Raw genomic sequence first — 72089 nt, forward strand, 5'->3', positions numbered from 1 at the left:
TCTCAATTCTCCTAGATTAGCGTGCATCAGAGTTATCAGAGCTTCAACGATCTTCCATGGCAGGGGATGAGATCACTACACGATTGTAAACGCATGTGAGTGTTTTGCAATAATAGATGATTAAGATTAAGGGGAACTATCTCATTAGGATATTAGGCATACAATGGCTTCTCTCCCTAGGTTCTATCATTTGGAATTTTGGTTTCATGACCATGCATTTCTATTCCCAAAGAAGTCATTGTACCTTACAAGGCATCTTACTTAGCACCATTCAGTTGATACCTGCTGGTTATTCTTCAAAATGTTTCTCTGTTGTGGATTAGCAGATGGGGCCATGTACCATGGTCATGATTACCACTAACCAAGTCATTGTTGGAAAAAATCTGGTTTGAAAACGGTTTTCTTGCACAGCAGAAAATAAATATTTTGAAAATCGACCTGATTTAGGATATTTGTAGCAATAAACCCTAGACCAAAATCGTACATGATGGATCCTTTTAGTTCTCGGCTTTCAACCAAACGATCTTCTCTACTATTCTCGTACCACGAACTACTTCGAGTGTGGGCTTGAACCAATTGAACTAAAACATAGAACTAGAAATTCTTTTCTTTTATGTGGAAAGAAAAAATTCTCTTCTCAAATAGAAATTGACAGAATCGTTATTTCAGAAAATATATTTAATTCTAAGATAATAAAAGTCTTTCTATTTTTGGGCAGAATAACGATTGTTTTTTAATTCTCTCAATAGCCCTACTAATGTCATCTATTTATAGGAAGAGAAAGTAGAACTATTGTTGAATTAGAGAATTTTATTTCAACTAGAAAAACGAACTCCTTGTCTAATTAGGAGTATAGGTGGCGACAACCCTAGTTAATATTAACTAAGGTTAGCCGTCTACCTATTAACATAAGGGTCTTTTAGACCTCTTCCATATCGGGTCCAATTACAAATACTTTTCGGGCTTTTAACCAAATACTTTATTGTCACATTAACCACCGCCAAACGTGCGAACATTTGACTAGAAAATATCACCCCAAAAAAATATTAAATTAAATCAGCGGTGTTCGCAAGTATACAAGTCAAATTGTAATATAGATGTGCCCAACGGAACAGAGGGAAATATTCCGAGGATTGTACCTAAAGGAGTACGAATTAAATCAGAAATCTACTTCTACAATAATAAGTCTAAATAACAATGATTAAAAACTATATTACGACAAATAATAAAAGAGATAAAATTCATAAACTAAATTGAATTGAATTGAATAAAAAACAATTAAATTAGAATAACAAGTAAAAGATTAACTCATTTCAATGTTTGTAATTAACTTCAGAATTTGGGTTTAAATAGAATTAACTATTAATTAACTAGTATTACCTCTCAGCCTCTACAAACTAACTAATCGATAGGTACTCACTTATCTCCTAACCTCACTTTCCCCACTGGCATAAATTATGATTTACTCGAAAACTTATCTCTCAACCTCGTTTAACCTAGATTACTTCCTAAGCTCATCAATCCTAGGATTTAGGCATACATAGTTTAAAACCAGTTAATTCCTATCAAGAAACCCTGATTCCTCTATTAACTACTCCTACATCTACTCGTTAATCTCCCTGGAGACTTAGCCTCTCATGGATCTATATGTCATAACTCTTATATTAAAGTAAGAGAAAGGTTAAGAAATTGCTGAATTGATTGAATCAAATGTGCTCGGAGTTGCGTAATCTCTTGATAGCTAACTGATCTTGATGTTTGCAAAAGAAAATTGAAATAAAATTGTTGAATACTTCAATAGAAAATGCTTAGGTTCAAACCGAACCTAGTTTAAAAGAACACAGTATTTAGAAACTGAAAATAAAATGAAATAAAACCTAAATCTATTAACTATGGCTCCTAAAGGCTTGCTTACATATTAGGAAAATTATTGATTGTGCGGACGATTTTAGCCTTGTCGATTCTTGCCTCCCCTGTTCAGACCTATGTCGCACGACATCAATATATTAGGCTTGAGGTTCATGTTTCATGTGTTGTATTTCGAGAAACTTGTGCTACACTCGGGTGTAATCCATAAGGCTGTTGGGCTACTAAATACACAACTTGCACACTCAATTAAGCATATTAAAACTACCTAATGACTGTATTGGCCTAATAGGTGAACTAACATCAATTCTTGCGTAAAAATGCTTATTTTGCACATAATTAAATCTAAACTACGAAAGTTGAAAATGAGATAATTAAATATAAAACCATCAGAAAACAAGCTTCTTAAGTGCTAAAATGTATTAAAACTACCACTACATTTGGCGACAGGTCATACACTTAGAAACGTTAAAGGTTTGCATAATGAAAATTTTGATTACTTAATTAGAAAATTTTCTATTTAAACGGGTTCTAATGTGAATATGAGAATCTTGCGGGTGACTACCTCCAAATGTGCAAACGTTTAGAGTATAAATCATGTAAATAAAAATATATCAAATCAATGCAGTATCTACAAGTGAATAGGTCAATTTGTAATATATATGTGTGTTATAACAGAACACAAGGAAGTATTCCGAGGATCATACCTAAGAGATGTTGAACTAAATCTAAAAATATTATTATTTACAACAACATGTTTAAACAGTAATGATTGAAAATCATATTACGACAATCAATATTAAAGATTAAGATATGAAAACAAAATTAAAAAACGAAACTATGGAAACAAGATTAACAAACGAAAATCTTTTGAATAACAAGTAGAAGATTAACTGGCTTCCATGGTTGTATTCAACTTCAGAACAAGGGTTTTATGAGAATATTAGTTATTACCTAGACAATATTACCTCTCTCCTCTACTGCCTAACTAATCAACCAGTACACGCTTACCTTTTGACATCACTTTCTTGACTAGGAAAAATACACGATTTACTTTGTAACCTCTTCTCTTGATCCATTTACCTATATTACTTCCTAGGGTCGTCAAGCTTAGGGTTTAAAAATACATGCATTTACAAAAACTAATTCCCACTTCTGCTCGTAAATCTCCCTAAAGATCTATCCACTCATCGTCTTAAAAACCATCTTTTCTACAATTAAATTAATCATGCAAAGAACACAAAAATAATATATAAGAGAAAAGATAGAAATTGTCCGTATGATATCGTGGAGTGTTCGAAATAGTAAAATCCTTTGATAGTGCTCGAGATATCGTCGTTTACAATCAAATAGTAATAGAAAAATACTATAATATTGAATTATGAAGACTTGGATTCAAATTGAATCCGAGTCAAATAACAAGAAATAAAAACTGTTTAGAAAAATAAAATAAAACCTAAACTAACCTAAATATACTAAAATAAACCATAAAACTAATGTGGAAAAAAGCTCCCAAAGCTTTCCTCAACTTAGCTCTTTATAGAAGAGTTTAACAGCCTTAATTAGGGTAAACACCAGCCTTAATTACATAAAAAGATATGTTGTGCAAATAAAAACACCCTTGCTTATTTTTAGCCCTACATCGCACCTATGTTGCAACATAGCCTTCTGCGTGTCACGAAATGTGAATTCCTTGATCAACTCGATTGTGTTTGGACTCTGAAAGCTTGTGTTACAACCCAGTCATAATTTCTTATGCTTTTGGGCCTTCAAAGGGATATCATGCACACTCAATTAGCTCATTAAAATCACCTTAAACCTAATATTGGCCCGATTAGGTCAACTAACTCAAAAAAATGCGTAAAAACACTTATTTTGTAATATTTTAATCCTAAACTAAGAAATGTAAAAATGAAAAATATATATATATTAAAATGCCTAGAAAGCAAGCTCGTTAAGTGACAAAAAAATACTTAATCTACCACTACGATTGATAAATGTTTAGAATTTAAATTTAGTTTTGTTACATTAGAACTAAGAGTCTCTGTTAATGGGAAATATTATGATTAAAGATACTAATAATACTAACCGACTTGAGATTAAGGAAAATGGTAGTGGAAAGATTATATATTGGGAGGATTCTTTTATTCTAGTATTTTTTTTTCATTCTTTCATCTTCTTCTCTGGTTCATTCTGTAAGAAAGGAAAATTAAGGAGCGATTTGTATGAAGTGAGGAATCTAGTGTGTTAGCATAAATATTTGAGAGTTTAGCAATCTAGTAATTGTCTAACTCTCACGTACTTTTTGATTTAAGTAAAAGGAAGGAAAGTTTGAGGATTGCAGTATAATTCTTTTCTTTTTTTTGAACAGTGATGATTTAAGTCGAAGTTAAAATTTATAACTCATCTGCATGTATATGAATTAATGTTCTTTTTACATATGTACGTTTTTTTATCATTATATGGTTGTTATGCTTAGCTAACCAAGAAAGATGAGGCCCAAGTGATAAAAGGAAGGCTAAGCAGGTGTAAGTTGTGTCAACCCTAGGTATTTTGTTGGTGAGTTTTTAAACTCAAACTTTGTAGTTATTTTATATATATCAATAATGTGTTATTGTGTTGTGTTTGACTTCATGTTCTGTTGATGATGTGTTGAATTATTGTAGGTTGTTTTGATGTACGATTGAAGTATGCGAAGTGATGATTTACAGATACATGTTTGATTGTACGTTTCAGTTCATTTTTTGATAAACTTTCACTGGTAAAATCATTACTAAAAAAGTTATCATTGAATTGGTTTAATAGATATGTTTAATATGATCTATGTTGTGTTATTAACAATATGTTCAGTTGAATGCTTGTTATATATCTATCATAAATATGAATATATGCGGAGTATGGAGGTATGGAGGGATGTTTTGGCGAATGAAGAAATGACATGTTGTGCACTCTGTGCCTCATGATATTGGTTTTATGGAGGTTTAGGTGGAGTGTACAAAGAATGTATACGCTTACTATTCACCTTTGCGGAGGTTCAGTTGGATTGTATGGAGAAATATGTGCACATGTATGTGATAACCCTACATGGATTCTTTAATGTATGGGACTCTGTGGAGTTTAAGGCTTAAAGCCTCAAATGTGTAAGAAAGTCCATGGTCATAGCATATGTAAGTTATGAAAGTCTGTTGGACTTTATCTTTAAGCTTTACATCAAATTTATATGTGAGATTTTGCCATACAAAGTTCACGAAAAAGTCCCTATGTATGAATCTGCTATGTTCATAAAGTTTCTTCTATGAATCTATATGTTTGAATCTGCTTTATCCATGAATTCGCATGTATGAGTCCATTGACTTGTCATCACATGTAGTAGTTAATTCGGTCTATTTTCACACTTAAGGAGCTTGTTTTATAGGCAATTTAGTATTTAATATTATGTTTTCGGTATTTAGTACTTAGGATTAAATATTAGTAAAATAAGCGTTCTTTAACACATTTGTGAGTGTTATGACCTATTGGGTTAAATGGGCTTTAGGTAGTTCTAATATGTTAAATTGAGTGAGTAGGATGAAGATTTATAGGCCTAATTGACATGGAAACAAGGGACGAGTGATGTTTCAAGCTTCTTAAGACATCAAAGCATGAAATGAACCATACAAGGTGAAATTCACCTATCGTGTCGTGCCATAGCCCTAGGTCGACTTGTTACCTCAGTATGTTGGGGTTATTTTTGTTCATACAATTGACTTTATGCGAAGAACTAGGATGTACCGAAGACCTAATTTGGGCTGTAAACACTCTTATAAATAAGACCTTAGGAGTTTGATGTAACTAAGTCATCTTAGGCGCAATCAAAAACCCTAGTAGTTTAGGAGTATGAATAGATTTAGTTTTCTTTCGGCTTTTCTACACTCTTTTTTTTCCTCTTGGAATCGATTTTGATCCAAAAGTTTTTTTATATAATTAAATTATTCAGTTTATTTTTTTTTTGCAATCGACATATTTTGTTATTTCGATCGAGAGAATTACTACTCCATTATTCATTCAATATCAATCCAGGATTATTGTAATCTATTTTCTCTTCCGATTTATTCAATTGACTTAGAGATTATGAATAACATGAGTGGCTAAATCCCTTAATGGAGATTAACGAGTGGATGAGGATGTGATTAATGGAGGATTTAGGGTTTCTCAAGAGGATTAGTTGGTATAGATTACACGTTCTTAAACCCTAGGCTTAACAACCCTAGGAAGTTATCATAGGTTAGATGAGATCGGAAGATAAGTCAAATCGAGTAGATCGTAGTTTATCCTGGTTGAGAAAGTGAGATCGAGAGATAAGCGAGTATCAACCAACCGATTAATTAGTCTAAGGTTGAGAGGTAATAATTGGTTAATCGATATCTAATCCACCTTAAAACCTTAATCCAAAGTTAATTACAAACCCTAAAATAAGTTAATCTTCCTGGTTGGTTTTATTTATTTAAGTCATTTTTTTTATTTTTCTTGTTTATTTATTTTAGTTATTTAAAGTCTCTTATTACTTTATTTTATGATTTTTCGTAATATAGGAATTAATTATTACCACTTAGAGTTATTGTCACACCCCAAGTCTGGCGGATCCGAGAGTAAGGCGTGTAGTTGTGAAGTTATCTAACTGGCATAGTGTAATCCACCATGTTATAGTTTTTTGGAAAATTGGAATGTGGCGTAAAGTACCTACCGAAGAGGTGAATAAAGGTTTTAGGTTATTCTGTTATTTAAGAAAAGAATGTGCCAAGTGAATAGTAAACATGGTAAGAGTTACCACCAAAAGTAAAGTACGTCTAGTTTGTCTTAGTACTGTGCTAATTGGGTTTTGTAATGTAATTTGGTTGGGAGTTAACTGAATTAACTGGTCAAAGGGCCTACAGTCAGAACTCTCATTTATAATTCTTTTGGTTATTGTAGGTCAAATAAAGGACAACTACTGATTACAGTTGACACTTGTCAAGTTCCATTAAAGGGAATTGAGGTTATATATGTATGAGAAGGGTCGCGAGGAAGTTTCTTCTTCCTTCAATTTTACTCTCTGATTCTTTTTTCTTAAATTTAAATGTCACCTCTTCCTCATTAAGCTGAAAGCTAAAGATTTTGATTTAATCAGTGGTTGTTTCACCTCATGGTAAGTAATATATCCCTGCATGTTAAGTTTCTGAAAGAGTAAGGTTGTTAAGATTTATATGAACAGTAAGTCATGAATAAAAGGTCCTGTATGAGGTTATTTATGATTGGGATGTTAGTAGATTATGTGTAAATGAGTTTTAATAGTGAATCTATGTTCTTTAAGCAGTTGTTGTTGTTGGGTCGTGATAGATGTCCAAGTTTGGAGCTTTGAGATACAGTTAGGTGAGTGTCAAGTGAGTTTCTAATCTTCACTACTGTATGTGAACAAAGAGAGTAAAAATAAAAAGATGATAATCTCTTAGATCACTGGTAAATGTATATAAGTTATCATAAAGATCGTACATGTGTAATGTTGTTATGTGTGAGGTATTGTATGGATAAGAAGTTAAAAGGTAAGTAAGCGAGTGTAATATGATATTTGAAGGTAAGAATCAACCAAGTATGCAATGAATCTGGATAAGTAACCTCTGAGTGAAAAATTCTCCTTTGTGATGCCTTTGGTAAGATAGTTAAATTGTTAACCAGACTAGCGGGTCATAACAGGAAATTAAGTGTAAGTCTATGAGGCTGAGACCCATGATAATGTTTGATATGAAAACACATATAGTGATGCCTCCAGTATGATGAAGGCTGGACTGATAGATCACGACATGAAAGTGTGTAAGTCCATGTGGCTGAGACCCATGGTAATATAAGATGATATGCATATTCATGGTGATGCCTTTGGTAATATGTAATTGAACTGGTAGTCACGACATGAAGTTATGTATAAGTCTATGAAGGAGAAACTCATGGCACCTTCTGTGAAAGTCTACCAGGACAATAAACACGTGATTCTGTATGTTGCTTGTGTGGCGTGATATGCTATGCATTTGTGGCGTATTCTGTATGGTTTTTGTGGCAAATTATGTATTGTATCACTGGCATATTCGTTGATGTCTTTGTATCAGAATATGGTTATTTGCCTTTGTGGTAAATTCTAGATAAGTTCTGAGAGTTCTCTGATAGATAAGTGTATGATAAGTATATAATACATCTAAAGTTAATTTGATTTGATTAGTTTTGTAATATAGTCAAATGTGTTTTAAGAAAAGTTCTTGGAAGAAAATATGTATATTTATTGTTAATAAGGGTATCCACCGTAGTAACCTACCAGTTTAGAATATGGGTGTATTCGTAGACATGAAGGATATAAGTATTAGACGATCTAAAATCGCCTGTGTTAAAAAGAGTTGAAATTTGTGTCATCTGATATTCACCATGTTTGAATAATATCATATCTCCTTCTAGAATCTTATGGAAGTTAAGTTGTTTATCATCTAGGATTTTCTTGTGTTCTGTAGCAAAGATGTGTGGAATTCTTCTAAATGATCTGGACAGTTCATTATCTATATAATCATGTGTTGAGTTTGAAATAGGTTATGATTTGTTTGGTGGACTGCTAGTATTGAACTCAGCCTAAGAGTCTGTCAAATGTGATTCTATATATAGTAGGTATTTGTCCGTGAACAATATCTAGGAACAACCATTCTGGGACAATGTTAAGTGTTGGTTTGAAGAGAAAAATCGTATGAAGTGAATTTTGTAAAGGTATCCCTTCGAGAAGTATCTTCAGGATTTATGAAGAAAATGACAATGAAACATTATCTAGTAAGATCAGAAATCAGCCAAGTAGTGAAGTGGAAGCTAATATGTTAAGTATGAATATTGGCATTTATATACATGTCCAAATATTTTTGAAATTTTCTGCCCAAAACAGGAATGATAGGTTAAGCATAGAAATTGGCATACAGGCACACAGACAATATTATAAAAGTATTTGCCAATGTATTCTATATTAAAGCTCACTAAGTTCTCTAGAACTTACAAGTGTTTATTCTTGTTTCAGGTGTTTGGATGTGTGTGCCAAGAGGGACAAGTTAGGAATACGCCAAGGAAGCGGTGAATCGGGTTATTATGCATACAATGAACTATCTAGAAAAGTGGTGTATTGTAGGATTGCGCCTTTTTGACCCGTGCACTTGCGGACACCGTCGTTCTAATTTCTTATATTTTTGCTGTGTTAGTTTTACTATAAATGATAACTCATTTATAGGCAGTCATCCGCCATATCCATGAATTTTCCTATACAAGTTCGCATGTATGAGCCCGTCATATCTATGAATAGTTTTATATGTATCTGCATGTATGAGTTTTTCGTATTTGTGAATCTTATTTTCTAAATTTGCATGTATGACTTGCTATATCCATGAATCTTCTACTACGAGTTCATATATATGAATCCACTTATAAGAGTTTGCATCTAGTAATCCGCATGAAAAATTCTGCAGGATTGTCCGCCAAGTTAATTTGAAATGACTCTCTCTCCATTCAGTGGGTTTTATACTAAGATTATAAGCAACAAGTCTGTACGACGAAACTATATGCTACATGATCCTTCATAGAAGGAATTCTCATGCATTATGTACTACGCTTCTATGATGTTTAAGCCCAAACATAAGTTGTCGAATATGAATGCACAAAATTTGTCTAAGTGAGATTTGTGGTGAATTCTTAACTGAAGTAACTTATTTTTAGAACTCACTAAGTTCCTTGTGAACTTACCTTGTTTCTCTTCCTCGTTTCAGCTATTTCTAACCTGTTGTTCGTGGGAAAAAAAAAGGGAACTAAGCCAAAATCTTCACAGTCTTATGTGAGCATGTCATCTTTAGTTTTGTAACATGTGTAGATATCGGGACAAAGTGTAGTTTAAACTTTTGTTTGTGCTTGCATAAGAACTCTTCAAACCTAGTTTAAATTGTAATTAGACTCCTGAAGTTAGATGGTCAGATTATTATAAACAAATTAATATTATCAAAAAGTTGTTCCATATATTACGTTTTCACAGCAAAACCCTATGGGATTGTTGATTAATTATTAAATTACTTTCTCTTATTATGATAGTTAAAATAACGAAGGGTTGGTCGTCAGGTTAGGTGTTATATTTATAATTTGATCCAACCCAATATTTGTTTTCCTATTTCCCAAAAATAACTTTCAATATTTATATTAAATAATTTTCTCATCTAAATTTTACTCTCAGTAAAATTATGATGATTTTACCCATGGCAAAATTTTTGAGAAAATATATTTAATATTTCACCATTCAACTTGTTCACTATGATTGAATGCTTTATTTTCATTTTTGGGCTTTAAAATAGCTCAAAAACATAAATTCATTCTTTCGGTCATTTTTGAGTAATTCATGTTCATTTGCAAATGAATCATTTCTCATTTTCATTTTCATTTCTATTTTGAGGAAACCACGTTCATTTCCAAATGATTCCATTTTTCATCTCAGACAAAACCATAATCATTTCTAAATGTTTTTCATTCCTTTATTTCTATTCATTCTGTTCATTTCGATTCAAAAATACAATTCATTTCTGGTTTCGGTGAGCTAGCAGAGAGACCGATTTGAAATATGCAATTGAGCCTCGAATGATTTATAGTTAAGTTTCAGCTTTTCGCCTATTAATTATAAACTCATTTAGTCACGATGTCATTCCACTATAGTATCGTGATTGAGCTTTCCCCAACCCATACCATTACGAAAGTAACTCGATTAGTACTCATCCAATGACTTTGTCATAAGTGTGTTACTCTCATAGGGTATCCTTAATCTATTTGGGATAATATCTGTTCTCCCAATATGATCTTATTTTATCTCATGGTAACCATTACATCTTACTTCACGAAAAGTCAATCACTATCAAATAGTGATCAAGTCATTCATCACAAAGACGAACGGCCATTGTCTATGTTTACTTTTCATCAACCATGTAATGCCAATGAGAGGATATCATTTACCCATGTCTAGAGCTATGAATTCCACTGTTGTGAATGACGCTGCATACTATAGAAGTCGTACACCTAATGCATAATCTTTCAGTTCCTTATCTATTCGAACTCAGGTTCTTACTTACATCAAAGTGTACAAGTCACACATATATAGTCTGTCATCCACTCAAGATTTAGGTATGTCACGCTATAAAAGTCACAAGTGAATAAATCCATAAATGAAATCAAGATCTATTCTTCTTTGGTACATTTCAATGTATTGTCAGTCCAGTTAGTCACATCTATGTCTATCTTTTGGGAGTCATCTGCTCTGATGCCCACGACAAAGCATCTCTCCAATTGGACTTGATAGACAACATATTAGTCTTTCAATTAGTTTGCTCATTTCTAATTATACTAAGGACATGTTTAGGTTCGTCTACTAATACAAGCTGTCTTTCTATATTACGATCCGACCGCGTAATACCGCTTAATATTAGTTAAACACTAGACAACCAATGAACAACATTTGCTTCCATTTTGTTTTCCATACAAAAACCATGTGAGGACAATATACAAAGTATTAATGTAATTCATGAATAGTTTTATTAACCAATCTGTTTGGAAAATTTAGCCACCCAAGGTTCTAATTCAACCTCAAATTTAGCCACCCCAAGGACAACAACTACTTCAATTGGAAGGCTCATGGCTAGGATTACATCTTCCAAAGTTATTGTCTCTTCGCCATGTTCGAAGTTGAAAATAAGAGTCTTTGATCTCTACATTTCCTCCAAAGTCACGAGCAACAACGATCATAACAAAATAAGAAGTATTTTACCACCTTGAAAAAACCAACTACACCTAGACAATTTGTAGGTCAAGCGTGCTTTTCTTCCAGCATTATATAATGTACATTACTTTGAATTTAGAGGTTTTGTTCCTCAACGTAATAAGTATAGTTTAATATTAAAATAAAAAATTCAATATAAATGATAAATAAATACTTAACTAATAATTTAATAAAAAATTACCATATCAAAGGCTACTATATAATTCACTTCTCTCAAGAGAGCTATAGTAGAATTTTAAAAATAAAATTTAAAGTGAAAGAAAAATTTAGAGGTTTTTTTTTCTTAAGAAGTCGATAATAATGGGAGACAATTTTTTTTTTCGGACAAATGTGTTTGCATATTTACCTAAAGAAAGTAGTGATTTGCCACAAAGGAAGACAAAGCTATTTAACAATTATATACAATAAAATTCTCAATCTCTAAGTCATTTTATAATAGAAGACAATGAGTGTGGAGTGAAAAAGATTTGAATTAATTGAGTTGACAAATCCTATTTTATCAACTAAACGTAATTTAAAAATTTTCAAATCTTATATTAAATTTGAATCAAGTCGAATTAAATATATTTATTTGAGTTAAATTAAAAAATAATAATTCAAAACTCAGCACTTGTAAGTGTTGAGATAACTTAATTATTGTATAATTTTTACTTGAGAGTAATTGGGGCCATGAAATCCAAAAAGAACTTGACACCCATTAATATTGAGATAATCTGAAAAATAAGTTTTGGATATAGAAAATACTATTTTATTTTGTTAAATCAAGGTATAAAAAACTCATTTTTAATTCATTGAAATTAAAACAATATTACAATACGTGTCTTTTTAACTACACCTGTCAAGTTTCCATTGGCCGAAACTAAACATTTTAACGCAATTTCCTTAGGGTTGGGTAACGGAAGCCAAATTGGAAAAAGAAAAGGTTTGAGTACTACATTGAACTTCCAAGCTAGACTGAAGTAGCATTTAGTATATTATCCCTGTTCCTTAATCCTAAATCGTAATTAGCTTCCCTCGTACGCCTTTCCCATTTCCTAACCTTGGCTACAAAAGTCACCGCCTTTTTCATTTTTTGAGCCCGCGAAGGGAAACAGGAAACACTACTCTTTCCAGTTCTTCCCCAAACACTGCCACTCCTTCCATTTCATCCCTCTCTTTGATCTCAAAATAGATTCTCCAACTTTTAGGGTTTTTGAACTGCTCAAAAACCTATTGGTAGTGTTTCTGCTCTACTAGCAATGGGGAAACGAAACACCATCGTCATATCCTCATCAGACGATGAAGATTACGAGCCTTCTTCGAGGTTGACACGGAGCTACCAGAAGCCCAAATCCACGTCTTCTCTTACTCGTACCAATCCTAGTAGAGCCAAAAAGCCTCGTCTCCCGGGCTCTCGCTTAACCAAGCAATCCAGCAATGTAGATGAGGTAAATACATTCTGTTTTTATCATTATTAATTTCTTAAATGTCTTTTTCGCTCTTTTAAATGTATGTGTGTATATATATTAATCATTAAATTTGATGTTTAGTGCAGATGAGACTAGCTTTTAGAGATTTTGATGAAGTTTTGAATGGGTTCAAGGTTTCTGCCGGTATGCTGTGTATATTTCCTTCTTAACAAAATTTTTCATTAAAACTTTTACTTTATGCTTAATTGGAAATAGAATACGATCTAGGTTCTAGAAGGAGCAATCCAAAGGAATTGTGGGTTGATAAACATAAGCCTTCTTCTCTGGAAGAGCTTGCTGTTAACAAGAAAAAGGTGAGAGTCAATTTGGTCTATACTGTCCATTTGAATATCTGTAATCTACTAATCCGCATTTTTTCCCTCTCTTGTTTGTTGCAGGTTGAAGAAGTTAAGTCATGGTTTGAGGAAAGATTGATGGCTCCAAAGGTAATTTCATTATATTAAAGTGGGATTGTTATCTATTGCTGATGTTGAATAAGCATCTCGTTATTATTATTCTTCAACTGGTCTGAGGAAGTTCATGTATTTTTCTTTAGTATTTACAGGATGAGGTTGGCCGTAGTTCTGTTCTCATCCTCTCTGGGCAAGCTGGGGTTGGAAAATCTGTAGGTTGTCTTAGCAAAGCATAATATTTCTACATTTTATATTAAGGCACTGTGTTGTTGCTATTTATCCATTTTATGACTTAATGGTAGGACTATAACAGCATTTACCTGCTAGTTTTACTTGAAAATCCTGCTTCTTGTGTGTAGGCCACTGTCCAAGTGATTGCATCTAAGATTGGGGCTCAATTATGTGAATGGAACACACCTACTCCCACAATTTGGCAAGAACATGTTCATAACTCAAGTGCAGGTATTTAGGTGCATCTTTCATGACGAAGTTGGGCAGAATCTTTGTCAGGTTTGCTATACGAAAACAATGGTGTCAAAAAAAAATTTTTTTATTGGCCTGGATGCAAGGAATTTTAATTATTAGCTGCTGTGTTCCGCTTCCCTTTTTAATAGTTATATTTGTTAACCAATTCGAGGTGAAATATAGAATTTAAAGTCTCAGATGTGAACCATAGTTCTAAAGGCTAGTTTTTCATACAATTCCCAATTAACTAATTCTTGCTGATAATAATATTTGTGCTCCAGGGATGAATTACACTTCTAAGTTGGATGAGTTTGAGAATTTTGTTGAAAGAGTGAGGAAGTATGGATTGATCTCTTCATCTTTGAATGGGAACTCAAAGTCTTCAATCATATTGGTTATTGATGATCTTCCTGTAACAAATGGAAGATCAGCTTTTGAAAGACTTCAGAGGTGCTTGATTCTGCTTGTGAGATCGACAAGGGTACCAACAGCTATATTGGTCACCGACTGTGGTAATGCAGATTCATCAGACCTCACTGCAAGATGGTTGGAAGAACTACAGTTGACACTTGAGAGTGCTGGGGCTAGTAAGGTTATGCTCACAAGAAAATTGGTATTAGGTTTATTATTCTTCCAGTGGTTGCTAATTTCTAGCTGGAAATTGCAGGTTGCTTTTAATCCTATAACAAATAATTCCGTAAAGAAAACACTCTCTAGAATATGCAGACAGGAGCTATGTAATGTGGCTGCTGAAGAGATTGATTTGATTGCAAGAGCCAGTGGAGGTGACATCAGACATGCAATTACTTCTTTACAGCTCTTCTGTCTGAAACCAAATGTGGAACTTGATTTATCATCATCCAATTCTACTCCCAGTTGCCCAAAAGAAAATGCAAATGTGCTCAATGAGTTCAGCGGTGGATTTTCTTCACAATATGGCAGAGATGAAACCCTGACGCTTTTTCATGCATTGGGGAAATTCTTGCATAACAAAAGAGACACAGAAAATGTAGTTGCATTAGGTATTTCTTGACATATAATTTATTAATTGAAGTTCCCTTTTATGTGGGCTTGACTTATTATGAGAAAAGAAAGGGGAATATTTAGGGTCCTCATGCCATGGAATGGCTAAAAATATGTCAGTCTCTACTATGTGAGTACATTGTTCTGAATATATCTAAGTTATTTAACTCTGAACTTCGCCCTTTTGTCCTAGACCAAAATGCATTTCGAGTAGGGGAGAAATTCTCAAGACTTCCTTTTAAAATGGATTATCCAGAAAAGATACTCTGCCAAGCACATGGTCAATCAAGACCTATTACAGATTTTCTTCATGAAAATGGTAACTTTTTCTTGTCTTCAATTTGCTTATGCTATGAATAAGTTTTACAATTGTTCCTTGTCTTTCTTTGTGCGTGAGAGAGAAATAGGCAGAGGGATGGAGCAAAGTGTTGTGAGTTGTTTTCCGTCCGGTTTCTCTCATGCTTGATGCTGCTGCTATTCAATTCCTGCAGTTCTAGATTTTGTGAGCAATGAGGCAATGGATGATGCATGGGCTGTGGCTTCATATCTTGGTGATGCTGATTTGCTTCTCGCTACCTCTCGAAGGACTTTAAATAGACATAGTGAGATAGAGAATGTTCTACAGTCTGCTGCTGCTTCAGTCGCAGTTCGTGGAGTTCTCTATGGAAATTTTCATCCATCACCTTCAAGGTTCTATTTTCATGCTTTAGTTTAGTTAATCATATTCAAAGATCCACAACATTTGCACTTCGCATTAGGGAATCACATCTTATGAAAATGTGCTATTATACCAGATGGCATGCTATTCGCAAACCAAAACTTTGGCAGATAGAGCAATCATCATCTCACAATCAGGTGGGTTTGATGTTGTTAGTTCCCATAGTTGTAGTAATTATGAATTTACGTTTGAAGGCCATTCAGTAAAAAAAAAAGTCTGGACAATGCAGAATGAGATGCTAAGGCAGAGGTTTATGGAAGATGGTGGATCGTCAAGCTTTTCCGAAGTATCGGTTATAGCTACAGAGTATAGACCTGTGTTAAAATGGGTTGGTTACAGAAAAGCCGGAGATGTTGAAACTCATGGGTCAGAAGATGAGAGCCTAAAAGGAATGAGTATAGATGAAGAAGAAAGTGAAATTTCTGATGATGATGATATTGAAGATTGGTGAGAGATAGATACTTAATAGCTGCTCTGCTCAAGGATCAAGCCTTAGTCAAAAAGACAGCCAACAGTTCATTGTAAAATAATTAGTTCTGCATTTTTTTTTACTTAAAACATATGTAACAGTTTCCCTCTGTAAATATCCTCTTCTGTTGCATACGTTACTATTTTTAGTTTCCAACCTCAGGCTAAGCATGGACCAAAATTGACAGTGATGGTGTTTAATATAATCCCGTATAGTAGAGTTGGCATGCTTTTAGAGAGATGCAATTTTGGAGTTTAATTAATCTATGTTATAACTTTGACATGTTTTGTTTAGAAGCTATATACATATGGGTTGTTTGTAAATATTGAAGGTCTGCGGCTTGTATTTGGCGGTGGAGCCGATGAAGAGAAATGGTACGGAGCTCAAATCAGTCATTAAGTTGGAACTGGTATGGAATTTTCGCCAACACCCTCACGTCATTACTTTATTTCAAGTGCATGCAACATTGTAGTAAACAGAAGTACCCATTTAAGCTAGCATTTTTTATTATTAATTTAGGGTGCTTTCGGTTTGGTTGGTAGTTTTTCTATTTTATTATTTGCCCATGTGTAACTAAATGTACGACTTTCTTCTACTCTGCTGTCTTCTAAGCCACTAAACATGTGATATTGAAATCGTGCCATATTTACAATTTCTTGAGTGATGAATAGCGCTAATTTAGTATTACTTTTGAATAGTTTAATTTAAAATTTAAGTGTTTAATATTATTATCAAAATATATTTTTAAAAAATAAAAATATTTAGTTAAGATATAATGTTTTAAAGTAAAAAATAAGTTTTCAAAAACCAAAAGCCAGACAGCTAACAGGCAAATATATAATTTTCAAACCTGATTTCCGGAAACCAAATACCTAGATTATTTTTTTTGGTTGGTTTAAAAACTTGGTTATTTTAACCAACTAACCTAAAAATAAATAAATAATTATAAAAATGATTCAGATGGAAATAACTTGAAATCTACAGTGCCGGGCGATGCCGGCCATATCACCGTTGGCACCACCCTCCATCATTCCCTAATCATGCTTTAATGATTACCCCATTCAATAAAAAATGTAATTTTTTAATGTCAGCACTGTAATAGTCGATACCCATATATTTTTTTGAAATACCTTCCAATAATTTTAGGTATTTTAAAATATAAAGAAAAAAATATTTTAATAGGTGCCAGCGTTGAAGTGACCAGCACCGGTTCAAAATAAAAAAAATGGATTGAGGAGGAAGAGAGCTGTACTCCAATTGTGTCAGTTGACCTGATGGACGTTGGTGATAGCTAACTGCATAGTGGAGTGAAGGCGACTTTCATCTCACCTCCTTTCTCTTCTTAATAATGGTTACATATGGGTTTTAATTTAATTTTTATTTCTTATTTTTCATTCTTTACTCTTCTTCTTCCTTCTCCGTTTGCCCTAGCTGTCGCCTTCACTCCACTATGTAGTTAGTTATTACGACGTTCATCGGGCCAACTAACACAATTGGAGTGCAGCTTTCTTCCTTCTCAATCCATTTTCTTTTATTTTGAACCGGTGCTGACCACTTCAACACCGACACCAAAAAAATAGTTTTTTTTTAAGTTTTGAATCGGTGTTGGCCACTTCAACGCCGGCACCTATTAAAATATTATTTTTTATTTTTCTTTTTAAATTGTAGAATACCCATTTCTTTTTCAAGGTATTTCAAAAAAATACATATGGGTGCCGGTCATTACATTGTCGGTACCAAAAAAATCATTTTTTATTGGACGAGGCAATCATTAAGGTATGATTAGGGAATGATGGAGAGTGGTGCCGGCGGTGAGATGGCCGGCACTGCCCGGCACGGTAGATTTCAGGGTATTTCCGTCATAGTCTTTCAAACAGGGTTATTTTTGTGAATATTTATTTTTTTGAGGTTAGTTATGTAAAATAGCCTAAAAACTTAGCTTGACAAGTAGTTGTAACATAAAAAGCTATCTGATTAACAATAATTATGAGTGGAAAAATTGATTTGACGAATAAACGATGCTAAACAAACCCAACAAAAGGCCATCAAGGAGTAGTGGCAAGGTTTGAAAAGCGAAGGTAGTTTAATGAGAATTCATGAACAATAGTCGTCCCATTTCAGAAACCCATTAGTCAGCCTTTTCAACTTCAAACCGATACTCATGGCCCTTCGGAATAACTCCAATCCTAATTCCAAAGAGTGAATGGTGTTTCTACCTCCACTCTAAAAACATATCCATATTCTCAGACATCGGCGGACCCACTTTTTAGAATTCAAAAGGTCCCATCGCTGTTATTACACTTGCCAACAAGGAAGGGATCATAAGTTTGTCTCTGTTAACTTTCCGGTCACCAATAGATGAGAACAAGTTTCATCAATGAAGCAGCAAGAAAATGAATATCAAGATTGTGGGTGTTGGATTCAACGTACCAGTTTCTATTGTCCAATTTTGTGATGGCTGAATAATTACTTCATATGTATATTCTTAGGCTTAATGTCTGAATGTTTCCTGGGTCATTATACTTGGTTAGTTGAAGAGTTGTCGTGACAGTTCAGATTTGTTACCAATTGGAATCAAATGCCTTTTGCTTGCTGCTGGATAGACTGTGTGCTGAGTTTTTAATTTGCTTGTATTCCGTTACCAGCATGCTGCCAGCTAAAAGTTGAGCAGAAAATGTTAACACTTGGTTTCTTACAAATACATTTTGGATCTAACATTTCTGTCCTGTCGGACTTAAAGATTCTCAAATCGAGATATCTCATCTGAAAGCATTATTCAACACAATCTTTTATATATATATATAGCAACAAGTCAGTAACGATAACATGTAGCGAGTAAGGTCGTTTAAAAAAAATCAATTCCATATTTTCGTTGGTAAATTTATCTACAGTCACATTACAAATTTGGGAGGGTAAAACAAGGAATACCCAACCAAGAAATTTACTCCATATATGTATATACGTCCACTTATCTCACCACCAGAGCCACCACCAACTCTTACATCCAACCCCCCCCTCCTCCACCTCAGAAGTGGATTCACCAAAGCACATGCCATCAATCAAAACTCGAGTAGAAACAAGAGTCCTTACGGTGCTCATGGAGACATACCAAACAAGCACAAAATCCGGAACATGTTCCATTTCCCTCGCTCTCCGCTGATCAAACCCCCCAAAATGTCAATTTTAATTTATAACTTCCAAGTAGTACGGTGACTAGGATTAGGCCGTACACTGATGCTTGCAGTTCGTAAAAGTCGGCGAAATTCTTCAAGACTTATTTTTCCATCTCTATCAATGTCAGCCTCCTCGAGCAAAGGGTCAATGGAGCCTTTTAAGCCCGTGTGCTGCAAAAACAATTGCACACTGTGAATAAGGGAACATAATTATTATTCTAGTAACACATTCTTCATAAAAAAGTTGAGATACATTTGCTAGCAATAACATTGGCCAGTTTGGATATCAGGACATCCTGAACACATCGATTCAACTTCGTATTATATAATACTATCAAACCCATGGTTCACCTCATGAATGTAATACCATCAAACCCGTGGTTCACCTCATGAATGGACTGACACCAAAATATACTACTTACCATTCTAAGCTCATCTGGAGTTATAAACCCATCTCTATCTACGTCAAATTTCTGAAAAGCTGCCTCTGATCGCATCTGCCATTTTTCAGAATCATGTTCTTCCATTTGATTCACATGTAGAGCTGCTGCAATGAACTCGGTGAAATCAACAAGCCCATCTGTGTTGATATCAATCTGTATGATCGAGGGAAACAAACAATAATCAAAACCAAAGAAAAGAAAAGAAGACCTTCAAATTAAGAACAGGAAATCTGTAGTCACCGCTTGAAGAATCTCAAGGACACGTGACTCCTTCAACTTCCAAGGAAGATCTTTAGCAAGGGCCTGCACTGAACCATCCCTATTAGTTTGAAATTTTAAGTAAAAAAACACTATAGAAGTTAGGTGTGATAGAAATGTTGACCTGTCTCATCTCTTCAAGACTAATAACACCATTCTTATCCACATCGATTGCATGAAACTGATCCCGAAGATCAGCTATCTCCTCTTCATTAAGTGTGCTAGCCAATGCCTACAAGATAATGATAATAATAACACTTATACGTCAAGATATGAACAATCAAAGGAGGGAACAATAGCCACTTGTGCCCATAAATATTCCACTAATGTTTTTAGAGAAAGAAAAACTAGGTTACCCTCAGAGCAAACTGCTTCAATCGACTGTACTTCACAAATTGCCGCATGTTGCTCAGAACAGATATATCAATAGGAATCTCAGATGCATCTCCCCCTTCTCTAACCCATGGGTGTGCTGAAGAAATTGAAACCAATCAGATATTCTATAAATAATAGAAGGATAAAATTATAGCAAAGTAGAAGATTTGTTTTAGCAGCTAGTAGTAAACTTGACAGGTAAGGTACTATACATTTCATAGAGCTAAAAGAAAAAAGGAAAAATAAATAATTAAGATGAGATGATTTAAAGACATACATAGGGCCTGAGCAGCAGTCAGTCTAGCCCGGGGATCCTTCACCAATAACTTCTTCACAAAGTCTTTAGCACTGTCACTAATTGTTGGCCATGGTTTACGACGGAAATCAGGCTTGTTCTTCAAAACCTGAAATTATAGACAGTTGCATATGAATTCTCCAGAAAGTAAATGCATTAAATAAACAAAAACCATAAGACAACACATCTAAGACAGGGAAAAGTAACTTGGAAGGTGAACAAAATATCCAGAAATTTTCCTCATGGACATATACATAAAAAGAGAACAAAGGATTAAATAGAGTGCACATGTATCCAAAAGTATGGCCACCAGTTCATGTAACATGAGCATGGTGTAGAAACAGACATACCACCAGTCTACATCTGATAATAATAAAGTAAAATGACAAACCCAGAGAAAGCAATGAAAGAATAAATCAAGATCCACGATTAGGAAATGTAGCACACCTCCCTAAATATACCGTCCTCGGTCTTATCCCAAAAAGGCCGCTTCCCACAAAGCAAAATGTAGGTAATTACACCAATACTCCATACATCTGATTCCGGCCCTGACTTTCTTTTCAATACTTCAGGAGCAACATAGTAGGCACTGCCAACAAAATCTTGAAACCTCTTCCCTGCATTTAATCATAGTTCAAGATTATATAGCTTTGATGTTTGTTGCACGATTATTCTAAAATTAGCAAATGCAACTCACCAGGTCTGATAAAGTCTGACAAACCAAAATCTGTAGCCTTCAGAGGTGAGTCCTCTTTGGTTGACTTAAATAGGAAATTCTACAGACAAGAAACAATGAGGAAACCATAAGGATGCAGCATGAATTCCTAAAGAGGAAGTTTTACGAGTAAGCCATGTTAATGTAGTTGAGCATACCTCAGGTTTCATGTCACGATGAACCAAGCCACGTAAATGACATTCGGCAGCAACTTTGAGCATCTGCCGTACAACAACTGCTGCATCTTTTTCACTGTAGCGGCTGTCCTTTCTGATAAAAGATGGCAAGCATAAGTTACTACTGGAGGTAACACTATTGAAAACATCAACAGAAAGTATTGACTATCATATTTGGTCCATAAATTCACATTATTTAACAGTAACAACATCAAAATTTTAGTATCCTTACTTGGCCAATATCCGGTCCAGCAACTCTCCACCCTCACACAACCTAGAATCAGATAGCACCAACATGTAAGATAGTCAAGATATAAAAGGATTAATATGAAATCATATTAGAGGAGAAGGCCAAAGATTAACCACTAGGCAAACAAAACTTTTGGGCAAAATTGAACATCAGAAGACAAGAAAAAGGAAATGGTACGATTAAAAGAAAACCGGAACTGAATGAACAGCCATAATTGTAGATAAAATATAGAAACTTACTCCATAACAATGTATACATAGGAATCATCCTCAAATGCATTATAAAACTGAACCACATTCTCATGGCCTTTCAGGGCCTCTAATATCTTGACCTCTCGCTTGACATCCTCAACAGCAATTGGAAGAACCATCTGCATGCAACCCAGGGTTTTAAAATAAGAGAAAGAGTAAAAAATAAGTCCCACTATGCTTATACCGAATTAGTGTCAATTCGAACAACAAAATAATGCAGCTTAAAGGTTGCAGCTTCACATGAAGCTTCAATTATGATGTCAATCAAATTGAACTAATGCAAAATCCTATAATCCAATCTTTCCATACCAAGATCTTAAAACTGTAATAAATAAGATTGCCAAACAGATGCAAAAGCCTCATAGCTCAACTAGACTATTGCATATCCCTACCCAATTTTGTCCTTACTTAGGCAATGATGCTTCTAGTTAAGACCATCTATCCCCATTACATTAAAAAACAGAGAAGAGAAAGGCTTCCAGCTTCCCATATCCAGACAAATGAGATCAATATACATATATAACCAATAAGGAATCCAAAATAGAAGCTAAATTTCTCACATCCCCCACCAATATGGAAAATTCAATCCAAATTAACCCTAAAATTCTCATCTTTTAAGTTACCAAACCCAAAAAGAAATCCCATCTCGAATATGACAATCAAAGGAAGTAATATAAAAACATGAAAAGAATACCTTCATTTTCTCAATTTTCTTAACGGCAACGCGATCGCCATTTTCATTGCCTATGGCAACGTAGGTGTATCCAAATTGTCCGTGCCCCAACAATTTCCCAGTTGTGTATCGCTTCTCAAAATCCTTACGGTACCCAAAATCTGTACGCTTACCACAGGGCACGTTCCCACCTTGTTTCCTCGAACTAGGCTTGGCTTTGAACTGTAGCTGCTGCTGATGTTTAACAGTTGGCTTATGAGACTCCTTTTTGGCATTGGTCGTTGTTGTGGAGGAGGCGGGTTGCTTTTCTTCGTGGTGGTCGGGGGAGGGGTTGCTGCTTGTGCCAAAGACCTTGGTGGTAGAGAGGCAGATCCCCATGACGATAACAAAGGAACGAAGAGAGGGAATTCAAACAATGAGCTCTAGAGATGGAATCCCATAAAGAAAAAGAAGGTAAATGAAATGAAAATAAATAGCAAGAAGTTGGAAATGATTAAACTCCCCCAACAGAAACAGGAAGAAGGGAGACTACAATCAAATTCAATTTATGATATCATGAAAAAACAAATCCAATCAGATTCTATTTTCTTTTTGTTTTTACTAAATTAACTCTTTATCTATTTATATCTTCCAGATTTTAGCAGCTAAAAATATTTTATTACACAATCCAGGTTTCCTTTTTCTTTAAAAAGATAACAGATTTAAAGCTTAATATTTATGGGCTAATTGGGCAAAAATAGATAAAAACGAAATTTGTAGAAAGAAAAATGAATTGCCGGTTGCTATTTATTCACTCCCTTGACCTTTCTATTTTTGGCAGTTACATTTTAGTTATTAAGCTGACGTGACACGTTAATCATTATTTTAAATAAAAATTTTAAGTTTATCTCTATATTTTTTCATTTTAAAGAATTTAACTTTTTTCATGGCTTAAAGTGACCCTTTTAGATAGATGAGAGGTCAACTAGAATCGCCTCTCCAGCCACATGTTTCTTGGTGACTAACCAATTAACATTGAGCGAAGAGGTGTTCCTCAAGTACCTTGTCATATTGCCAAATGTCCATGAATTATTAATTTTGGATTCATATAATTATGGTGGTTGTCGTCCTCATATATTTATATCCTTTTTAAGTATAACAATATATTATACTAATTACAGTTTTACTGGTATTTCAATATAAAAATTACCACTATAAAGATATATAGATTAACATTCAATATTCAAATTCTGGCAAACATTTAAAATAGTCTACTATTTTCGTTTAATTAATACCTAAAAAAATATGATTCGGGATTTCTTTTTCGAATATTTTAATTACTAAAATAGTTAATAATATTTCTTTTTTCTGGACGAATAAAAATAAAAATATATTATCTCATTAAATAAAAAATAACATATATTTTGGTAGAGCGCCTTTTCTATAATACAGGATATATAATATATGTTGCAATCTGATATCAAAGTTATCCGCTGTAGCACAATGGTTAAAATTCTGTTGAGAAATTTCCGGGTTCGAATCCCGGCAGCGGAAATGAACTTTTTGCATGATAATTTTGTAGATGTATTGTTTTTCAGCTTAATTTATGATTGATTTGGTTTTTGAAGTTTTCTAAAACACATAAAATTATAAATATTAAAAATTCTATCACCCAAAAATTATGGATTTAGAATATAGATATGTGTTTAAAAATAATATTTAATAAATAATGAAACTAATTAATCATAATAACATGAAATATGTACGAAGTACAATTGATGAAGAATATATTGTGCATTTTAAAATATAGATGTGTGTTTAGAAATAATATTCAATAAATAATTAATTATGATAACATGAAATATGTATCAGATGGAGGTAATAAATTATGTATATTAAAATAAATATATATAAAATTATTTAAATAAATTTTTTTTTGAATAATTTGACTGGAATATTTTCATAATAAAAGAATTAAGGGCACGTTTGGTTCGATGTATTGGATTAGAGGTGTATTGGATTAGAGGTGTAATAGATTAGAGGTGTATTGGATTAGAGGTGTAATAGCAAATCAACTGTTTGGTTGAATGTAATGGAATAGAGGCGTAATAGTAATCTTGTGTTTGGTTGAATGGAATAGAGGTGTAATAGCATAATGGAAAAAAACTAAAATGACTAGAATACCCTTACCATAAATTTGTTTTGGTAAATGATTATTGTTATTGTTATTTAAATTTTAATAAGATTATTAATATCAATAATAAATAATTTAATCATATTTAAACATAATTATTATTAAATATATTATAATTAAAATATATAATTTAATAAAATTCTTAATAATTAATATTCTTATATGAATTTACTCAAATCATAATATATGATACTATAAAATATAAATTAACATAATTATTATTAAATATATTATAATTAAAATATATAATTTAATAAAATTCTTAAAATTAATATTCTTATATGAATTTACTCAAATCATAATATATGATACTATAAAATATAAATTAACATAATTATTATTAAATATATTATAATTAAAATATATAATTTAATAAAATTATTAATAATTAATATTCTTATATAATTTAATAAAACAATTAAGCAAAGATCCATTAAAACATGTTTTGATGTTTGATACTACAATAGAGAATACAAACAAAAGAACCCATTTTTGAAGCACGCATACTTTTTGAAGCATATGAAATTACTGCAAGTTAGAGCATATGAAATTAAGCAAAGATTCATTAAAACATGTTTTGAAGTTTGATACAATAGAGAAGACAAACAAAATAACCCATTTTTATTAGCTGACCAATAAGTCCATTGGCAGATTTTACTCTATATTCTAGCCTAGTACTCATCCCCTTCATCTTCATCTCCTTCACTAGATTCCAAGCCCACTTCTTCATAATCTTTCTCAAGAGCAGCCAAGTCTTCTCTAGCTTCAGAAAACTCACCTTCCTCCATACCCTCACCGACATACCAATGCACAAATGCACACTTTGCATACATCAGATCAAACTTATGATCAATAGTATGAGCACCAAATTTGGTAGCCATAACCAAACCAGAATCAGATATGGAAACCATCTCCAGCAAAAATCAATGCAAACTACAATTTCCTGAAAAAAACTTAATACATTAGACAAATCTTTGATCAACTCAAAGAACAAGAAGGTTAAAGCGTGATATCAAGATGCCAATATTCTTTGTTTGCATATCTATCCAGTGCATAATTCGAAACAAATACTCTTCAATAGAAAATAGTAAAAACCATTTTTCTCAAATATATTAGACATATGAGAAAGAGGAGGGCAGACAACAATATAGGTTAAGAAATTCTAGATTGAAACACCAAAAAATTCTACATATGCTACAAAGAAATTCAACAACATTTTGAATTGTGAAAGACCAAAAAAATCAAAACACTTCGATAAGAAAGGGAGAAAACATTAAACTTTTTTGCAGTTCTATTTCTAACCCAAAAAATCATTAAGAAAGTGCTTGAATTTTCAGGAATCATATTAAAATGATGCCCAGATATCCAAAAGGGAATAAGAGGATTTATAGAACATAGAAATACTCCCTATATGATCTAATGCAACAAGTCAATAGAAGGCAGCAATATTGTAGCTTATCAACCGAGAACCCCATTGAAAAAAAGAAAGAAGAAAAACTGAGTCCTTTTTAAATGTTTGAGGGTGTGATTGAGGAGGAGTACAAGAGCTTCAGTAGAAATGACAAAAGAAAAAAGATACAGTGCAGAGATAAAGACTAGTATAGTAGGTAAGAAAGAAAATTTGATGAGAGAGAAAGTGAGAAGTTATACCAGCTTGAATAGATAGTATAGTCCATATAGGAGGATCAACATAAGTCGTACTCCATGAACTTCCATTACCAAATTGATTGGGGAATTGGATTTTTCCTGCAATAATATCAAAATCGATTATATCAGGAAGAACTAGATAATATAACAGCTAAACATGAAAGACCATTACAGACAGAGTTAACTTGTAACTTATGCTACTCGGTTCACTCTTTCCTCTTCGTTTTTTCCGAGGGAAGTCAACAAACATGAACATGGCTAAAAGGCAACACTATTTCTACTATCAAAAGTAAACTCAAGAATTTTGTTGCCAAAAAGTTTTACATTTTCTAAATTTGTTTGCTTTTGTACCCAAATTCATTTTTTTTCTTTTTGGTTCCTAAAGCAAGTAAATAGCAGAAGTAACAAACACTGGTACATAATAAACAAAAAAATGATGAACAATTTGGGGAATAATCCAAATAATTAGCATTCTAATCTAAGAATTGGAACTCTCTCAAATTTAAAAGGATAATACGGGCTTGATCAGATTCAATGTAGCGTCACTGAATCGAAATTGGATTCAGGAAAAATAGCGAAATTAACAAAAATGATCACAAAAATTTAAAAATTGAGAAACATACTGGAAAGAGAGAACGGCAACGGAGTGGCAATAGCCATTGAAGTTGTTGGAGGAGAAACAGAAGTGAAGATGGAGTGGGAAGGGAGGCGAACTCTCCTTAGCAAACTAACGGCAGCTTTACGTAGATACATCTTCTGCTTTTGCAGTACGGCGGTTTTCTACCCTCAATATTTTTTATGATTCTGAAATAAAAGAACACAAAAGAAACTGAAATAAAAATGACCCAATTATTTTTTATGATTCTCAAGAGCAAAAACAACCTCAATAGGCATAATTAAATCCAAATTAAAATAACATCCATGGAATTCAATACAATAGAAATTAAAGGAGAAACAAAAAGAACTTGGAACCTTGAAGAAGGTGCTGGGTAGGAGAAAACTGGAGAAAGCAAAGGAAGATGTCGACTGGAGAAAGCAAAGCAAAGGAAGAAAGCAAAGGAGAAAGCAAAGCAAAGAAAAGAAAAGAAAAGAAAAGAAACGGAGGGAGCAAATCGGGCGAAACAGAAGAGGCAAAGGGGAACAGAAGAGGCAGAGGGTAAAACAGGGAGGGTAAAGTGAAGCAGTACCTAAACTGAGCAAAAGGGACGGATTAGAAATCGGTGAATTTCACCGATTAGGTCAGTAATGGTTTAGCCCCGTAATAGTAATACATTGAACCAAACAACGGATTAAAGGCGTAATAAGTGGGGCCCACCGATTAGGGGTGTATTGGCATAGCCAATACACCCAACCAAACATGCTGTAAAAGTTGGGCTAAGGCCATTAGAAAAAACAAAACAGACTAAAAAAACAAAGCGGGCCTAGATAGTCCATCCCGTTCAAAAGAAAAAAATAAAATAAATGCATCAAATCCTACCCTATCTAGTCAAATCAAGAATAGCTGGATACCATCTATTTCTTCTTTTCAATTCCAATGCCCAGCCATATCCATCCCGTTCAATAGAATAAAAAAAATAAAAAAAAATAAATGCAACTAATCTTACCCTATCCAGTCAAATCAAGAATAGCTGGATACCATTAAATTCTTCTTTTCATTTCCAATGCCCAGCATAATGAATAGCAGGCTTTCAATAAAAATAAAACGTTTTCTCTGCTACTCTTCATTCCAGAAAACTCTTCTCTTCCTTCAGTCTGGCGGTTTTGGCCAAAGGTTTCCTACCGCTCTCCGAACCATCACAGGAACTTCCTTCTCCAGGTAAAAGCATTCATTTCTTCTCAGGGCCTCCTTTGCTATAGTGTGTGCGTAAATGTTTTTTGCCTTTTGGATGAAACTGAACTCAATCTCTTGAAAACTGTTGCAATGAGTCTGAATATCTCTGGTAATTGCTCCAATGACCGATTTGTCTGTATTTTTGCTTTTACATTTCTTTATAATGGTTCTCGAATCCCCCATAACATCTATTCTATTAACTCCTAGTCTAATCCCTAGTTTTATTGCATGTAATCCTGCATATGCCTCTGCTGTAAATGGATTTGCTACGTTTGAATGAGTAACTGCTTGTGTTGCAAGTAGTACCCCTTCCTCGTTCCATGCTATTAAACCCGATGCCGATCTGAAATCCTGACTGTTGAAGGCTGCATCAAAATGAATAATGGTCCTACCGCTTCTGGACACCTGTTGAGAAAACTCATGAGACAAAAGAGTAATTTTTCCTTCCTTTGTAACTGCAAGTTCTGTAATATAATCGCTGATCTTCCTAACGATTTCTGATCATGACATATTCTTTCTTTCATAAACGAGCTGGTTTCTACTGAACCATATGAACCAGAGGCTACAACAGAAGAGTCGAAGTTGTTCATCAGTTCCTCTAGCAAAGACCCATGTAAGCCAACCCCATATATTATCATTATTCTGACTCAGTAGCCATGAAAGATTCAACTGATTCCAAACTTCTATCGATGTAGGGCATTTTTGGAAGATATGGTAGCTATTCTCTTCATCACATCCGCATCTAGGACACTGGGAATTCCTAACAACCCTTTTGATTTTGAGGTTGCTAAAAGTTGGGATAAAGTTCCAAGAGATCCTCCATACTGTCATTTGAATTTTTGAGGGAATATGTAATTTCCATAATTTAGTATAGAAAATTTTTTCCTCGGTATGTAACATTAATCCATTAGGATCAAGGTTAGTCTGCTGTAATAGTTTATAAGCACTCCTTACGGAGAACTCCCCTGTCGGTTCTCCTCTCCATACTTGAAAGTCCTCTTGTACTGTCTCGCTAGTGGGATCTGCAAAATTTTCTCCGCAATGACCGGTTGGAAGGTATTTCTAATCAACTCTATTTTCCAACTCCTACTATTTGAATCAATTAAATCAGAGACTAATTTAATATTATCATTTCCATCCTGAATCGGTATTCTGTCTGCTTCGATCCCTGGTATCCACAAATCAATCCAGATGGAAATTTGATCACCTCTCCCCACCCTCCATCCACGTCCTCTTTCAAGGAGTCCTTTCGCAGCCCAAATGCTCTTCCAGGTAAATGAAGGTAAATTCCTCAACCGAGCTTCGTAGAAATGAGAATTAGGAAAATATTTTGCTTTCAAAACTCGGGCCAATAATGAATCCGGATAATTAATAAGACGCCACCCCTGCTTCGCTAATAACGCAATATTAAACTGTGCAAAATTACGAAAACCGAGACCTCCATCTTCTTTAAGTAAACAAATATTCTTCCAAGTGCACCAATGAATACTTTTTTTATTTTGTCTCTTTCGCCACCAGAAATTGGCTATAATTTTATCCAGATTTGTACAAAGAGTCCTAGGGAGTAAAAAACAAGCCATTGAGTAATTTGGGATAGCTTGGAAAACTGCTTTTATAAACACTTCCTTACCACCTTGAGAGAGAAACCTGACACTTCAGTTGTCGATTTTTTGCTTTAGCCTATCCTTCAGAATTTGAAAAGACGATCTCTTTCTTCTCCCCACCATACTAGGAAGCCCTAAATACCTTTCCAAATCATTTGCTCTTCTGACTCCAAGGATCTGTGAAACAGCCTCCCTTTCTCTATCTTTTGTGTTTGTACTGAAGAAAACCATCGATTTATCAAAATTCACACATTGCCCGGAACTCACCTCATAATCTTTCAAAATCTGTTTTAATGAATGTGCACCCCCTTCAGTAGCTTCTGCAAATAAAATACAGTCATCTGCAAACAGTAAGTGAGTTATAGCTGGCCCATGTCTACTTGCTTTAACACCTTTAAGAACATTATCTCCTTCTGCAAGCCTCATTAAACTTGAGATTCCCTCCTCACAAAAGAGAAATAAGAAAGGGCTTAGAGGATCCCCTTGTCTGAGACCTCTAGTCGGAAGAAACGTTCGTCCAGTATTTCTATTACAAATCACAGAATACGAGACCGAAGATACACACTTCAATACTAACTCGACCCATCCTGGATCAAAGCCCATTTTTTCCATCACCCCTTCCACAAAGCCCCATTCAACTCTATCGTAAGCCTTACTCATGTCCAATTTAACAACCATGAATCCTTTTTTTCCCAACCTCTTGAGTTTTAAGGTGTGAAGAATTTCATAAGCAAGGAGCACGTTATCAGAAATCAACCTTCCTGGAACAAAAGCACTCTGTGCTAAATCGATACATTTATGAATTACCCCCCGAAGTCTATTTGCAATGACTTTAGCAATTAGTTTATAGATCGCATTACATAAGCTAATAGGTCTAAACTGAGTCATGCTTGAGGGATTTTGGGTTTTTGGGATGAGCACAATGTTTGTTTTGTTAATTGAGCGTAATTTCATACCTTCGTTTAATCTTTGGAGGCAAAACTTGGAGACGTCATCACCAATGATTGGCTAGCATTTTTGATAAAACAAGGCTGGAAAACCATCCTCACTTGGAGCTTTCGTCGGTCCTATTTTTGAAAGGGCTTTCCATATCTCTTCCTTCGTGTACCTTGCCTTCAGTTTAGTGTTATCTTCCTCAGAAATACATCTATCAATACCTAATAGAATTTTCTCATAGCAATTTCGTCCTCCTGTTGAAAATAACTTTAAAAAATATGAGCTAGCAATCGCCTCCATCTCCCTACAATCCTCTGTCTCCCTTCCATCATCAAATTTCAACCTCTGGATCCTATTATACTTCCTTCTTTGAGACGCTTGTTTGTGAAAGAAAGCTGTATTTCTGTCTCCATATTTCAGCCAGTTAATTCGGGCCCTTTGCTCCCAGTATCTTTCATCCTTGTCAATCTCAAAGTTCAGGTGGAGTTTTGTATCAATAATCTCTGCCAGGTTCTCATCATTTCTTTCTGATTCAAGTAAAACTTCCAGTCTTGAAGTTAAAACCTCTTTATTCATCTTCCTACTTTGCTGGATCAATGCTCCCCACCTTTATAACCCCCTTTTTAAGTTTTCCAGCCTGTATAAAAAATCTCCTGTGGAATTTTCCCAAATGCATTTGATTTCATTGAAGAATGTCTCCTCTAAAACCCACCAAGCTTCGAATTTGAAATTCTTTTCTGTCACCCTTTTAACTCTGAAATTCATGTCAATAAGAAGTGGACAATGATCAGAAAATGAATGTGGGAGATGTTGTATTAGGGAATAAATTATGCCATTGCTCCGTTGCCACTCCTCTATCAAGTCTTTCTTGTATGTTTGTTTCTAGCAGGTTACCCCTCTCCCACGTGAACCAGTTCCCTGAATAACCCAAGTCCATCAGATTACAATCATCTAAAACCTTTCGAAAAGCTTCCATCCTTCTTTCCTCTCTAGGTATTCCACCTTTCTTCTCAAAACCGTATAAGATTTCATTAAAATCCCCACAAACCATCCATGGAAAATCACCCTGAGTACTAAGTTGACGCAACAAATTCCAAGATTCTTCTCTTTCGCCTGAATAAGGAGATCCATAGAAACCTGTAAGTCTCCACTTTCCCCCATCTCCTTCGTCAACAATCACACCAATATGACGATTTGAGAAGCTTTGAAGCACAATATTAACATTCCCTTTCCAAGCAAGACAGAGTCCTCCTCTAGACCCCACCGACTCTACTTCAATTCCACATTGAAAACCACAACTTCCTCTTATTTTTTCCATCCTTTTCTTGTTTATTTTAGTCTCTATCAAAAAAACCACCTGGGGATTTTGAAGCTTCAAAAAATATCAAAGCCGACGAACTGTTCGAGGATTCCCCAAACCTCGAACATTCCAACTTAAGATTTTCATTGCGACCGGCCGACATGCCTCTTGGCAGCCGCCGATAAAGAATGATTGCCGTCAGGAAACCTCCTGATTCTCCCTTCCGTAACACTCATTTCTTCGATATCCTCCCTCACTCTTTTTTTCCCCTCCTCCCCAATAATCAACTCATTCTCCAAATCATGTTCCATAGCTGTTTGACTTTCAGCAAATAGAGCTCTTTTCCTTTCTGGTTGAAAAGAGAGCCTGTTACCTTCCAGATTAAAACCTAGAATAGGATCAACAATTCCCTCGAATTTTTTTACACATCCCCAAACTCTGTTTCCCCTAAATGCACCCCTTTTAATCGTTCCCCCTTCAGATCCTCCTTCCTCCCTTAACCAGACACTATTCATTGCTTGGGCTCTTCTGGACTGTGCTCGCAAGGACAAATCCCATCCCAATTCATTAACTTCAACTCCAGCCTCCATTTTAGCTTCACAAAAGGAATCATTGTGGCCTAAACGGCCACAGTAGAAGCAAAAGAGAGTAAGTCTTTCGTATTGAAATCTAACATATGAGCATTTGTTTTGGAACATAACCTGTTTTTTCCTTTTTAGCGGTCGTCGAATATCAACTTGAACCCTAATTCGCATAAAGTTCATATTTTCTTTCCCCAAACAGGAGCCATCATAATCTTGAAAATTTCCAATAAAATTTCCTAATTGCATAGCCAAATTCTCGAAATAAAACCCAATGGGAACACCATGAACTTGAACCCAGAACGGTGAAGAAATCAGTGGAACTCTCAGAGGGTCTTCCCCTCTTTTCAGCTTGTGCAGAATCAGTAAATGATTATTAAATGTCCAAGGAGCACCATTAATAACTCTTTCCATATCTATAATATGAAAAAATTTAAATAAGTACCTCTTCTCTCCTAGATCCCTAATTTGAACACCTCTAACAGGATGCCATAAATTTGCCATGGTGCTTTTCATTCTTGGATAATGTATGATACTGGCTGTAAGAAAACAACCAACCAGACTAAGAAATTCTTCCTCATTCACCGGATCTGAATCGTTTTGTACTTGCAGGATCTCTTCTTCTTCTTCATCAGGGGATAGACCAGCAAAATCTGACTCCATAGACGCAGGTTAAAATAGTGGAAAGAGGAAAAAAAATTCTGTTCAAAATCTCTAAATCAGGGTAGGTGCTGCTGAAAACGAGAGACTCAAGAAAAAACCAAAAACCTTGGCAGAGAGGCAGACAAAGACGTGCTAGGGTAGCAGACTATTCTTGTATTTAAATGAAATTTAGATTTAGTGATAACTTAAGTTTTATTAATCCAATTAGCATGGATTTATCTAAAAAGTTAAAGTATTTTCATTTAATTAATAGCTAAAAAGACAATTTCCATTATCACTTTCAATTAAATTTTAATATTTTAACTACTGAAGTAGTTAATAATATTGTTTTTTTGGACGAATAAAAAAATAATATTTCTTTTAGTTTGTTATACGGAATAAAAATATATTATCTCATGAATAAAAAATAACATATATTTTGATAGAGGGCCTTCTGTATAACACAGGATATATAATTTATGTTGCAGTCTGTCAACAAGTAATCCGCTGTAGCACAATGGTTAAAATTCTATTGGTTGAATTTCCGGGTTCAAACCCCGGCAGCGGAATTATTTGTTTTTTTATTTTTGCTGATGTATTATTTTTCAGTTTAATTTATGATTTGGTTTTTGAAGTTTTCTAAAACATATAAATTTTCTTTTATAAAAAAATATAAATATTAAAAATCCTATCACCCATGTATACACGTGGAAACATGGGCAAAACCAAAAAAAAATTTTAGGAGGGCCAAAATTAAATTGTAATTCTTACGAAAGTAAAAACTCAATTTTATCATTTTAATAGCCTATATCTTTATAATTTTTAAATGATTAAATCAAATTTTTATCATTATTAGGGGGTCAAAGTGTAATTTTACCTTTACTAATTTAAAATTTTAAAAAATTCAAAGGGCCTAAATAAAAAATTTTCCATTTTAAGGGGGCAGAGCGCCTGCCAACCCCCTAGTTTCGCCCCTGCGTGGAAATCACGAATTTAAGATATAAATGTCTGTTTAAAAATAATATTCAATAAATAATAAAAACTAATTAATGATAATAGCATGAAATATGTACGATATACAATTGATGAAGTATATATTGTGCATTTTAAAATAAAATATTAATATAATACTTTGGTTTATTGGTAACTTAAAGTTTTATTAATCCAATTATCTTGGGTTCAAAACCCACCACATGCAAATTATATTTATTGGCTTTTAAAAAAAACTAAAATAGCATTGAATAATTTAAATTATTTTAATTACAGAAGGGAATTTCTATAATTTTCTTAACTGAGTTGCTATTAGTTGGTTTTTGATTGACTTATGACACCAAATCAATTAGGGGCTTAAATTATAGTATATATATGTATTATAGACATTACATATTTAGAACATAGATGGTACAATTGTTTATTTTTTAATTAAAAAGATTAAAGTATCCTCAAATAATATAATTTATTTTAAATATGAAATGATATTTTTGTAATTTTTCTAACCGAATTGGTGTCCAGTTGACTCGTGACACAAACTTAGTCAATGATTTTATTAATAGTAAGTGTAGATATACAACTGATAAAGGTACTAAATTGTACATATTGAAATAAAAATGTATAAAATAAATCAAAATGAAGATTTGGTTGAGTGATATATTTAAGCTTTTACCATCCAATTAGTATGGGTTTAAATCTCATCATATGCATATTTTTATTTTTATTGGTTTTTGTTAAAAAATTAAAATAAAATCAATTAATATTTTAATTATGGAAGGATATTTTCATAACCGAGTTGGTGCCTGATTGACTCGTGTCACTAACTTAGTTAGAAGCTTAAATAATAGTATAGATATACAACTTATTGGGATGATAAATTGTGCATATTAAAATTAAAATATATAAAATATATTAGAATGAAGCTTTGGTTAAGAGGTAAATTTAAAGTTTTACCAATTCAAATAGGTGAAAATTCAAATCTTACTATATGTTTTTTTTTGGTTCTTGTTAACATAAAAATACTAAAGTTGTTGGAAAAAAATCTGGTTCGAAAACAGTTTTCTTGTATAGCGAAAAAATAAAAAATTGAAAATCAAGTTGATTTGTGATATTTATAGTAATAAACTTTTTCCCAAAATCACACATATGTTTTGGGCAAGACGAATCCTTATTGTTCTTGGCTTTCAACCGAACAGTCTTGTAACACCTCTAACCCGTATCCGTCACCGAAACAGGGTTACGAAGCATTACCGAAATAAACAAATCAAATACAAACATTTCAAAATATTTAACATTTATGTAAGATATTATTCAATAAGTCTCTTATATGAGTCCTCTAGACCCAAAACATGCATTAGAAACAAGTTGGGACTATATCGGGTACTCAGAAAATTTTTCGCAAAATCTCAAAATTTTTCCAAGGTGCAGGGGTCACATGCCTGTGTGGGCATTCGAAATAGGGCACACGGCCGTGTCCTAGCCCGTGTCCGTACCCGTGTAACTCTTTGACTTGGGTCACACAGCCAAGTCACACGTCCGTGTGCCAGGCCGTGTGTAGGTGCAGGGGTCACATGGCCAAGCCACACGCCTGTGTGCCAGGCCGTGTGATCAATTCTGGGCATTCTGTTTTGAAATTTTTAAGATGCAGGGGACACACGGCCAAGACACACGCCCATGTGCTAGGTCGTGTGTCACACACAGCTGAGACACACGCCCGTGTGGACAAAATAAGGTCATTTCTAAGCCTTATTCCTCACTCAATTTGCCTTGCACCTACATTAACACTTCAACACATTCTCAAGCCAATTCAAAACATTTAAATCAAGCTATAATTAAGTCTTATGTATGACATATCAATTCATAAGTTTAACTATCTAACTTATCAACATTAATCATACATACATATAGGTATATTTTATCCATTATTCCATAACAATCAATCACCATTATGCCTATAAGATTTTCATCATTCATCCATTTCAAACACACATCAACATATTAAGGCCACTTTTTACTTATCAAAACATACCAAATACAAGCCATATCAATGGATATTCTTAACCAAACACATGCATGTCATTCTTGACCACTTTTAGCCTATACATGCCATTATAATCTAATATTTAATTTACTTTTTATACCGAAACAAGTTGATGGATAGTGTGAGGTATCTTTGCCAAGCTTCCAACCCAACGAGCTTCTGAAATACTATAAAATAGGAGAAATAAAATAGAGTAAGCATATTATGCTTAGTAAGTTCGTATAACAGGATATTAACTTATCATTCATTTACATCTAAAATAAGCATACAAATACATCCAAAGCAATTTGGCAATTTGCCTAATCACATATAACCTCAAGAAATATGTTAGTCATGTACTTCATGTAAATATAAAAGAAACAAGGATGAGCTCATCAATATTCAATTTCCACATACATGTATTTGTCACTTCAAGTGTAACACCCCTAACCCGTGTCTGTCGTCGGATTAGGGTTACGAGGCATTACTGATAAAAAAACTCAAAATAGACATTCATTTCAATTCAAGTACCAAATAATATAATCATTTCAATACTATTCAGCTAGTATAATAATAAACCAAACTAACATGTTTTGATACTATAATTCATACTCTACCCAAATTAATATTCAAACATTATAACCAATGAATCATGGCAATCGAATACTTAACTTATAACCAAGTATAATTCATTTCATATATCAATCATATATTAAGACATTCATTCATATAAATCTATTTCATTAAATACTTTCCAAAACCACTATTTATAATTATGCACTTCTTCACATTTTACTAAGTCAAGCCAAACCACATGATTTATTAAACATTAATATATATACGACATTAACAACTTCACATAATGGTCAAGTATGAAATTTGGTTTTACTAAATTATGCACATTTTACCAAAATAATAACTACCAATTTTATACATAAGAGCCAAATCAAATCATATCATAATTACAATACCACTTGACTAATAAATATCCAAAATACCTATTTATCATTTACCAAATTCATAAATCACATATATGGCACATTTTAAACTCAATCATTTAACTTAACAACTTAACCATTAATTACCAAGATCACAAACAAAACATATCATAGGCATGTATAAATATATTTTACCTATTGTTAGCCAAATATAAATACACACCCTTTACCATTTCTAAAATACATATGCATAATCAATCTTTTAACCATATATTCGGTCATAAAATTTATCCTTTTGATAATCCAACCAGTTTCACAACTCGAACCAAAGATAATTGTACCATTTATAACCGTACCTAAATGACCATAAAATAAATTACAATATATGTTCATATTTTACCATCACAAACTGTACTTTAACAATCAATATGCAAGCTGTCACACATACAAAACTTAACTAATGTGAGCATATGTATTATGTCAAAAACACATCATTTACCATTTTCAAACCTTTACACAAGACAAATTATAAATCCAAAATGAGCTACTTTCATGGCCGATTATACATCATCATTAACACTTCTCATTGCCGAATCTTATAACCAACATCACAAACATACTTAACATGAAACATACCTCCAAATTAAGCTTATAACATGACCAAATATATATATATACCAACATTAGTATCATGATCAAGCCATTTTCGCATGGCTATATACATATATACAAATTTCAAAACCAAACATATCAAAACTAGCCTATACATGTCACATAACCAAAAACTCAAAGCTTATATTTACCGAAGCGATAACCAGATAGTGTGATGAGGTCTCCTATGACTTCCAACCCGAGCAAGTCTCCGAAACTCTATAAACATAGAAAAAACACACAGAGTAAGTGTTGAAAGCTTAGTAAGCCATAAGCAAATAAATCATCTCAATGATATTTATAATTCACTTTAACTAGGCCGAATTTAGCAAATCTCAACCATTTCAATCTCATTTATCAATTCAAAATTCAAATTAACTACCATACATCAAAGTCATATTACACATGCTTCATAATTCCACTGTTCGAACCATATATACTCCACATTCAAATATATATCACATTCAGTCATACAAAACACATAACCAACAAATCAAAACATGCTTATTTAACTCTTTCACATATACATAACATATTTAATAATTTAACCTTATCAATAACATTTAGCTAATCATCTTTCAAACCAAACTAGCGTACCTCAAAACCATGTTTCATATTTCATAAATCCCATGTTCGAAACATAGGACCACAATTTCATGGTATTCGAACTCTTGAATATAATTAAGCTTATTTCATTACAATTTTATATAATGAGCATATGTATCACAACATTCATTTATATACATTCATTTCATCCATTGTCATGTATTTCACATATCGTCATTTGAAACATACTCACTTTTCATTCTTGAATATCATATACACTTCATACGTACCTGAATCAGATATACTTTCACATAGTCATTCATTTCTCGATATTGCCCGTTGAACCGTTCGAAATCAATAAGGATACTCGAATAGCTCAGAAGCTCTTACAATGCCAATGTTCTAGACGTGGTCTTACATGTAATCAAATATTGACGCCACTGTCCCAGACAGGGTCTTACACGAAATTGTATACGATGCCGGTGTCCCAGACATGGTCTTTGATAACACTCTAGAATAACGTATTTTTATGTATTAATTATGTATTTATTCTGAGTATGATCCTACTAATTTGAGCTATTTATGATCTTTTATCTTATAGGGACTAAATTTGAGACAAAAGTAAAATTAAGGGCCAAAATCGTGAATTTAGAGATAAAATAGGCCAATGTGCGACACAAGAAAAAAGTTGGTGCCAAAAGTGCAAGCATGGAGGAAACAAGGGTTGAAATGCAAAAAGAAGAGATTTTATTCTATTAGACTCTATTTTAATTATATTAAGATAATTAATATTAAGATAATTATTAAGGATTATTTAATTTTAGGATTTTATTTTATTTATCTTTATTTATCTTCAATTAAATGTATTTATCTTTTGAGAATTTAAGTAGGATTAGACTATCTCCCCTAGCACTATAAATAGGGGGTGAAGTGACTCAAAAGAGATGGATCTTTTTCTGTAAACACTCTCTCCCCAAAAGTCTAGGTTTTTGTTCTTCTCATATTTCCTTACAATAAAATCTCCATTTTTATTTTATTTATTTTCTTTTCCACCACAACCATGAGCCACTAAACCCATCTAGCCGAAGGTTGTCGATATTCCCCAAAAAGGGTTCTTGAGGCTTAGAGTCCGTACTTAGCCTCCTCACTGAGTATTTATCATTTCTCCACACTACGGGGCTGACGCTTCCGTCCATGTCCCTTAAGAAGTAAGCTTTTCAACGTATGCAAAGGCGGCTGCTTTGTATGTTTTGGGAATGTTGCATAGTCGGTTCGTTAGCTTACTGCGTCAGAGGTTGGCGAGCCCAAGAGACAAAATAGTGTGAGATTCGCCATTGAGAAACGTTGATCTAGCATAAGACAATCCCACAGAAGCGATTGTTGGCTAGAGTTAGGTTCCACTAAATCGTAAGTCTAAATCCTTGGAGCTGGTGGTCGTAGGCGTCCTCTTCCACTATAACTGACTTATTCGGTTTGAGAAGGATCATCTAAAAGCCAGTGATTGAACCCAAGGTGGAACGAGACAACTGGAGGCTGGAATCTCCCATAAGAATTTTCTTTCTCTCAACTCTATTTTTAATTACTTGAATTTTTTATTCAATATTCTTAATTCTGTTTTTATTTTATTTTTCGTTTCTAGATCCAAACCTTTAATTCTGTTATTTTCTTATTCTTTTTCAGGAACGTAGGTTTTCTTGGGCAAGATTCTGCCTGGGATTTCACGGAACAAGATATTGTGCAAGTTCAGTCCGTGAGGATTTGACCCTACTTCCCTTTTACTATTCTTTTTCATTATTTATTAGGGATAAGATATTTTTGGTGCTTTCAATGACTGCATCAATCTTACACGTAAATCTCAAATAGACGCCAACGTCCCAAACGTGGTCTTACACGATAACTCATGTCGGAATCCTATGTCATGACACGTGTATCCTAACTATTCTTATGGTTCGTACAGGGCTTTCAGATGTCGTGATTCGTTCGTTTCAAGCTCGTAGTTACTTCTCCTATACTTATATTAATTCGGCATACACATATATAGTTGCTAAAATTCAATTCGGCACAATTAAATACATTTTCATATGAATTTAACAACAATTATTCACTTATGAACTTACCTCGTATGGACACGAACGAACCAAACGACTATTCGAAAATTTTCGATTTTTCTTCGATCCAAATTCTATCTCCTCTTTTCTTGATCTAATAAATTCAAATTTGGCTTGTTTAATAACATATTCATTCATTTTTATCCAAAAATACATAATTTGGGTATTTTGCATTTTAGCCCCTAATTTTCACAATTTAGTCCCTATTTCAAAATAACACAAATTACTCAAAATTTCATCAAACCCATGTTAGGCCGAATTTACCTTAGGTTCTTAGCAGCCCATTTATTCAATTTATTTCACAATTTTACCCTTCAATTTACAAATTTCACAATTTAATCCTTAATACACATTTTTATCAAAAATCATTTAATTAAACATATTAATCTATCAACAAATATTTATTTTCCATCATCAACTATCAAAATCTCATGCATTCAAAAATAGCAACATTCGAATACTTTAACAGTTTTGAAATCGGAGATACGGGCTAGCTAGATTAAGCTATAACGATCTCAAAAACGTAGAAATCATTAAAAACGAAGCTAAAACCGTACATGTTTGAGCAATGAGAGCTTGGTCGAATGCTAAAGCCAACAATGGCTTTCTTCTCCTTGAATTTTCGGTGAAGATGAATAGTGGAAGATGACAATACATTTTGTTTTATTTTAATTTAACATTATTTACTAATTTACCTAACTAACCATTAATAATATTAATAATTAAACCATGTGACATCCCACTATCATCTACTATCTCAAAAATGGGATACTTACTAGTTAAGGACCTTCACTTTAAGGTTCCATAGCTAATAGACACCTTTAACTATAAGAACACAACTTTTACACTTTACGCGATTAAGTTTTTTTTTAAATTGAGCACACAAACGATAAAATTTTCACACGAAATTTTCACACATATAAATCAACATGTTGTAGACACCAAAAATAATATTAAAATATTTTTTGACTCGGATTCGTGGTCCCGAAACCACTATCCGACTAGGGTCTAAACCGGGCTGTTACATCAAGTATCCATGAACATGTACATATCATATATTATATCAGAACTTTACCCATTTAATCATTTAAATTATCGATGGATACAAGGGTAGTACACATCAAGTGTACAAATTTAAAATCTGTCAATTCATATTCGGGGGTGTTCATTAAAGCACATAATCGGAAAGTCCTCTTTCGAGCCATATAACGTGGAGCTCATGTGAGCCATGTAACGGGAAGCTTATATGGGCTGTATAACGGGAAGCTCATAATAGCCATAATCAGAAAGCTCATATGAGCCAATAACGGGTAGCTCCGAAGAGCCATTAACGGGAAGCTCCAAATAGCCATATATCGGGAAGTTCAAACGAGCCATATCGGGAAGCTCATAAAGAGACTTTAATCGAGAAGCTCACGAAGAGCCATATAATGGGACGCTCATAAGAGCTGTGGTGTGTCCACAACACATGCAGAGTCACAACCGATCGAGAAGCTCGCAAGAACCATATAATTGGAAGCTCGAGAGGGCTAATAACGAGATGCTCATGAGAGCTAATAACGGGACACTCTTTCGAGCTATGGTGTGTCCACAACATATGCAGGACCACAACCAATTCAGGAACCCTCTATCCATCGAATTTCATTTATTCAAACGGGACCTAATATTTATCGGGTATTGTCGGATATGCGATCAATTTCATATGTTTACACAATTCACATACACAACATTCAATTTAAAACATATAAATATACAATTTAATTATGCAAACTTACCTTGACAAGTGTTCGTGAATTGTAATCTACTAATTCGACACTTTTTCTTTTCCACAATCTAACTTTGTATTTGAGTTATCCAGATCTATACGAATGAATTTAACATCAATTTAATACAAGTCATATTCAATACAATCCAATTCACATTTAGGAAAAATTACCATTTTTCCCTTATACTTTTAATTAATTCCAATTTTATCCTTAGGCTCGGAAAATGAAATTCATGCAATTTAATCCTTGTTCCAAGCCTAGCCAATTTTACATATAACATTTACAGCCCATGAATTTTATAAAATTTAAAATTTTTCCATGAATTTTACAACATTACAATTTAGTCCCTAAATTACAATTTTATCAAAATTCACTTTACAAAAGTTATTTATCTATCAACAACCTTTCATTTTCTACCATAAATTTCATGATTCATCCATATTCATCCATGGAAAAACCCTAGTACTTTGATAACTTTGCAATTTAATCCCTGAGATAGCTAGATTACCTATTAAGATATCGGAAACATAAAAATGACTAAAAACGAGACAATATTACTTACCCAATTAGGCCAAGTAAGCTTTCTTGGGTTCTTTTCTCTTAGCTAGGGTTTTCATGAAAATAATTTTGGAAAAGATGATGAAAATGATGATATTTTCTTATTTTATTAATTTATCATCTTTTCATCTTTTACTTTCCAATTTCATCATTTTCTTTAATTAAATTTCCATGGATGACTAATCATATTTATTTACTAACCCCACTAATTGGTCTATTTTCCATATAAGGACCTCAAATTTTGAATTCCATAGCTATTTGATCCTTTTAGCTACTAAAACTCAACTTTTATATTTTATGCAATTTGGTCCTTTTATCAGATTAAACATAAAATCAGTAAAATTTCTTTACAAAATTTTCATGAAATATTTTAATTATAATGCATATTATAAAATAATATTAAAATAAATTTTCTTACGGACTTAGACTTGTGCTCCCGAAACTATTGTTCCTATTTTACTGAAAACGGGCTGTTACAAGTCTTCCCGCTATTCTCGTGCCACGAACTACTTCGAGTGTGAGATCGAATACTTTGAATCAAACTTTCTCTCTTATAGAAACCGGTAGAATTGTTATTCTTGGAAAATATAATTTATACTTAAAAATAAATTCTCACTATTTTTGGGTAAAATAACATTATCTCAAAATTATATATAACTTGTTGTATATTTAGCCCTACCGGTGTCATCTATTTATAAGGAGAGAAAGTGAAACCCTAATTGAATTAGTAGAATGCATTTAATACATATTTAATAGAAAAATAATCCCTTAGTTGAACTAGGAAAAATGTGCGGCTAATAGGATGTGTCTTTCCTCATATGTATTATGATGGGGATTCGGGTTTCTCCTATATTGGGTCCAATTATATGTGCTTCCTAGACTTTTAACCCAACACTTTATAATTTACTCCAACCTAGTACATGTTTTTCTATTTCTCAAAATAGACATTATTTATTAAAATAATTTAAATAAATAAATTTTCCAATTAAATAATTTTCTCAACCTGTTTCTAACTCCGTTAAAATCATGAAAACTTTATCGTAAAAGAATTTATGAAAAAATATATTTAATTTATGCATTCAACATATTCACAATGACCAATTAATTTAATTCCATTTTCAAACTTCAATTAGTTAATTAATTGATAATTTGAAAAACCATAAATTAATTCTAAAGTCATTTCAAACTTGAGAAAACCGCATTCATTTCCATATGTTACCAATTTCTCTATCTTTATCATTTCTATTTATTTATGTTCATTTGATTCAACATCCAAATGTTACAGCTTTTCGCCTATTAATTATAAACTCATTTAGTCATGAAGTCATTCCACTATAGTATAATAACTGAGTTTTCCCTAATGACATATCATTACAAAAGCTACTCGATCAGTGATCGTCAATGACCTTGTCATAAGTGTGTTATCCTCATATAATATCTTTAATCTCTTTGGGATAAATCTGTTCTCCCAATATAATCTTATTTTATCTAATGGTAACTATTATATCTTTTTTCATGAAAAGTCAACTACTATTAAATAATAATTAAGTCATTCATCACAAATATAAACAACTTATGACCTCGTTTACTTTTCGTCTATCATGTAATGCCAATGAGAGGATATCATTTACCTATGTTTTGGGCTATGAATTCCACTGTTGTAAATGGTGCTACATACTGCAAAAGTGGTATACCCAACATTCTAGCTTTTAGTTTTTTATCTATTCGAACTCAGGTTTTTACTTACATTAAAGTATACAAGTCAATCATACATTGTCCATCATCCACTTGAGATTAAGGTATAACACACTATGAACGTCACAAGTGAATAAATCCATAAACAGATTCAGGATCTATTCTGCTTGAGTCCAGTCCAATGTACTATTAGTCTAGTCAGTGACATCAATGGCTCTATCTTCTAGGAGTCAACCGCACCAATGCCCAAGACAAAATATTTTCCTAATTGGACTTGATAGACGACATATTAGTCTTTCAATTGGTTTGTTCATTTCCGATTAGACTAGGACATGTTTAGGTTCATGTATTGATATAAGTTGTCTTCCCATATTATGATCCGACCACGTAATACTGCTTATTATTAGTTAAACATTAGACAAACAGTGAGCTAACGTTTGCTTCTATTTTGATTTACATGCAAAAATCATATGAAGACATTATACAAAAGATATTAATGTCATTCATGAATAATTTTATTAACAAATCTGTTCAAAGAAATTACAAATGTACAAATGAATATACTACATTAAGGGTACCGAATTTAACAAAAGTATCATCAAATAATATAACTTGTTTTAATTACATAAGGACATTTCTATGATTTCACTTACTAAATTGGTGCTAGATTAACTCATGATACTAACTCAATCATGAGCTTAAATAATAATATAGATAATATAAAAAATTTATGAAAATTTAGAAACTACAAAAATATTAAAAAAAATTAAATAATTAAAAAATTCATGTATTAACTCAGCGGTGGGAGGATAAGGTGAATGAGGTGAAATAAATGATATGGTTAGTAGGGGAAGTTGAGAACCCAACAATACCTTTGGAAGTTATAGATTACTTAACGGAGAAACAAAAGGATGATGTTAATTGTTAAGAGAATTTTAAGATGAAATTGAGCATGTTTTGTACGGAGCTACCTTAAAAAGAAGATAATAAGCAAGGAAGGTTTTATAAAACAATTCTCTGTTAAAATATATATGTAACCTAATTTCAATTTATTTGGTGCTGCCGACACCCTTACTTCATCTTTTTTTTAGTTTTTTTTATAACAGTTCAATCCGGTAAGCGACACCATGATTAGCTGATGATGGGGAAATAGTTAGGGTGGTGCCGCCAATATGTCAGGCAACACCCAATTTCACTATAGAAAACATCCTATTTTTGTAAATAATTTAGATCAATACCATTTTCGTTATTAAATTTTCTATATTATTTTTATAAAAAAACCTAGCAGGCTCGTCAAAGTATGAGAGGATTTGAACTAAAGTATGAAGCTAAAAAATGGATTTAGGCAAAAGAAATAGTGCCATTTAAAATACGGGATATACTTGAGTTCCAACATTCAAGGGTCAAGTTTGACTCGACCCATTTTCTACTCATATAAAATAAAATTATGTATAAATAATGCTATAATATAAACATTAAGGGATAGGTGAAGTTTCTTATGTTTAAAATTAACAAAGAAAAAATATTAAATTAATAAATAATACAATTTTTTTAAAAAAAATATGGGTGAGCTTAAAACATGCTTGTGTTAGCCATTTAAAAACATGTGGGCTTGGGAAAAATTTGAAGTCCATATTTCGGGTCGGGTCAAGCTTATACTTATACTAATATCATACATAGACTCGATTTAAACTCAGTCAACCTTATCCACAAACACCTTTATTTTCAATGCATTTAATTATATTTTTATTTAAACTATAATATAAAAATTAAAAAATATAATTATTGAATATAAAAATTAAATAAAAAACTCATAATTATTTTGAATCAACCTTTGTATCTATATTAAATTATAATTATTATTTTAAATTAATCATCACTTAATTAAAAAAAATGAGATGTAGCATTGTTTAAGCATTAGTATCCAACATTTAGGAAATTTCATTCTACCTAAAAAAAAAAAAGAAAAAAAACCATCCAAGTAGAAAAATCAAAACAAAAATCAGCTTATAATTTTATTAGATAGGTTTTACTTTCTACCCAATAAAAAGTTTGACTTTCGCTATTATTTTATATATTACTTTACCCAAATACAATTTTTTATTATTCAATAACTACTTTAATTACTATTTGAATTCTTTTATTATTAGAATATTTTATATATTTTAATTGTAAATAACATAAAATAAAAAACAATATTAATTTCATTAAATAATAATAAAAGTTCAATGTATATTCACGTGTAACCCATGTGATTTGAAAAAATATTGTATAGTGGTATTCATGTTAAAAGAGCAAAGCAAGAAGAAAGAGTTGATCCAAGTCCCACTTCAATCATTTTTCTTTACTTTTAAGTACCAAATGTGTGTGAAATGTAGTTATGTTCATGTTATATATGAAATTCATTAAAGAGTAGTAATGAATGTAGTTGAAACTTTACTTTGTGAAGACTTGAATGAATATTTTGAAGAAAAAAAAAGCAATAAAGATTAAATTGTGAAGTATGCCAAAAATTTGATATGTGAAAGAATATATGTGGTGAAGTAGAATGCGGAAGAAATATGATGTTTATATTGTAGTGAAGTTGCAAGTATATTGAATTATTTGTTGACAAGGGTTCAATTGTAAAAAGTGTAAATTTTGAATCATTTCATTCATTTTGAGCGAAAGAAGTAAAAGACTGTAATTAAAGCCTGTGTAGACAAATGAGAACTAATGGAATATGATTAGCACTTGGACGCTTCTGTAATTAGCAGTTTGATGCTTCTATTACTGGCATTTCGGTACATCACTATGACTGTGCACTTTGGTGTGATTGAAAAGTGGCACTTCAGTGCATTACTGTTAATGTTCAACATATCTTATAAGTTCTTTTAAGTCTACAATGGGCTACACAAGTGAAAACTGATAAGAGAATGGTTAATATGATTTGATATGTGATTTAGGTGTGAGGTTAACTGTAGAATAGTTAATAAATATATATTTTTTAAAAACATCATAAATAAGGAAAGTAAAAAGATATTTAATGGGAGGAAAAAGTATATGTAATATATAATATTAGTGTGAAATTGATAAAAAGAAATAATAATATAAGATTTAGAATGAGTAAATTGACATGATAAGTGAAAGTGGAAATAATTATGAAATGTAGAGGATATGCTAGAAAGTGAGACTAAATTGAATAATATGTAAAAGTGTAGAGAAAGATATAAATGGGTGTTCTTTAGTTAGGAATTACTAAGTGAGAAGTGATTAAATTAGTAATTAAATGAAATTAGTAAAGTGGGTATAGTAAGTGATATTAAATCACGATTAATAGATGGAGTAAATAAGTGACAAAGTATGATAAAGTGATATTGAAATGGATTTATAACGGGTTATTGAATTAAATGTTAACAATGACTAAATTGGAATGATCGTAAAGTGTAGTGTAGTGAAATTGATACAAGGGGACTAAATTGCAAGAGTGTAAAAAATTAGAAGTATGAAATAAAAACTTCTAAATTTAATTATAAGTCATATTAAAGTGATATTCAAGTGACTTTCTAGTGATTCTTGAACTTCATATCAAAAAATATTAAATTGAAAAATATCCAAAAGTGAATAAGTGTATTCAAGTGTAATAATATATATGAATTTAATTCTAAGTGATACTAAAGTAGTAAAATAATAAGTATTGATTTGTAAGAAAATAATAAAAGTTGAATGTATATATTCACATGTAACACACATATATATAATACGCGTTTAAAGAAACATTTAAATTAAAGATAATAATTTTTATATAATATTATTAAATTAATATTAGAATAATGTTTTTATTTTTATATTAAATTATAAATATTGAAAAATTATTTTATTAAATATAAAAATACATTTTATATCCAATATTAAATTATAATTTCATTTCAAATATACAATTTCGAATTACACTTTTAGTGGTGCTTCAATATAAAAAGTACCACTTTAAACCATATATACATTAACATTCAACATTTAAAAAAATGGTGTTTGGATGAATCTGTGTAAAATATTTTCTATTGTTTGGCAGATTTCCTGAAAATATTTTCTGGAAAAATTGTTTTCACACATATTAATAAATTTATATATTTTAAATTGTTTTTACATATATTGCAATGATTTATTTATAAATAAATCAAATTAAATATATAATAATACTCAATTATTAAGCTACAATATTAACCGTCATAAATTGAAAACAATCAAAGTCAAATAAATTATTTGTAATTGTGTTAAAAAAACATAAAACCGATATTATATTTTCAGATATTAACTATCTTGAAATACCACATTACAAGTGTCTTAAAATTTTATGTTCACATTGTAACATGAATGAAACCAATATCGATCGGCTATAACTTAGTCATGAATTACTATCGAGGAAAATTAAGAACCATGTAATTGCAAATCCTGAGTCTTTTTTACTTTTGAACAGTTGAGTGATTTGCTCAGTTGAAACTTTGTTTTCAGCACAATGTGACAAGTCAGCATGTATTGTTTTGCTTAGTGATAAATAATATGTTTTTTTTAAGTAACATCAAGGAATGAGCATGATTTCTATATGCTAATGCCTCATATTTTTGGATTATCCTGGTCTGCTGCCAGCTTCATCTTTACCATGTTGCTTATACTCTATATGTCATCAAATCAATAGATTGAAGCAAAAGTTTCTTGTTTCTGAAAATAGAGCCTTGATTTGTAGTTTTACAATCGCTGCATGTACATATATACTACATTCATTTAAAAGAAATGTATGTTAATACCAGAATTACTCCCGATTGCTGTTCTTCATCTCAGCCTCCCTGAATAAGTTTTTTTATCTTTGATTAAACCACGAAACTAATTAACCAAATGTCAACAAGTCAAAGACACAAAGCGAAAAAGAAGTCAAATCTCTATCAATCTAAAGTAGATAAGTCAATACAACCAACAACACCGAGAACAAAGCACAAACCTAACTCCGGCTTGCTGTACAAACAAACTCAGTCGAGCCCTCGAAAACCAAAGGCCAAAACAGAGTCCCCACAAAGCTCTGAGTGCACGAGCGAGATCGAGTCGGAAAAACGCGCTACCCACGAGGCCACGACACAAATATCGGCGCCCTCAGACCAACCAACAAAAAACGAGACCCACTGAACCTTCTGAATTGAAGTAGAAAATGGAACCGATGAGAAGCCCGGAACAAGCCTCCAAAAACCAACACTGAACCAGAATTCCAAATGCCCAAGACAAGCCAAACACCACAGGCTACAAAACGGTAACAAAAACCCGACCCGAGCAAGAGAGGAAGAACAAAATTTGTAGAAAGCCTGGGCAAAGGAGAGAACCCAAACTAGCAGAAAACCCAAGCAAGAGATCCCGGACAAAAACAGCACATAGTGATGAAAAGCCCCAAATCAATTTATAAAAAGGAGAAGAAATCAATAGGGGAAAAGGAGCCCGAAACCAGCTCAAGGAGCCCTACGATCGACGGGAGAAGTTAGAAATGCTGATGGACAGAGAGGAATGGAGACCACTGCCGATGAGAGTGTAGAGAAGGGAATGAAAATGTCTTACTGATTCCAAATTGGTAAGACGTTTTCCAGAAATTGGGAAGTGATTTTACCGTGTTTGTAAAATATTTTCCTATAGTAATTTATTTTCCACAATTCAAACAGTGGAAATTAAGGAAAATGTTTTCCACCAAAAAAACGGACACTTAATTAGTACCTAAAAAAACATGTTCCATTCTCACTTTCACTCAAATTTTAGTTATGATTTCATATTTCCTTTTGAAATATTTTAATTATTAAAATAGTTAATAATATTTCTTTTCTTTTTTTTACGAATAATAATAATTCTAGTTTATTATATGGAATAAAAATATATTATCTAATGAATAAAAAATAACATATATTTAGATGGAGCTCCTTCTCTATAACCTAGAATACATAAGGTAGGTTGCATCCTAATGACAAAGTAATCCGCTGTAGCACAAAGGATATAATTCTAGGTTGAATTTCCGGGTTTGAATCTAGGCAGCGGAAACTGTTTATTTTTTCATAATTTGGGTTTTAAAGTTATAAATATTAAAAATCTTATCACGCGTATATGTCACGGGCCGCAGTTCAAAGCCCGTGACCATCGCACCAAATGCATCCAATGGAGGTTTATTGTTTAGATAGGGATCATTTGGCCTAGAGAACTGACTCGATTAAAAGAGCTACTGGACAAGCCTATCAGATTGAAGCCTAGTTGGCCCGATAATGAAGAGATGGCAACTTGGGCTAATATGGTAACTAATCTTAGAAGATAGAGGGAATCATATCTTGTAAAGATTAGATTAGATTTGATAAGGCTTATCTTGTAAATCCCTAAAATTAAGGGATATGGTTAAATCTCATCCGTCGATGTAAATGTATATTGACCGTCGGTTTTGGGGGAGCTCAACTATAAATAGAGAGCCTCCCCCTCATTTGTACTCACTCCTGAATTGTTTCATTATTCTTTGTGAATAAGAGAATTGAGAGCATTTACTCAAACACTTTGCGAGCGCTCTTTCTGTTGTTCTTTTGTAGCTTCTTTTGGCACAATCGCTTCCACTATACAAATTGGTGCCTTGGAAGAGTTCTAAGGAATCCTCACTTTTGGGTGTAAAGGCAGACTTAGGCGAGTTTGGAGCAAACGGATGGCCTAAGGCCGCACGGTTTACGAGACGAAAGGTCTAGCCCCGTGACAAGTGGTATCCGAGCTAAGGTTTGAACCAAGTAATATTTGAGTTATTGGTTCGAATGCACCGTTAGGATGTCAAAAGAAGAGTTCGAACAAAGGTAGGCGAGAAAGTCTTTGAGGGAGACATTATCGGCAGTAGAGGAACGTGTGGGAAAACTCGAGGGATCCATAGAGGATGTAAAGAAGGCACTCGACTGGGTCGAGGATCGCATAGCAAACTGGAAGGAGCAGTCCAGAGATTATGTAAAGATGTCTCTTGGTTCCACCATGGATAAGGTAAACGAGTTGTTTAATTCACACAGGGATAAGCTGTCGGACAGGAATGATGCTCTCGAGGCCATGATGATGGCTTTGAAAGAGGAAACAATGGCCACGACGAGGGCTTTGAGCACAAGAATAGAGGAGCTCGAAGGAGAGTTGGTCTTGTGTCGAGCAGCCGTGGGGAAAGGAGTGGCAAATGCAGCACTCAGTAATGAGGATGTCCCGAAGCCGAAAGAGTTTGTGGGGATAAGGTTTGCATGCGATGTGGATAATTTCTTATGGAGGATGGAAAACTACTTCCGTGCCAAAGGCATTATAGATGATGCGGTTAAGGTAAACACTGCTTCAATGTTTCTTACTGACATTGTGCTTTTATGGTGGCGATGTAGGACCACAGATAAAAGGTAAGGTGAGATTGGGACGTGGCAAGAGTTCCAATGCGAATTGAAGGGACAGTTTTATCCAAAATTTGCTGAGGAAGAAGCTCGGGCAAAGTTGCAAGGGATAACGCAACGGGGCACAGTAAGAGAGTATGTTCGAGAGTTTAAGGAACTCATGCTCTAAGTTTCAAAGGTGACCGAAAGAGAGGCATTGCTTGCTTTTTAGAATGGTTTGAAGCCGTGGGTCAAACAGGAAATGGAACAAAGAGGTGTCCAAAAGCTATCAGAAGCCATGACGGTAGTTGAATCCGTGGTCAAGCTTGGTCTAGGGAAAGACAAGCTTGGGTCTTCCAAGTCCGAGGAAAGGGGCGTATGTGAAATGGATCACAATGAAGATATTGTTGATGGCAATGGCAACGGCGACAATGGTGGTAATGGGAAACCACGAGTTAGGAAGAAGAAACCCAAGAGGAAAAGGGACAAGCTGAAATGCTTTCTTTGCGACGGTCCACACATGTTAAAGAAATGTCCGAAGAAATCCAAGCTTAAGGAGAAGCCGGTGGCTAAGGCCTTGGTACTTGGTTCGAGTGCAAGAGGTGTCGAAGCCAAGGAGGCCGAAAGCGAGAAGAAGCCAGTGAAGTGCTTCTTATGTCATGGTCCGCATAGGTTACGGAAGTTTCCGAGGAAGTCTGTCATCGAGGGGAACGATGGAGCAGACAAGGAGCCCAAGAAGCTTGGTTCGAGCAAGGGAAAAGCCGAAGCCAATAGGGCAAAGAGGAGCAAAAAGAAGCGAGTAAAGTGCTTCTTGTGCCGTGGTCCGCATGAGTTGTGGAACTGTCTAAAGCAAGCCAGAGTCAAAGGAAAGGCAATGTCTGAGCTTGTTGAGTCATCGGAGGGGCTTCCATAAAAGGAAGAGATGAGTTTGTCATCGGACTTAGAGGGAAAAGTTGCGATGAAAACAGTGAAGCTGAGACCAATGAGGCTCAAGTTGAGTGAAGCGTCAGAGTTGGTCGAGTCATCGACAAGGCTTCCACCTATGGGAGAGGTGGGTGGTGCATCAGACTTCAAGGAAAAGGAAGCGATGCATGTGGGACAATTGACTAGAGTAAATGCAATGAGTAGGATGGCTCGAGTTAAGAAGCGACGTAAGCTGAGGCAAAAGTCCCGAAGGAAGGGAAAGGCTAAGGCATCGAGACGAGACCGAGGCGAATCAAGTTAGTGCCATTCAGAAGTCACAACGAGGGCGTTGCGAGAATGGGTGGGGGAGAATGTCACGGGCCGCAGTTCAAAGCCCGTGACCATCGCACCAAATGCATCCAATAGAGGTCTATTGCTTAGATGGGGATCATTTGGCCTACGAGAACTGGCCCGATTCAAAGAGCTACTGGACAAGCCTATCAGATTGAAGCCTAGTTGGCCCGATAATGAAGAGATGGCAACTTGGGCTAATATGGTAACTAATCTTAGAAGATAGAGGGAATCATATCTTGTAAAGATTAGATTAGATTTGATAAGGCTTATCTTGTAAATCCCTAAAATTAAGGGATATGGTTAAATCTCATCCGTCGATGTAAATGTATATTGACCGTCGGTTTTGGGGGAGCTCAACTATAAATAGAGAGCCTCCCCCTCATTTGTACTCACTCTTGAATTGTTTCATTATTCTTTGTGAATAAGAGAATTGAGAGCATTTACTCAAACACTTTGCGAGCGCTCTTTCTGTTGTTCTTTTGTAGCTTCTTTTGGCACAATCGCTTCCGCTATACAAATTGGTGCCTTGGAGGAATTCTAAGGAATCCTCACTTTTGGGCGTAAAGGCAGACTTAGGCGAGTTTGGAGCAAACGGATCGCCTAAGGCCGCACGGTTTGCGAGACGAAAGGTCTAGCCCCGTGACATATACACGTGAAAATCACATATTTAAAATATAGATGTGTGTTTAGAAATAATATCCAATAAATAATGAAATATACTAATTGAAATTCATTAATCATGAAATATGTACGATATGTATCAGATGGAGGTAATAAATTATGCATATTAAAATAAATATGTATAAAATTATTTAAATGAAATTTAAGTTGAGTGATAACTTAAGTTTTACTAATCCAAGTTAAGTATTTTCATTTAATTAATAGCTAAAAAGACATGTTCCATTATCACCTTCAATCAAATTTTAGTTATGACTGGGGATTTATTTTTCGAATATTTTAATTACTAAAATAGTTAATAATATTGTTTTTTGGACGAATATTAGTGTATTATCTCATGAATAAAAAATAACATATATTTTAATAGAGGGCCTTTTGTATAATACAGGATATATAGTTTACGTTGCAATCTGTAAACAAAGAATCCGCTGTAGCACAATGGTTAAAATTCTATTGGTTGAATTTCCGGGTTCAAACCCTGGCAGTGGAAATTTTTGTTTTTTTATTTTTGTAAATTATAATTTTTACGAAAGTAAAAATTCAATTTTACCATTTTAATAGCATATATTTTCATAACTTTTAAAGGATTTAATTAAATTTTCATCATTTTTAGGGGGCAAAAGTGTAATTTTACCTTTACTAATTTGAAATTTTAAAAATTTCAAATGACCTAAATGGAAAATATTCCATTTTAAGGGGGTCGGGCCCCCTGCCAGCTCCCTTAGTTTCGCCCCTGCATGGACATCACGAATTTAAAATATAAATGTGTTTAAAAATAATATTCAATAAATAATTAAACTAATTAATCATAATAACATGAAATATGTATTATATACAACTGATGAAGTATACATTGTGCATTTTAAAATAAAAATATATAAAAAAAATATTAAAATAATACTTTGTTTGAGTTGTAACTTAAAGTTTTACTAATCCAATTATATCACGGGTTCAAAATCCAACGCATGCAAATTATATTTATTGGCTTTTAAAAAAAACTAAAATAGCATTGAATAATTTAAATTATTTTAATTACAGAAGAGTATTTCTATAATTTTCCTAACTGAGTTGCTGTTAGTTGGTTTTTAATTGACTTGTGACACCGACTCAATTATGAGCTTAAATAATAGTATATATACGTATTATAGACATTACAAATTTAGAACATAGATGGTACAATTGTTTATTTTTTAATTAAAAAGACTAAAGTATCCTCGAATAATATAATTTATTTTAAATACGAGAGGATATTTTTGTAATTTTCTTAACTAAATTGGTGTCCGATTGACTCGTGACACAAACTCAGTCAATGATTTTATTAATAGTAAGTATAGATATGCAACTGATAGAGGTACTAAATTGTACATATTGAAATAAAAATGTATAAAATAAATCAAAATGAATATTTGGTTGAGTGGTATATTTAAGCTTTTACAATCCAATTAGTATGAGTTTAAATCTAATTATATGCATATTTTATTTTTATTAATTTTTGTTAAAATAAAAAGACTAAAATATCATCGATTAGTATAAGTTATTTTAACTATGAAATGATATTTTCATAATTTCCTTAACCGAGTTGGTGCTTGGTTAACTTGTGACACCAACTGAGTCGGAGGCTTAAATAATAGTATAGATATACAACTGATGGAGATAATAAATTGTGTATATTAAAATTAAAATGTATAAAATATATTAAAATGAAGTTTTGGTTGAGAGGTAAATTTAACATTTTATCAAATCAAATTGGTGGAGATTCAAATCCTACCATATGTATATTTTTGTTTTTATTTTTTGTTAACATGAAAAATACTAAAGTACCCTCAAATAATATAACTTATTTTAATTACGTTAGGATGTTTCCATAATTTCACTACTAGATTGATACTCAGTTGACTCATGACACCAACTCAATCATAGGCTTAGATAACAATATAAATCCAATATAAAAAATTTATAATCTACAAAAATATATAAAAATTTTAAAATATAAAAAAGAAATAAAATTTAAATATATAGAAACTGTAACTAGATAGATATAAGTAAGCATAAACTTGGAGGGGTTTTCCTGTTTCACCTCAACGGTGCGAGGATAAGGTGAATAAAATGGAAGGGGAAGTTGTAGATTACTTAACGGAGAAAGAAAATTTTAAGATGAAAGCATGTTTTGTATGAGGAGATGATGATCATAATAAAATTGAGGAGCATCCTGCTTCACATGGGATTATAGAGAAATCTGGCTCTTGACTGCAAACAAGTCATACAGCCAAAGTTGTTTTCTTTTATTCATCTATCACCCAATATTCAACAACAAACAATGATTTAAAAATAATTTTACAAAATTTTCAAGTCAATAGCCATAAGCTATTATGGAAGGACAATGTCATCGGAGGAAGGATCCATCACTCCTCAAGTCAATAGCCATAAGCTATCATAGAGTGCCAATGTCGCCCAATATCCTGTATAAGTGATGCTACATCTATACTTGATTCCCTAATTATGAAGCATAATCAACTTGATTTATTGTTGCACTTTTATAATAAATTAAAAAACTTTTGAACCAATAAAATACCCTTTGTTTGATATTATATTATATGAATAGTAAAAAAAATATTTTATTAAATATGAAATTATGCTTTATATCTGCACTTTCATCGTGATTTAAGATTTTCAATTTTGAGTTGCACTTTTTACTGGTATTTCAATATAAAACTAACTTACCATTATAAATATATATACATAAACATTTAATGCAATCATTTTTTTTAAATATGTATTTTAATTATTAAAATAGTTAATCTTTTATGAGATTTATGATTTTTAATCATGTAAATTTGATGAGAACAATTTATTAAATAAAAATAATAATATTTTAAACTTTTTTGAAAGTGTTTATATACATAATACACTTAATTACTCTTTTAAAAATTTTGATTACAATTTATGTTGATATTATATAATTTCTATTATATCAACAAGAAATTAATATAAGAGCGTAACATGTTTACTTTAAAATTAAAATCAAGAGCTTTTATGAGTAAAAATAATATATTAGGGACTTTTTTAACTATAAAATTAGTATAAAGATTTATCTAAACATATTTTTTTTTCTTGTGGTTGGTACAAAATGAAGAACAATTATGGCAAAGAAAAACTAGTAAAAGCTTTGGAAGGATTTATAATTCACTCTATCGCCTCTTTTCTTAACTGATGGTTGTTTGCTGGTTGGTATTTAATGTTGGCATATTGAAGGAGGAATCTAATGTGATTTAAGTTTTCATCCTATTTTAGCGTGTCCAACAATAATTTTGATCAAGTTCTTGTTAGAACCCAGCAGCCTACAGCAAACAATATTGTGAGATTTAAGCAAAAAAAGAATAGTACAAAGAGTAAGAATTTAGCTTGAAGTTTGCTAGCAAAATTAAAGCTACCGATAGAAACCATTAGAATTTTGAACAATTGAAGCTCTTCCAATGTCATGTCGATTTTGGACAACACTTTACACTTAAACAAAGAGACCGTTGTGAGTAGAGGTCCTCTGAACCGATAGCCGATTGGATCCTTTGCTGTCTGTTCTGAAAAGAGATACTCTAAAGTTACCCCCCAAAACTCAATGTGAAGATGTGTGAGTAGCCGTACACTAACAGCTAAAGGAGGCTACTATGGGTGGTGGGAGCCAATCCCAAGGGGAAGAAGGGCTGAGACATTATAACTAATGAAACAAAGAAAAACATGGATGATGGAGGATCTAACCACCTTCGGCCCTATTTGTCAAGAAACGACAACGCTGGAAAGATTAGACCCTGCACCCTAGGCCTAGCACCATTTCATTTACTTGTCTTTGCCATAACTCCAAAGTATTTGAGCAAGTTACTATTTGTGTAGAAAAGTGAAAAGAAACTCAAGGGAAGGATGATGTGATTGATACCAGAAATGGCGATGCATTCATGTTATAGAAGACAAAAGTCAAATCCAACAAGTCCCCTCAACGGTTACAAATCTTGCCAGTTGCCAACAAAAAACAGACCGACAGGGGCCAGCATATTCAATTCACAGCATGGTGAAGGATTCACAGTTCCCCTCCACCAATCAGAGCTATCAACACCCTTCATTTCAGTTTCTGTTTGTGCAAAACTAAGCATTTTCATTTTTTCCACGTCTTATTCAAAGTGCGTAAAAACAAAAACGGATTCTTGGATGGTCGGTAAGTCGGCTGAATTGAATTTAATGTTGTTGTGGTGAGCCATGAACCAATGCACATGTATCCATGTGCCTTATCACAGTACCATTCAAGACCCCACCCCCCCCCTCTTCCCAAAAAATAAAAGAAAAAGAAAAGATAACTGCCTAGTTATGATTGTTTCTCATGTAAAGATGTTAAGATAATGAAGGAAAAAATGATAATAAAGTAACATTAATCCAATCCAAATCCTAGTTTCCTATGCAGGAACTTGAGTATGAAGCAAGTCAATTAAAACCAAGTTGGGATATGGTGTGTTTTAACTTAACATGCATGGTTGAGTTGTCATGAGACATTAGAAGACAAACCTACAGATATAAAACCAGGTTTTGCCTACTGGTCTATTGTGATTACTGTTGACTTAACTAACTGATTCCTAGCATTTTCCAGCAAAATTTCTGACACTATGATTAAGGTATTCAGGTCCCACAGGAAAAAAAAACTCAAAACATGCATATAAAAATCGTCCGATGCATTAGATTCTCCTGTATAGATAAGCCCTCTATTATCAAAGGCAAACGACAGAGAATATGGAAAACAAAACCAGAGGCACCCCCAAGCAAATGAAGACCAGTAATCTATGCATGCCAAGGTGGAAAGGAAACAACAAAAACAAACGTGTATCTCCAATGAATCTCCTCGACCGTTTCCGAGAAGCTGTTTTTCGCCTCATAATGTTATCGGCTCTCACCAAGGCGGCCGCCACACATCCGCACACAACCCCTGCTGCCAGTGGCGCCCCGCGAAGATATTACCAGCCAGCTGACACTCACCATAGCGAAGCTGTGGCAGATTGCATCGAGTTCATCAAGAAAAAGTCGTCTAGGGAGGAGAACCGGGTGTCCGGTGGTAGCAGTTGTACTAGTGAAGTGGTGATGGCAGTTCCAGTTATGATTTAAATGTGAGTTTGTTTTACATTAAAAACATGTGTGGTTTTAGTTGAAGATTTGAGTAATCTATAAATTGGGTGTTTGTGAGAGATGTAGATTTGTAAATTGTGTATGAAATGCAGAGGGAGTTGGAGACTCATATTTTTGGTCTTGTTTCAGTTTGTATTGATATGCTGAACTCTTACAACTTGCTTCTGCTTCTATAATGATTGTTTGAATTTATTGATACATCAAAGCAAAAAAACCCAAGTCCCACACCGATTTATCAGCCGAGATAACTTCTTGTTCAACGAGTGCCCATGCATCAATGTATAGCTACTTATTAGGCCAGATGTCCTGTCTTTATTGTGACAACTCGATTATTTGGGCTCTTGCTTTGAGCTTTGGTCTGTTTACAGAAGCAGTCTTAGCCCAACAAGTGGCAATTGTCAGTTTCTTGCAACGTGGTGTTTGGCACGTTCTCATAATAATGTTTCAAAATTTTGGAATGTGATTTTATAAGAATATGATTATTAGGAGTATAATATTAAGACGTTTAGTATATTGAAAAAATACTAATAAAAATCATGAAAAAGTTATTAGAAATGTGATGGGAAAATTCAAAAATACTCTCATCAAATAAAAATTTTAACATTTTCAATGATATTTATCATTAACAAATAAGTCATTTAGTCTATTTATTTTTAATAATATTATTTTATACATTTTAAATAAAAAAATTAATATACTTATCTCCTTAATCTATCATTAAATTGAAAATAACATTTAAATATATCATATGCATTAAATTAGAATGTATTTTAAAATTTAGTTAAATAGTAGCTAAAATAAATTTAAAATCAAATGATTTTTATTATTTTATGGTGAAAAGTATGGTATAAAAATAATAAATATAAATAAATAAAAAGATAAATTTGAGAAAATTAGTTTTCCATTTCCATAGTTGAAGTAACTACCAAAAGTCATTGGTTGGCCAAATCTTACATTATGGATTGCAATTTCTATTCTAAAATGAGATTATTGTATTTGGATTCTCACATTCCTAAATAGTATTAAGATGACATAATATAAAGTATAATTTCATTATGCATCTTTCTTAGGTTATCTAAAATTACCCTATATCTTTATACTATTTTGTGTTTTATTACATTCATTATTAATTTTTTTTAAAAAGAAAGTTTGATGAATGCTCTAGCAAAATGATTTTTTTTATAAACTTTAAATTTTGATGTTGAGCTAAACCAACAACTTAAATTTGTTTGATTAATCTTTTTCTTTTATGAAATTTTTTTATTAATCTTATTTACGAGTTTCTTTATATGGTTTTTATAAAATAAAAATAAAAATAAAAATAAAATCATCAATCTATTCTTATCTTACATTACAAGACAAAACACATATTGCCATAAACATTAAAATTAAAAAAAAAAACTATTTCAAAGACTTTTTGGAAACCCTCAAACCGTATTAAATAGGATAGACGCTTACATATGGAAACAATACCTCTTGTTAGGGAGAACTTTAGCACCAAGTTCGATTAGTGAGTTCCAAGTAGTGATTCGACGATCAATACCTATTAACATTTAGAATAATATACTTTAGATCCTGGTCGATCTAGCAGTCAATATTGGAGATCAAAGAAGAAAGCTATTTAGCTTTTGGTTCATAGATTCATAAGAATCGGAACTATTTCATGAAAAAAAAAACTTTAGAAGAGAAGGGAAGGAAAACTTTCCATTGGTGCAGACAATGCGAACAAAAAAGACCATACAGTAACAATTTAACTCAGTGACTTAAATGGAAACTTTTGAGTAGTTCAACGACTATTTTGTAACTTTTTAAAATTGAGTAACCAAAATATAAATTTATGATTTACTGACATTGAGTGTAGTTTACCCAATATTCTATTACCATCTTCATCGTTATTTTGACTTTTGAAATATTATCATATCTATATTACTATAAAGTCCTTGAGTAAATTGGTTTTACGAATTAATTGAGTATCAATTTAGTTAAAAAATTGTTAAATAATATATTATAATTAAAGTTTGTATTCAACAGAATAGGTGAATTTAAGAAATTTAGTAGGCATTAATTAAGATGCATGAATGTAGTATATCAAAGAGTTATGTATCAATTACTTGACTAGAATGGATGAACGTATATAATGTAAGAATCACTTGGAACATCTACTTAAAGGATTGGAAGTAATGAAGCAAACTTGATTCAATTTTGATTCTCTCTTCTCTTTATCATTTTTATATTTCTCCAATAAAAAAATGTCTTAAAAACCAATTTTTTTTAAGTAATAAATATTATCATAATCATATTTTTATATAATTTTTTTAATTAAAACAACTAAATCTTACCATTTTCCAACAATTAAAAGACTAATCAGTAAGATGTCTGTGTTGGCACTTCAAGCCCTAAAATTACCAGTCCCTTTCCAATTTGTAATTTACCAAAAAAAAATCACTACTTAAAATAAATAAACCATATGATCAAGAAACTAAATTGAGATTAGTGAAATATTGTATATAAGTCCTTTACCACTTTACTTATAATTCAATAGATGTATACATATTTTATAAATATATTTTTACATCAGATTTTTTTTCACCCATGGGTATGACATAATCCAGTATTTCTGGTGTTGTTTGAGTATCTAAGTTTCATGGTTTTGATGGACTTGCTGATTCAGGGGATGGTCATGCATATGCATGTAGTGTAAGGAGTGGGAAAGAAGTACGATTCTTTGGTCATCTGTCTCAATACTCATTAGTTTCTTAAGCTAGTTGTGGGCACACTTCTCTCATCATCTTTATGCTATTTTTTCTATGGTATCTATCAAATCCAGATATTTATAGTATCAAGGCATTTTCTGTGTTACCCAGTAGTACTCCTAATACAAACAATGCTTTGTCTTTGTGTAATATTATTCTTTGAAGATTCATTGATCCCAACTTTCCCTCTAAGCCCCCCTCCCAAACCAAAACCAGAAAAGAGAAACATTCAATGCTGAATGTGGTGCTTTAAGTTCTTATATTTGTTGCTTCACTCTTAATAGGTTTTATTCAGAAAGATAAGCCTATGCATGTCTGCATTAGGTCATTTATAGACAACCCAAGCTCTATTATGAATTTATTTATTGTTTGTGATTATTTGCAGTATCTTGATCAACCTGCATATATGTATTAATAACCCTCAAAGTTCAGCAGCTTAGGATTTAAAGAGGCCTATGCATGTCTGCATTAGGTCATTTATAGACAACCCAAGCTCTATTATGAATTTATTTATTGTTTGTGATTATTTGCAGTATCTTGATCAACCTGCATATATGTATTAATAACCCTCAAAGTTCAGCAGCTTAGGATTTAAAGAGGTCTTTTTTTTAATTAAAAAAATGAAAAGCCTTCAACTATAGCATTTTCTGAGTAAACAAGCTAGTTGAGTCATGACTGACTAGTTTTACCGCTAAAGGACATAACGTGCTTGGAGTCTCAAAAAGCTATCTTTCAATCTTATGGGTAAATGCCCCCAAAGGACATAAGGGTTCATCGCTAGCCATAATGTTTGAAAAATATGTCAAACCAAATAAAGGTAATGCATCCATCCAAAATCTGGCTTATAGTGACGAGGATCCCTTTTCATTACTTTATTTAAAATATAAATATTATTTTTAAATTTATAATTAGGAAACCTTTTCAAAATATACAGTGTTTCGAATAGTTGCAAGTAAAAAAAATTATAATTAACCAAAAGTTATGTTGCTTGATTATTAACCAATAATTGTCATTATTTACAGTGATGAGTTATGTCTCTTAAATTTAAAAAGTATGTCACTTGATTATTTAACAAATAGTCATAATTATTCAAGTAGATATCTATTGAATAATTATGTTTATGGCTAAAGATATGACTATCCATTTTGGGTATTTATGTCATTATGAAGAGACATGAGACATCCTATAAATAGGAGTGAACTTTCATTTGTATGACACATTGATCTAACGTCAAAAGTAATAGTAATTTTGGGTTACCGCACTTAAAGAGCTTGTTTTCTAGCTAATTTAGTATTTAATATTGCATTTTTCGGTATTTAGTAGTTAGTATTAAAAGTTAATAAAATAAGTGTTTTTTAACACATTTTGTGAGTGTTGTGACCTATTAGGCCGACACGGGACTTAGGTAGTTCTAATTTGTGTAATTGAGTGTGTAGGATGATGATTTATAGGCTCACTAGACGTAGGAGCAAAGGACAAGGGATGCACAAGCTTCCCGAACCGTCAAAGCATGAAACGAACCAAAGGAGGCACAATTTGCTTGTTGTGTCGCGTCATAGACCTTGCATGGTGCAACATAGGGTTGACATGCAACCCAAGTATCCCGAGGCTATTTTCATCCGCACAATCAATTTTATACGAAGACTTAGGACATTCTGATTACCAAATTCAGGCTGCCAACACTCTTATAAATAAAACCTTAAGGGTTTGATGTAACGAAGTCATCTTAAACGCATCCAAATTTAGAAGTAGGGTTAGATTAAGTTTTCAGTTCTTTTCATAAACTCTTTGTTCTTTCCTCTTGGAATCGATTTTGACCCAAGAGTTCTTTTATTTAATCGAAGTATTTCAGTTATTTCTCTTTTGCAAGCGATGACTTGTGTTATTCCAATTGAGAGATCCACTACTTTGTTCTTCAATCAACATCAAAATCAAGATTATTCTAATATCTTTTCTCTTTCGATTCAATCGTGTTAATTACATGTTCAAATCAATTGAGTTCGAGATTATGAATAACATGAGTGGTTAAATCCTTTAGGGGAGATTAACAAGTGGATGGGGACATGATTAACAGAGGATTTAGGGTTTCTCAATTGGATTAGTTGGTATAGATTACGCATTCTTAAACCCTAGGTTTGACAACCCTAGAAAGTAATCATAGGTTAAACGAGATCGGGAGATAAGTTTGCTAAGTAAAACGTAATCTATCTTGTTTGAGAAAGTGAGGTTGAGAGATAAGTGAGTATCAACTAATTAATTAATCTTTTAGAGGCCGAGAGGTAATAACTAGTTACTTAATGGCTAATCCACCCTAAAACCCTAATATGAAGTTAATTACAACCCCTAAAACAAGTTAATCTTCCTTATTGGTTTAATTGATTTAGTTGCGTGTTAATTTTATTTCTTATTTATTTTAGTTGTTTAATTTCTATTATTCATATCTTTTATGATCCATTGTAATATAGAATTAATTAGTACTATTTAGACTTATAAAGAAGTTTTCTGTAGATTTAATCCCTAATGGCCTTGATCGAAGGTACTTTTCTAGTGGTATAAGTGCAAGTACTCATAAGAGGAGAGAACGAGATAAATGGCAAGATCTCGATAAGATTGGAATTGGTTGGGCGGGCTAGGATGGTCATGAACAACGGATGAAGTTGATGGTAAAATTTAAGGAATTGTCAGACAAGTCCGGTAGCGAAACACGATTTGAAACCATCAAACTTTAACTAATTTACAAATATAGTATATTAGTTGTTTTTAATTTGTTAGAATTAGGAATTAAATTTGTTCTTTGATGTTAAAGTTAGAAGAAAACAGGTTTCCGAAAGCAATGGAGGAGATAAATGCTAGTTAGGGGTAAGTAGGGACAACTGAAGGCTTTTGACAAGTCTCAGAGGGACCAAATTGAAGCCATGTCATCACATAGTAATCCCATGATGCGACTAGAACGACAGAAATGTGCAAGTGTACATAATCGTAACAAGTAAGTGACAAGTATGTCGAGTTATCGTACCCACAAGGACTGTATAAGCAAGTATTTATGAAATGTAAATTTAAGAAAATTGGTAGAGGAAAATATATTAATTTGAAAGAGATGATCTAAAAACTAAATCTTAACTAAGTAATCAACTCAAATAAAAAGTAAAATTGCAATGCACGATTTCTAAAAAAGATTTTAATCAATATGACATAAGTGTGTTAGATTAATTTCATTCTTTAACTTAGAATTATTAAAACTATTCACGTTGTTACGAATAATTTTATGGCAACTGAGTATTTTGTTAACATGCATACTTACTAAATTAATCAAGCTTTCAAACATATTCCTATGTTGGATTAATTTAATCAATTTTCGTAAGTAAGTATAAGACAGAGTGAAATAAATATATTTATGTAATTTAATCATAACAATATTACAAGTTATGTAAGGTAAGAATATTGTTTAATATGATTGCTAATTTTAGCCCTCAATTACCTTAGAAGATTAAGCATGTACCAATTAGATATTGTCTCGATTAATTATAATTTCAATCCAGTTAATAATTAATTCGATAGTTATATTACAATTATAATGCAAGCATAACATAGGCATGATTTTATCTAATTGAACAACTTACTAAGGCTTATAACAACACAAACATGAATTTAACAATTAAAGTGATAGAATGCAATCAATCTAACACTTAGAATGCAATCAATCTATCACAAACACGAATTAAGTCATTTTAATTAAAATAGAAGCATGTTTTTTTATCACAAAATAAACTTGAAAAGAATAAGAGAAGTGAACTAGAAAATAAATCTTGGTGTTTCTCTGACGACAGACTAGCGTGCTTCTCTTTCTTTCTACTTGTTTTGCCGATCAAATGCCTTCACGAATGCTTGATTACTACTTCTCCAAGGGGTGTGCTAGCTCTTTCTCAAAAGGGCAAATCGACAAAGGGAAGGGAGAAAATTGGGAAGGCCAAAGAGAGTGAAGGAAAGAAACGAAAGAAGAGATGAGTGAATGATGAATGGTGTCTAGATTTAGGAAGTGAAGGGGGGCTATTTGTACTTAAAATTGGTAGCTCAAGTTAGCTAAAAATAGCATGAAAGCCCCTTTTCTTATGACCGACCATGCTAGGTGGACGGAGTGGTTGAATGAATTTGCTATTTTTAGCTTATGGCTAGAAAGAAATTGCATGAAAAGGGGAGCAGTTGGACCATGTCTTTAAGAGAAGCTTAAGGACCATTTTGAAATTTTTATAATAAGCTTAGTTAGTTTATATGGGAAGCAATTGGGTTGGCAATAGGCTACTATTCTCTTAGTGGATCAATCCTCTTCAACTTACCAAATTTGGGTCCCTTTCTTTGCATCAGGCTAGGAGTAAATTTAACCTAATTTTTATTGGATCAAAAATAATTTTTCAATGGGTTCAAGGAGTCTAATTGGGGCATCCATGGATAGAGAATAATCAATTATCCTCATGGGTTAAATGATTTGAGAAGTGTTTCAACGATTCAATCTTCTCAAGGTGACTGTCGAGCTGGTTTTTCATCATTTGTGCAAAACTATCAGAAATAGAGCAAATTATGCAAAATTATTATAAAAATAAATAAAAATAAAAAATTCCATAAATTGAGTTCAAATTAATTATTTTATAATAAAAGTATAAAATTCGACAAAAATTACTTAGACACTGCATGAATTAGTGTTCAAAAGATGCTAAAAAAGTATATTTGTTTTAGTTTTTCCAGTTACACAACCCCATTGAACCTAAAAATACGAGATTTTTGTGTCGTGTCGTGCCATGCCTTATTTATGGTGCGACACAACATAAATGGAAGCAAGAATAAAGGCCAAAACTAGTGTCGTGTCGCGCTATGCCCCTTATGGCACGACATGTAGGCCATTTTCGGCAACTTTCTGTTCTTGGTTTGACACGATCTTCAAATATCTTCTCCAAGTTTGCATGGAAAGTAAAGCCTTAGATGGCCTCTGTATAATGCACTTACCAACAGCCACATCTTCCAAGCCGTCATAATCAGCCAAATCACTGTTCGCAACCCTTTATTTAAGATTCCATGAGTTCTTTACCTTTCCCCTATTCCATAGCCTCAAAACTATGCATAACAACCTTTTAAATAGCGAATTCGTAGCGGATAGTCGCACCTGCATCCGAGAAAGGAAACTAGAAAATAACCTCCGAGCGGTCCAACAAAAAAATTCCTTTACAAGAACGAGGTTTCAATTCCATAAGCACACTGAATAGTGAAACACAAGAAATGATTCAATTTCATCGATAGGAGAAGTTCTGTACAATCCCGACTAATCCGGGGTACATTTCGATTATGCACGAAGTCTACGCCGCATTAAAGGAGGTGGATGCAAATAGACTTATGGATGTACCGTGGATGCAGATATTAGTTCAAGGGAAGGAAATTTCTATCTCACCTCCCGAGATAACGAGGTATTACGATGTTCCTGTAACAACTCGTTTTTTTAGTGGTGTTGGAAATAGTGTTTTCAATACCATAATTTCGACGAGTGAGTTTATAAATATTATTATTTTAATATTTACGATTTATATATGATGTTATTGTGAATTTTGATTTTATAAATTTTATTAATTGGTCAATATACAAGTGGTTCGTACCTAAAGTCAATGGTTTTGGAAAAGGTGGTATCAAGACCTTGTTTTCAAAAAACAAGCCTGTAAATTATATTATTTAATATTTATGGAGTTATTGTATTCGTGAATTGAATTTTGGTTAATTAGTTAAGTATGATTTAATTATTGGACAATTTGTATGGTAATAAGCCAACTTTAGACATAGTGGCCAACCATGGAATTTGTGCAGGTGAAATTTTATATTGATTTTTAGTTAAAAACATAAAACATTAAAAGATTTAAAATATTAAAAAATGGGAAGTGTCATCATCTTCCCTATTTTCCTTATTCTTTCACGAAAATACCAATTTTGGAACCACTTCACAAGCTTGCATGTAGGTACATTTGAGCTCGGTTTTTCGTAAATTTTATGTTTTTATGATCGTTGCTTAATCTAGCTATATTGTACCTCCGTTTTTAAAACTGATAAAGATTTTAAATGTTACCATTAGAGATATTTGAAGCTTTTAGTTGTTAAATTGATGGTTTAAAAAGTTAGGAGTGTAGAAAGAATTAAATTGTGAAACTAATTGTTAGTTTTGAGTTTAGAGACTAAATTGTGAATATCTTGAAATTGGTATGAAATTCTTGTAAATTGTGATAATAGGAGACTGTATATGGACATTTAAAGTGGGTTTAAAATTTGGATTTCAAATTCAGAAGATATGATAAGTTCAATTTTAGGGAATAAATTGAATAAAATGCAAAATTTTAGGGAAATTATGAAAAATGAATAAAAATACTATATTCATGAAATGAGATGATTTAAAGTGATAGGAGCTGATAAAGTGAAATGAATTATCATATAAATCAAGATTCGAAACAATTAGTAGATAAACGGAGAAAAAGAAAAATTACATAATAGTCCCTAACTTTGTGATTAGTGTTGAATTCACCTTGTAAGTTCATATGGTATGATTGTACTTAATTTTCTATATATTTGAAATTATGAAATTTGCGTGTCTTGATAATAAATTAAATTGTTTGCAATTTGGTGTAAAAATGTAAGGTATGAACTAAATCGTAAGGAAATGATCAATTAATTGATAAATTGAATACGGTGAATTGACAATTTGAAATAATTAAGGAATTGACCTTGAATTAGATTAAAATAGGATATGTAATGTGGTAAAATGATGATTTGAGAAAATGAGTTGGTATAGTTGCCACCTAATCACACAATAGTTGGCTGCAAATAGTTGTTGAAGTTGAAAAAAATTGCAGATGGAAATATTTCTCGATGTAAAGTTCGGTTACTAAGGGGTTTCCTCAGGTACTTGGATTTTATTACAAGGAAACCTTCAGCCCTATAGTTAAGCCGATGTCCATTCAACTAACTAATAAATTGACTAAGGCAAGTGCACCTATCAATTAATAATATAGCTATGGTGAGCATTGATTTTGTTCCTTCGAGGACTATAATTACTAGTAATTTTCACCTTTCTATTATTTAACCTAAAAATTTAAAGGATCAATTAAAATTTAACATAACCTATCTAAATTAACTAATGAATGCACTAAAGAACAAAACACAAAAACAATCAAATATCAACCAAGTGACAAAACAATACCTAGGTAAGAATCCACCTAGATTTCATCTATAACTCTCAATCTAATTTATGCAATTTCTTTTCTTAGCTCTTTGATCCGTAGAAATCTCAAGTTTATGTTAATATCTCTTTCAAGCATAAGAACAACTAACTCTAGGTTGATTAATTAAAATTTCTTTCTAATTAAAACCCCTTATTTTTGCATTAATTCGCTCTATTGGTTCCCCTATTAGATTTAACTTTAATCCGGTAGATTTATGTTGTACTATTTCTAAGATTGCACGCAACTCTATTCAATTATTCAATTAAATTAATTAGTCATTATGAATCCTTTGAATAGGAAAATTAAATACATTTTTGTATAGTTTATTTTATGTTAAAGTCATCATGACTTTAACAGAATTAAAATTGGGTTAAAAATTATTTAATTGTGAAATTAATTTAATTAAGTAAAATAAATAAATAAATAATATTTATTTTGAGAATAGAAAACAAATATTGGATTGGATTAAATTATAAAGTGTAGAGTTAAAAGTCCAAGAAGCACGTATAATTGAACTCAATACATGAGAGGTTCAATTCCCCTCATTTACATGTGAGGCATGGTAACCTAATGTTTTTATCTAAGGTGTGCCCCCTCCCCCTCTTCTAGTTGACTGGGAGATTACTTTCTGTTAAATAAATATTATTTGTGTAACTCTTATTCAACTAAAATTATCTTATCTCTCCGTATAAATAAACGACACTGGTAGAGTTATTAATATATTAGTTTCATATATTATTATTCTACCAAAAAGCTATTTTTTGGGAATTACAATTTCTACCCTTTTTTTGAGAGAATTATTTTCCTATTGAACGTAATTAAATCATTTCTTATTTTGTGTTCGGTTCGTGTCTCTTGAGCCCATACTCAACGCAAGTCGGGATATGAGAATAACAAAGAAGGTTGATCGGTTGAAAGTCGAGAAAGTTTCGGGTCCGTCTCGCACAAAACACAAGTATTTATCGGTAGAATGTTTATTACTATAAATATTGCAAATTGACTTGGTTTGAAATTTTTTAAACTTCTACTATAACAGTAAATTGCTTTAATAACCAGATTTAACGTATTGCTCTAATTGATGTTGGAACACAGGCTAGAACCAGAGAGTTTGCATTACAAATCCAAAACGTTAGTTGAAGAAATGAGTGAAGAGAGAATCAACACAAAATATTTGTTAACGCAATTGAGATTTCATCAGTTCTACACCTGTGGGGCCTCACTTAAAAGAATAATTTTATTCAACAATTAATCTAGTACAACTATTGACTAAAATTCAATATGCCCTCTACCAATAGATAATTACAGCCTCAAAGTAAAAACTAAATTGTTACAAATACATCACTTTACATTCGATATCTTCAAAGAGAATTAATTTAGAGAGGCTTGGAATACGCATATAAAACTCATCTCCTTCTTCTTCAAGTTACACGAATATCTCCACATCTACCGCATATGAGCATACTTTGCCAAATATTTTGAGGGTTCCAAATTAGGTTATTCTAACTACAATTCAAATATGATGGAAGGCAATCCAAGTTTCCAACCATTTTCACAACAATTTACTGTAACTTTTCAAAAAAAAAAAAAAAGCTGACAGTATGAATGGGCAAAAGAAGATAATTGATTTATTCAAGTTCATTTTCCATACTTTGAGTCATTATTCTTTGATTTCAAATAAAAATCCTGGTGAAAAGCTTTTCACAAATGGTTGCAGAAGGGACACTGATTACGTTTTTAACTGTATTTATTCAATGGTGAGTCAAATTAAAGGAGAAAAATGAAAGCTGAAAAGCATCCATTGTTTCCGTCATAGTTTTATAGGGTAAAGATCTTTTGCTGTGAAAAGAGGCATTTTGGTACAAACCGTGAAATAAGTGTGGGTGTGGAAAAAAGCTTCAACACGTTTTGGCATATATAGAATATTATCCAGTTGCAAGACACCGGTTTTTTCTTAATAATTTCCATTTCTTTATTAAGTACCTGATTGGGTTACCAAATAGAAAATAATCACATCATTAATACTGTCATTATGTTAGACAGACAGGAAACAGTTTTTGTTTTTTTCCTTCACAATTGGCATCCTCTAGTTAAGATCAACATTTTCGTTAGCTTTAACTTATACAAGAATCACTGAACTTCCTAAACCAAGCCTCATTGTCCATATTCTTGGCAAGAAAACAAACAAGATGCTCATTAATTAAGTTAATTTCTTTACCATGGCCCAACAAGATACGAACTGATAGTTTACACCACAATATTAAAGCCATAATTTCTAGCTACCTAATTAAAGAAGCCAGTGGACATCATCAATTATAGTAACATGATTAATACGAAGATTGATTTTGCATCAGATAGAATCCTGTGATCTGGCATTGTAGGAGTTGAGGCTGAGCTCAAGTGAAGCACGAGAGGCGGTGTAGCCATCATCAGACCTGTACCAACTAGAGTAGCAGCTATCTGCAGATTGAGGCTTCATATTGCTGCAAAAAGCATTGATGTCTTCGCCGTGCATGGGGAAGAGAGGAAGGGTTTCAATATGTGGTGCAACAGCCGCTCCTTCTTCCTCTTCTTCTTCTTCATCACCTTCTTGTTCTTCTCCAAATAATTTTTTCTTGTCAAAGAAAGCATAAGATGATGTTGTATATGCAGGATCCATGCCAACCCACCCAAAGTTGTGGCTTGCACCACCACTGCTGCTACCACACGCTGATATCGAGCAATCCTGGTTTTAAAAAACATAGATACAGTAGTGTTAAAAAATAAATAAATAAAGTTACTGCCTTTCCAAAGCTTTT

General features: G+C 32.7%; 6 protein-coding genes and 1 long non-coding RNA gene across 13 annotated transcripts in view; 3 read left to right on the top strand and 4 right to left on the bottom strand.

The window, feature by feature from the left end:
• The first annotated feature begins 12590 nt into the window (after positions 1–12590).
• Positions 12591–16471, top strand: LOC107914258 (cell cycle checkpoint protein RAD17). 5 transcript variants are annotated; one of them, XM_016843121.2, is made up of 12 exons: positions 12591–13128; positions 13236–13293; positions 13378–13463; positions 13548–13595; positions 13706–13774; positions 13922–14024; positions 14309–14619; positions 14695–15049; positions 15244–15369; positions 15542–15740; positions 15845–15905; positions 15998–16471. In XM_016843121.2, exons 1-12 carry the CDS (start codon positions 12940–12942, stop codon positions 16217–16219), a joined length of 1827 nt encoding a protein of 608 aa, XP_016698610.2. In that variant the 5' UTR covers positions 12591–12939; the 3' UTR covers positions 16220–16471. The 5 variants fall into 5 exon arrangements, with proteins under 5 accessions (XP_016698610.2, XP_040959046.1, XP_040959045.1 ...); XM_041103112.1 differs by having other exon boundaries at positions 12735–13128; positions 13366–13463; positions 13715–13774; XM_041103111.1 differs by having other exon boundaries at positions 12736–13128; positions 13366–13463.
• Positions 16472–19081: 2610 nt separating this feature from the next.
• Positions 19082–23527, bottom strand: LOC107914259 (calcium-dependent protein kinase 28). Its single transcript, XM_016843122.2, has 12 exons — positions 22868–23527; positions 22162–22292; positions 21905–21946; positions 21655–21766; positions 21479–21557; positions 21229–21398; positions 20764–20890; positions 20468–20583; positions 20236–20343; positions 20094–20156; positions 19833–20006; positions 19082–19581 (listed from the first exon to the last, which is right to left on the bottom strand). Exons 1-12 carry the CDS (start codon positions 23222–23224, stop codon positions 19426–19428), a joined length of 1635 nt encoding a protein of 544 aa, XP_016698611.2. The 5' UTR covers positions 23225–23527; the 3' UTR covers positions 19082–19425.
• A 2091-nt stretch (positions 23528–25618) lies between these two features.
• Positions 25619–27595, bottom strand: LOC107961279 (uncharacterized). 2 transcript variants are annotated; one of them, XM_041103116.1, is made up of 3 exons: positions 27290–27595; positions 26670–26765; positions 25619–25962 (listed from the first exon to the last, which is right to left on the bottom strand). In XM_041103116.1, exons 1-3 carry the CDS (start codon positions 27417–27419, stop codon positions 25943–25945), a joined length of 246 nt encoding a protein of 81 aa, XP_040959050.1. In that variant the 5' UTR covers positions 27420–27595; the 3' UTR covers positions 25619–25942. The 2 variants fall into 2 exon arrangements, with proteins under 2 accessions (XP_040959050.1, XP_040959049.1); XM_041103115.1 differs by lacking the exon at positions 25619–25962 and having other exon boundaries at positions 26006–26765.
• Positions 27596–28386: 791 nt separating this feature from the next.
• LOC107914542 (uncharacterized) lies at positions 28387–29517 on the top strand. Of its 2 annotated transcripts, XR_005919672.1 has the most exons (4): positions 28387–28482; positions 28801–28930; positions 29029–29110; positions 29193–29517. It is a non-coding gene; the product is annotated as an uncharacterized lncRNA (long non-coding RNA). The 2 variants fall into 2 exon arrangements; XR_005919671.1 differs by lacking the exon at positions 28387–28482 and having other exon boundaries at positions 28718–28930.
• A 635-nt stretch (positions 29518–30152) lies between these two features.
• Positions 30153–31613, bottom strand: LOC121222024 (uncharacterized). The gene is made up of 2 exons (XM_041101909.1): positions 31142–31613; positions 30153–30862 (listed from the first exon to the last, which is right to left on the bottom strand). The coding sequence occupies exons 1-2, from the start codon at positions 31611–31613 to the stop codon at positions 30153–30155; spliced, it is 1182 nt and encodes a 393-aa protein (XP_040957843.1).
• A 26967-nt stretch (positions 31614–58580) lies between these two features.
• Positions 58581–59403, top strand: LOC107914579 (uncharacterized). Its single transcript, XM_016843519.2, has one exon. The coding sequence runs from the start codon at positions 58905–58907 to the stop codon at positions 59271–59273; it is 369 nt and encodes a 122-aa protein (XP_016699008.1). The 5' UTR covers positions 58581–58904; the 3' UTR covers positions 59274–59403.
• Positions 59404–71381: 11978 nt separating this feature from the next.
• The window catches only part of LOC107915939 (protein WUSCHEL), a 1555-nt gene continuing 847 nt past the window's right edge, over positions 71382–72089 (bottom strand). The window contains exon 3 of the mRNA XM_016845121.2: positions 71382–72016. Coding sequence (XP_016700610.1) covers positions 71642–72016 — 375 coding nt within the window. The 3' untranslated portion in view covers positions 71382–71641. The remainder of the gene's footprint in view (positions 72017–72089) is intronic.

Source organism: Gossypium hirsutum, chromosome D10, assembly GCF_007990345.1.
Source record: "Gossypium hirsutum isolate 1008001.06 chromosome D10, Gossypium_hirsutum_v2.1, whole genome shotgun sequence".
In the NCBI taxonomy this organism is placed as follows: Eukaryota; Viridiplantae; Streptophyta; class Magnoliopsida; order Malvales; family Malvaceae; genus Gossypium; species Gossypium hirsutum.

Bases quoted from the DNA above. Each gene is read 5' to 3' on its own strand.
- LOC107914258 (XM_041103111.1), top strand. From the start codon at position 12,940: ATGGGGAAACGAAACACCATCGTCATATCCTCATCAGACGATGAAGAT. The intron at 13,775-13,921 runs GTAGGTTGTCTT...TCTTGTGTGTAG, and splicing joins AAGCTGGGGTTGGAAAATCT to GCCACTGTCCAAGTGATTGC. The intron at 15,906-15,997 runs GTGGGTTTGATG...TGGACAATGCAG, and splicing joins AATCATCATCTCACAATCAG to AATGAGATGCTAAGGCAGAG.
- LOC107914259 (XM_016843122.2), bottom strand. From the start codon at position 23,224: ATGGGGATCTGCCTCTCTACCACCAAGGTCTTTGGCACAAGCAGCAAC. The intron at 20,157-20,235 runs GTCAACATTTCT...GGTTCAGTGCAG, and splicing joins GTCTTGAAGAGATGAGACAG to GCCCTTGCTAAAGATCTTCC. The intron at 19,582-19,832 runs GTAAGTAGTATA...TTGTTTTTGCAG, and splicing joins CTCCAGATGAGCTTAGAATG to CACACGGGCTTAAAAGGCTC.
- LOC107961279 (XM_041103115.1), bottom strand. From the start codon at position 27,419: ATGTATCTACGTAAAGCTGCCGTTAGTTTGCTAAGGAGAGTTCGCCTC. The intron at 26,766-27,289 runs GTATGTTTCTCA...ATATTATTGCAG, and splicing joins GTTGCCGTTCTCTCTTTCCA to GAAAAATCCAATTCCCCAAT.
- LOC121222024 (XM_041101909.1), bottom strand. From the start codon at position 31,613: ATGAATAAAGAGGTTTTAACTTCAAGACTGGAAGTTTTACTTGAATCA. The intron at 30,863-31,141 runs GTTTTCCAGCCT...CTTTTGTTCCAG, and splicing joins GAAAGCTCCAAGTGAGGATG to GAAGGTTGATTTCTGATAAC.
- LOC107914579 (XM_016843519.2), top strand. From the start codon at position 58,905: ATGGAAAACAAAACCAGAGGCACCCCCAAGCAAATGAAGACCAGTAAT.